Source organism: Salarias fasciatus, chromosome 18, assembly GCF_902148845.1.
Source record: "Salarias fasciatus chromosome 18, fSalaFa1.1, whole genome shotgun sequence".
NCBI classification, from domain to species: domain Eukaryota; kingdom Metazoa; phylum Chordata; class Actinopteri; order Blenniiformes; family Blenniidae; genus Salarias; species Salarias fasciatus.
In genome coordinates this window covers 5,618,564-5,679,511 of record NC_043762.1, presented here as the reverse complement: position 1 = coordinate 5,679,511, position 60,948 = coordinate 5,618,564, and the positions used below count along the sequence as shown (strand labels likewise).

At 47.0% G+C, this 60,948-nt stretch overlaps 3 protein-coding genes across 3 annotated transcripts; 2 read left to right on the top strand and 1 right to left on the bottom strand.

Moving 5' to 3' along the window:
* The first annotated feature begins 1,226 nt into the window (after positions 1-1,226).
* Positions 1,227-8,687, top strand: tmie (transmembrane inner ear). The gene is made up of 4 exons (XM_030115001.1): positions 1,227-1,381; positions 5,826-5,943; positions 7,296-7,445; positions 8,389-8,687. Exons 1-4 carry the CDS (start codon positions 1,295-1,297, stop codon positions 8,685-8,687), a joined length of 654 nt encoding a protein of 217 aa, XP_029970861.1. The 5' UTR covers positions 1,227-1,294.
* Positions 8,688-9,660: 973 nt separating this feature from the next.
* pth1r (parathyroid hormone 1 receptor) lies at positions 9,661-30,512 on the bottom strand. The gene is made up of 13 exons (XM_030114944.1): positions 29,943-30,512; positions 19,749-19,851; positions 16,810-16,920; positions 16,602-16,723; positions 15,741-15,835; positions 14,261-14,447; positions 13,387-13,540; positions 12,991-13,051; positions 12,445-12,511; positions 12,219-12,313; positions 11,127-11,268; positions 10,987-11,028; positions 9,661-10,909 (listed from the first exon to the last, which is right to left on the bottom strand). Exons 1-13 carry the CDS (start codon positions 30,006-30,008, stop codon positions 10,559-10,561), a joined length of 1,596 nt encoding a protein of 531 aa, XP_029970804.1. The 5' UTR covers positions 30,009-30,512; the 3' UTR covers positions 9,661-10,558.
* Positions 30,513-41,311: 10,799 nt separating this feature from the next.
* On the top strand, positions 41,312-45,536 carry myl13 (myosin, light chain 13). Its single transcript, XM_030114645.1, has 5 exons — positions 41,312-41,473; positions 44,389-44,416; positions 44,720-44,869; positions 44,977-45,150; positions 45,252-45,536. Exons 1-5 carry the CDS (start codon positions 41,366-41,368, stop codon positions 45,356-45,358), a joined length of 567 nt encoding a protein of 188 aa, XP_029970505.1. The 5' UTR covers positions 41,312-41,365; the 3' UTR covers positions 45,359-45,536.
* Positions 45,537-60,948: the final 15,412 nt, after the last annotated feature.

The window sequence follows — 60,948 nt, the reverse complement described above, 5'->3', positions numbered from 1 at the left end:
TAATTTCAAGCAATACACAGATGACACACAGATCTCTATTTGAAATAGGATGAGATTGGTCAGTGAGTCTTAAATGTCCCTGAAACACGTCCGACACAAGCGCTCGGTGTCTGTTGTGTAGCCTAGATGAGCTGCTGCACCACACGTTGAGTTCCATAGATCTGAGTCTGATCGCCAGACAGCAGCTTCTCATATTCACACATATAAATAAATAAATAAATAAATAAATAAGTAAAATAAAAAAAAAGTAAATAAACCAATTTGAAAAAAATCATATTTATCGGAGGTAATTTGGTGAACTGTAAGGCTAACTACTAGGCTAACTGTAAAGCTAACAGTTAGGATAATTGTAAGGCTAACTGTTTGGCTAAATGTAAAGCTAAGTGCTAGGATAACAGCCAGGCTAACTGTAAAGTGAAGTACTATTCCAACTGCTAGGCTAACTGTAAAGCTCAGTGCTGGCTAGTCCAGCTGTAAAGCGTTTTCCACCTGGTTTTAGTCGATCTACGTCAGCAGGAGGAGCAGAATGAAACAGTGGAACACGCTTCATGTCTTACAATCTGATTTTTTCAACTCGTGAGCTCTGAAGAATATGTTGCATTGAGTGAAAAAACAACCTGGAGCAACTTCATGGAGTAACATTTTGGTGTTTTGTTTTTTGCCATGCTGTCCAGAGCTGTTGTGGAAACTGAAACAAGACGTAGATGTTGCGGCGATGGTTTACTTTGGTTTACGTCGTTTGGACGTTATCATGGTAACACAAACATGAATGATTGCTCATTAAAGGAGCGGTTTGGCAGTGTTGAGGTCATAAAGACGTCTCCTGTGCCGGCCGAGCTGCCTCCCCTCCCCCCGCTGGGTCACCACCGGCCGGCTGTAACCCACACCAGAGCTTTAATTAATTAATGCCGGCTGACTGCACGGCTGCAGCCTCCAGAGCAGAGGGGATGGGCGGAGACCTGCAGCAGGACCGCCGCCGCCGCTCCGCACTTCCAGGACGCCGCGCTCCCGTCCCGTAAACACCGTCACCACAGCAGGAGGAGGCAGGAGACAGGAGGAGGAGGCAGGAGGGAGGACACAAGAGGAGACAGGAGGAGGCAGGAGGAGGAGGCAGGAGGGAGGACACAAGAGGAGACGGGAGGCGGCAGGAGGAGGAAGCAGGAGGAGGAGACAGAAGGAAGCAGGAGGAGGAGACAGGAGGCAGGAGGAGGAGAGAGGAGGCAGGAGAAGACAGGAGGAGGAGGCAGGCGGCAGCAGGCAGCAGGAGGAGAAAGGAGGTGCAGAAGAGGAGACGATGGGATGTCCACCTCAGCTCCTGCTGCTGGGAGCCCTGCTACTGTCTCACTGCTGCTCCGTCTTCTCACAGATCCCCGACCCGGAGGTAAGATCCATCCCACACATCAGCTCCATCACCTCCGTCAGCTCCGTCAGCTTCTCAGGTCATTACAGGCAGAACCTCCAGCAGATGATTTACGGCCTTTGTTCAACGTTGTTTACCTCCTGAGCTGAGAAGGAAACATTCAGGAAGAGAGCCAGGGTGCTGCTGTTTCTGAGAGTACTCGTCCATCCATCCATCCATCTGTCCGTTCATTCATCCATTCATCTATTCATCTATCTGTCCATTCCTTGAAGCGGCAGGCAGTTCCTGTTAAACAGACATGAGGGGAGAATGAAGTCTTGTGATTCCTGCAGAACGTTCCATACGGACGCAGGCTGCAGCTTTTCTCTCTTAAACTTCAGGAAGTCTGTTTTCTGTGACTCTGCAGAAGGAAAAGCTTCAGTCACTGAAACCTGGAAAGAGGACGTGAACTCACACATTTTGAGCAACAGAACCTCATTCTGCTCAGAATGTAACAGTGCTGATTCACAGACGGGATCACAGGCGTAGTGGAGGATTTCACCTGGAGGACTTTCAGTGTGAAGGTGAATGAATGTATCTTTTCTGTGATCGTGTGGTCCCTAAAAGTCGAAGTGAGATGAGACGATAATCATGGTCGCCTCTCAGCCTAATTCCCGGCATGAAGCCATCACAATCCAAAAGGATAAACAACGAGATAGAAGATGATGAAGAGCAACAGCTGGACAGTGTTGAAAAGAAAGCTTGACGAGGCTGGTTGACCTCGGTGCTGGCTGAAGTACCACCTGATGAACCATGCGCTGTGTGATACCTGATGGTACAGCAGCCACCTCGAAAGGAAATACGTCACAAAACAGCATCTGTTCATCCACCCAACCTCTACTGCTTATCCTGGACCGGGTCACAGGGGCAGCAGTCTAACCAGGGATGGCCAGACCTCCCTGTCCCCAGACTTCTTGTGTGCAGACTTCCTGTCCACAGACCTTCCTGTCTCCAGACACTTAATTCAGCTCTTCAAAGAGATAGATGGCCGATCCACCTCAGCTGACTGAGGAGCAGTGGCTCTACTCTGAACTCCTCCCTGGTGACGTAGCTCCTCTCTCTATTTCTAAGGGAGCGCCTAGCCACCCTACAGAGGAAGCTCATTTCAGCCGCTGGTGTCCAGATCTTGTCCTTTGGGTCCTGACCCAGAGCTTATGACCATAGGTAAGGGTAGGAAAATAGATTGACCGGTAAATCCAGACTGCATCCTTTCAGCTTATCTCCTTCTTCACCACGATGGACCGATATAATGACTGCACCACTGCAGCCGCTGCACTGATGCGCCTGTCAATCTCACCTCCATCCTCTCATGAACAAAACCCCAAGACACCTGAAGTCCCCCACCTGGGCCAGGTGTCTCCACCGACAGGGAGAAGGCTGAAGGCCTTTTTCCACTTCCTGGCCTCCATTTGGAGGTGCTGATCTTCATAAATGGTAAACGTTCACACTTATACAGTGCTTTCTACACTGTCGACCACATTCACACACCAGTGAGACGTCTACCAAGCAAGGCGCTCAATCCATCCACCGACAGCCCAAGGACACCTCTACATGCGGATAGGGAGAGACGGGAATCAAACCAACAACATCCCAATCGTGAGAGGATCCCTCTGCTAACATACACAGCCGCCCTGTTACTTCTCACTCACCTGCACACCACCCCAGTGCATGCTGGTCCAGGTTCTGAGAAGCCAACAGGACAGCATCATCTTCAAAACCAGAGATGGGATCCTGTGGTCCCTGAACCTGACCCCATCCAGCCACTAGTCCCCAAACTGGACCCCCTCCAACCCCTGGTAACTGGACCCCTTTGGCCCCTGGTCCCTGATCCCAATCCCCTTTGGCCCCTGGTCTTTGGACCCCACCAGGGCCATAAAGCCCCAGACAACATAGCTCCTGGGATCATGAAGGTGCTCAAACTCCTCCAACCATGATAAGGTGGCAGATCAGCGGGGGGGGGGGGGGGGGGGGGGGGGGGGGGGGGGGGGGGGTAAAAACAGTAAAAACAGTAAAAATCTAGTTTAATCTGCACAAAACTGTATTCTTTAAGTGATGCTTGAAGGCGTTTTTTAATTTAGCTGGTGAAGAATTTTAGTGGCAGGTAAATTTTTGGAGGTGACGACCAATGGCAGAAGAGGGTCAACGACCCAGGTTAGACATGGTTAAAGGAAAAGGACGGTTTAAACAGTTTTCACGTTGTTTATAGAATGAAGTAGAACAATATACTCACCCAGAAGGCTTTTCTGATCCGAACAGTGCTTCAGGAGAAATTTAGGTCCAAAATTGAGCAGCGGACATCGGTATACGTCTAGCAGACGGGGCATGGGTAACGCCGCTCCTTAAACGGCTTAATTATCCAAAAACTCATTAGTTTCACCAGTACTTCATCATGGTCCGCTCACGCCTCTCCTCCACGACAGCCCGGTGTGGCGAGAAAAATGTTGTAGTGGTTTTGTTGACCTCTGAACTGAAAGCTTTGTTTACAGCTGCTGCGCACATGCGCAGTACGGCTCATTGTTTCCCGGGCAACCGGAGGCTACACAACAACTTTTTTTCTTCCAGTTTAGTGCAAAGTGGACGCATATCTATTGGACGAAGATGTGGTGGACGAGAACTTTGAATATGAAGGGTGTCCTGACAGTTTCGAGCCAGAGTATACAGATGAAGAGCTCATTGAAAGGCGAGCGCAGAGGCAAAGAGAACGGATGGCCAGAGCCGGACTGCGCATGCATTCTATAAACAACGTGAAAGCTGTTTAAACCGTACTTTTCCTTTAACAGTCACTGTAATAACAGTCCAATTTGGTGGTCTGTCCATGTTCTCTCATTGTTAAAGTTAGAGTCCCGCTCTCTTTTCTGCATAGGGTCTTGGGAGACATGCTCACCCGGTTGGGTGTTCATTCCGTCTCTCTTCCTGTCTGTCTGTCCCCCTGTCAGTCCCAGCAATATCATGTATCAGTATTCAAACTCGATAAAATAAAGTAAGAAACCATGTCATCAAGAGGAGCTTTATACTTTAAACTCATCTTGAAAGAGCAAATCTGTTGGGAACATAATAGCAGCCAGACCAACATTCTGCTGCTTCCGTGCTTTACAGGACAGGTTAAAAAAAAAAAAAAAAAAAAAAAGATTTCAGCATTTCCCCCATTTCCATGGAAACACAATTCATTTTGGAGACGCTGTTCTGTAAAGGGAAAATGTTTCTGAAAAGATGTTTTCACGTGAAAGGCGGTGAAAACGAGGCCTAGTTCTGCTTCGATGGAACCTCCACATCGTTTCAGGGAGGTGTAACAAACGCTACGAGGTGAAAGTGAAGAACCAACGGAGGTCACTCCGTTTGTTCCAACTGGATGGAAAGTGACAGAAAAGACTTGAGAAAAGCCTTTTTTAGAATCTCTGCTGCAAACTTTAGTCTAGTTCTACATGTTCTTCTCCTCCAAATAAGAACTGCACAAAACAAAAAATAAAAAAACAGAGCAAAGTGGAAGCAAGGCACACCAGAGATGACGGGAACATTTCCTGCTACCTGAAGGATTTGTCATGTAAAAATATGTTTCCACGCCACATCATGTGGTTCACCTGCTTTTGTTTGTCACTTTCAGTATTTGTGTTGGTGTTCTCAGAAACTAAACGATTTTTGATTCTCTGATGGACCGTTTGATCCTTTCCACAAAAAACACAAAACAAGCAGGTATTGTGTTTCCAAACAGGCTGCTGTCATTAGAGCAGCTGATCAATACGAGGATGTGGAGCAGCTCCCGGGGGGGGGTTCGAGGCTCTGCTGCCTTCAGCAGCCTCGTCGCACATTCATCACAAACACAGATTTGATCCGGTCTGCAGAGAGCAAGGCGCTTTTACACAACAAACACTGAGAGCCGTCATTCTGCTTCACTCCCACCGGTCTCACGGCTCTCAGACTTTCTCGTCGCAGGATGAAGATTAGAAACGGCACTATCAGTGGTTAGCGTTCCACCCTACAGCACCCATCCTTCCTGCTGTTACTGAAAAACCATCAACACTTCAGAAAGCAACCCAAACAAAACATCTCCACCCAGACGGGAATATGAGCCGATTCCCCCTGAAATGTCCCTACTGGAAACAGAGCCTTTCATATGGGGGAGCAGCGATAAAGAGTGGATTAATTATGCAGTGACTGAAGAACGGCCATATCTGCTCAACCGAATGATTGCGCTGTTCCGTCTGTCACAGAGTCTAACAGTAAAAGGAAGAAATGTTCATAATATCAGCATATAAAGAAAGAACTGTGTGTGTGTGTGTGTGTGTGTGTTTCTGGTTCCCACTGCCCGTCAGATTTTCTTTTTTAAACTTTGGGAAAAATGTCATATTTGATAGATGGTGTTGAAAATTCACTGATTTGTTTCGGACTTTCTAGATGAAAACGGTGTTTTGTTGTTGGCTTCTTGCAGCTTATGCCCACAGACCCTCCAAAGAAGCCCGACCCGGTTACCTCGGAGACAGTGGTGTTCTGGGGGCTTCGTCTGTGGCAGGTCATCGGCATCTTCTCGGTGTTCGTGTTGGCCGTGGGTCAGTAACCCCCCCTTCATCCTGATTGGCTGTGGCGACACTCCAGCTTCAGGTTGACTGCGTCTGAACAGCAGAGAGAATCCAACAGTTAGCTCTCACTGCAGCTCTGACAGTTGTAAAATGACCTGATTCAACACAGTACTTTCATTACAAATGATTCCACGTGAGCAACAGGAAACTTTAAGGAAAACTGGCAGACTTCTGCTCTGACTGGAGATCAGAGGATAGAATGAGAGAAAAGAAAAGACAGCCACCGAAGGACTGACCGACTGACCAACCAACAACCCAACAAAGTGACTGAACCACGCAGAACAACGAAACACACTGACAGACTGACCGACCCAAACCCACCAACGAACATTCCATCTGATTGGCCAACCATTCACCTGATTGACTAACTTACAGAATGACTGAGCGACCAGTCAACAAACAAACATATTGGTCGACTGATGTAAATCCCCAACCAACCCACACACTGACAAACAGGCTAACCGACTGACTGACCGACCTACTAACCAATAAACCAATCAAGTAAACTGATCGACTGACTTACCGCCCCAAACCCACCAACCAACCAACCAACACAATGACCAGCCAACTGATCTACCAACCGACCGAATCAAACCCACCAACCAACAAACTGACTGACTGACCAACCAACCAAGCAACCAACAAGCCAACAAATTCACTCATTGAGCAACCATCCAAAGAACTGACCAATGAACCAACCAACCAACAAGTCAACAAATTGACCGACTGACAGATCAACTGACTGACCGACATACCAAACAAACCAACCAACAAACTGATTGACTGACAGACCAACCGACCAACCAACCAAAAACCACCAACCAAGCAACGGACACATTGACTGACCAACTGATTGACCAACCAGCTCCCTGACCGACCCACCCAACCATCTATCAAACCAAATATACAGATCAACTTGCAGACCAAGTGACCCAGATGCACAAACTTATCAACACACTGATCAACAGACCGACTGACCCTAACCCACCAGCCAACCAACACACTAACCAACTGAATTAAACCCCACCAACCAACAGACTGACTGACTGACCAACCAACCAAGACACTGGCCAATCTTCTGACCGACTGACCAACCTAAAAGCAAAACAAACAAACAAACAAACAAACAAAAAAAGATTGGCAAACTAATGGGACAGGAGAGAGCCAAGACTGAATGGACAGCACAGAGTACAGAAAGCGCAGAGAAGCAGAAGGAGTGAATCTAGCAGTTTAAACAGTAGAAACTAGATGGAGTCAGTGTGTAAACTATCTAGTAACTGTGTGACAATCTGTTAATCTGTGTAATCCTCTGGTCCTCGCAGTCATCACTCTCTGCTGCATCTTCAAATGTCGAATCCCAAGAACCAAGAAGGAGATCGAAGCTCGTCACATTCAGAGACAAGCCGCCAAGAAATACGCCAACACGCTGGAGACGGTGCCGCCACTTAGCGAGCTCACCGAGATCCCCGGATGTAAGTCACTGGCCACTGGCCACTGGCCCCCCCCATCTTCATCACTGAGACACACCCTCATCTTCATCACTGAGACACACCCTCATCTTCATCACTGAGTTAAGCCTAAACATGTTTCTATTTCTCCTCTTCCTCCTCCTCCTTCTCTCCTTCCTCTTTCTCCTCTTCCTCCTCCAGCTGATACTCCTGCTGTCCACACAGTGAGTGATCAGGTCCAGAGTCAAAGAGGAGCAGAGGAGGTGTCAGACCTGCTCCTCCTGGAGGAGTCTTGATTGTTGCTCCTTCTCCTCCTTCCAGTTTGCTGACTCTTTCTGTTTGTGAGTTTTCCTCCATGTTTCCCTTCTTTGGTTTTAAGATGAACTGCAACTTATTGAGAAGATTAAAACCTTTTCACATCAGACTTTCTCACAACTCCTCAGACCTCCTCACTGCTCCTCAGACACCTCCTGATGTTTTCTGTTTCTTGTTTTTACATGTAATGTCTCGTGTGTTTGTCTTCAACCTGTTTGCATGAAGCACCTGAATAAACTTGCTGTCTGACCTTTGAATGAAGTGTCCTCGGTCTTCCTCACCTGCTCCTCCTCCTCCTCCAGATTGACATGAGAAACAGACATTCACATGGACACATCAGCACCTCCCACTTTCAATTTGCTCCACTACTGTTCACTCTTCACACCACAGCCGCCAATCCCAGTGTGTCAGAGACGATCCTCTCAGGAAGTCTGATAATGAGCCCATCGTTACTGTCAGGGGTGTAGAAACCCTGCAGGAAGAGGAGTGCCCCTCCTCCACCCTCCTCCACCCCTGATTTAATCTGTTTCACTGGTGTTTAAAGAAAATCATCAAATCTGTAAATGTAAAAACAGAAAAAAGGAAGGAATCCTGTTTGATTACCTGTGGTTCTGTGATGAACCTTCCAAACTCTTCACTGTTTTCTCTGCAGCTGCCAAACCTGAAGAAAAGGAGGAGGTGTCCACCGTCTCCGGGAAGGTGGAGGCCGAAAAAGGAGAGAAGAGCAAAGAGGGCAAGAAAGAGGGCAAAAAGGAAGGCAAAGGTGCCAAAGAGGGGAAAGGGGAAGAAAAGGAGCCTTCAACAAAGAAGAAGGGAGAAAAAGGGGAAAAGGGAGAGAAAGGAGAGAGAGGAGGATCCACAAAGGAGGCCGGGGGAGGAAAAGGGAAGAAAGCTGCTGCAGAGAAAGGAGAGAAAGGAGGCAAAGGAGGAGCCAAAAAAGCTCCAAAGTGAGAATATTTGACAATGCTGACACACTTTTCTAAACATTTGTACCTTCATTATGAAAATAAAGTTTTTTTTTCTCAGATTTCTTATTGTTTATTGATGAAAAGCAGAAGAAACGATCAAACATTTACACCAAAAGCTGCAACGTGCCGACATCACAACGACCGAGACACACGAACGCACCGCGGCTGTACATAAATTAAAGCACAAGAAACACAACACTGTTACAAAGACAACGCCATGGAGCAGAATACATTCAGAACCAGACAACAGCCAATCAAAGTTCTCAGACCGAGAGTCGTGTGACAGAATCACAACACCAGGCATGCTGTTCACACCTTCATATTGTTCCTCCCTCTACCTGTTTGCATTGTCGTTGTTATGTCATTTCTTTGTGTCATTGTGACTGTTGCAGTTGTTGTAGTCATAGTCACCGTTGTAATCGTACTCATTGTTGCAGTTGAAGTTGTAGTAATTTTTGAAGTTTTAGTTCAGTCATTTTTGTGCTTGTAGTTGACATTGTTGCAGTTGTTGTCACTTTTGTGGTTGTAGTTGTAGTAATTGTGTGTTTTTCTGGTGCAGTCCTTGTTTTGACTGCTGTACCTGTTTTTGTAGCCGTAGCTGTTCTGTTGTTGTGGTCACCGTGGTCATTGTTGCCTCCATTATCGCTCCAGATGTTGCTGTGTTGATCTCTGTTGTGATTGTTCAATTGATGTTGTTGTGATCATTGCTGATCTTTCTGCCGTCATGGCAGACCTCCATCCAGCCCTCCACTGACTCAGGCTCTGTAGAATCAAACTGTTTTAGTGCTTTCAGAATTTTGGGATATCTGGAAACTATGGAAAATATGTGGATCAAAGACCTGAAGACATGGAAACAAAGGAGGAGCTAAATCTTGGATTTACTGCCTGCCTGAGTCCCTAAAGCTGAAAACTGTCAACAATCAAAAAAAAAAAACAAAAAAAAAAACAAAGCTCCACTCATGCAGAAAGTGTTTGGTCCTGAAATCTAAAACCTGTTGAGAGGCAGAAACACGTCACATTTCAGATGCTGGGATGAAAGCAAACAGCCACCAGGAGGATTCGAGCAGTGGCGTTTCAGTGTGGAAGTTATACCAGGCATTTTCATGGACAGCACCAGCAAAACGAACATTTCTCCTCGTTGGTTTGCCAGGAAATGCTATGATTGTAGGAATGCCCTCAGCTGTCGCCAGCCGCTCTGTTTGACACTATTTACAACGTCAGAGATTAACACACATAAACATTACAACAGTTTCATCACTTCCACACCAAACACCGTTAGCTCACAATTCTAATGTAAACATAGTGACTAGATACATCAAAAGCAGCACGACGTCGGAGCATCTCTGTGTCCTTCAGGCTTCCCTCCCGAGGAGACGCAGCTTTTCTCCCGTTTCGTCCGTGAGCTGCAGCCCAGCTGACTGTCGACTAAATGTTAGTCGACTTTCCACAGTCAGACAAAAGTCAGTAAACCTGAAACGAAACGGTGAATCGATTCTGAACCGACTGTGAGCCGACGGAGAAACCGTGGCGATCTGCTCCGGCGTGTGAGGAATGAGTCTCATACATTCACTTGAACTATTCAGACGGCAGCGTTCATCACGACATGGACCGAACGCTCCAGAAGACGCTGACTGAAGTACAATAACTACAGAGGACTTCATTACCTGAGTAACTCGGCAGAGCGGAGAGACACTGGGGCCGAACCAGAGACTTGCTGCTGCGATCTAAACTGACCGGCGGAGGCAGCAGTCTGTTTCTCCAGGGAGAGTCAAACAGGGTCGTCGTCAGCCGCTCTCCTCCACCCGTAACGTTCAGGTGCCACGGGGCCAGATGTTCATGGCTGTACCTGAGGTGTCACATGACCGTCTCCCGCTCCTCCACCACTGGCGAGGGCTTTAGGTCCTCGGCGGGCCGGGAGTGCTCCTCTTCGGGGGCGTGGAGCTCCTGCCCAGAGGACGGGATGGAGTTTTCCGACATGGAGCCGTTCTTCACGTACCCGGGCAGGTTCCTGTGGCCGTTGACAGGCGCCGGTCCCAGCCGGGTGGTGAGGTGGAGCGCCAGCGGCCCTCTGGCCGTCACGTTGGTCACACTGGTGTGCGACACCATCGGTCCGTAACTGTAGGTGTTACTGCCACTGCGAGCCTTTCGCTTAAAGTCCAGAGCCAGAGTCCTCCTGCTCCACGACTTCTTGATCTCAGCTTGGACCTGTGAAGAGACAAAGAGGCGACGTGTGAGAAGTCCAGCAGCTTCAGCTTCAGCCAGCGCACAGAAAGAGTTCCCACCTCTCCATTACAGAAGCAATAAATGATGGCAACCAGGAAGCCCTGAAAAGAAGAAAGAGAGCACTCAGTGCATGGAGAAGCCGATATCTGAGCCGTGGAGACCTCCAGCTGTGGACTGTCTGCAGGTCAGCCGTCTCTACCTGGAAGGAGTTGAACAGCATCTCGTAGTGCATCTGGATGAGCCACGGCACCCCGGACACCTCTGTGTACGGCATGGCATTAAAGATGATGTAGTGGACTCCAAACAGAGGCATCAGCACCAGCGTGGACTTCAGCAGCTTCCTGTGACACCGGGCATCTTGTGAACATCACAGAGGGACAAACTCTCCAAACATCAACTGATTCTCAATCACTGACTGAAGAGCAGAGTCGGTCCTGCTCCATGTTTAACATTAAGACTGAAACAGGAGTATCTTCTGACTGTGTCTGACTGTGTCTGATGGTACCTGACGGTGTTCGATGGTGTGTCTGAAGGTGTCTGATGGTATCGGATGGTGTCTGACAGAGTCTGATGGTACCTGATGGTGTCTGACGGTGTCTGATGGTACCTGACGGTGTTTGATGGTGTGTCTGAAGGTGTCTGATGGTATGCGACGGTCTGTCTGATGGTGTCTGAAGGTGTCTGATGGTACCTGATGGTGTCTGATGGTTTGTCTGACGGTGTCTGATGATATCTGACAGTGTCTGATGGTACCTGACGGTGTTTGATGGTGTGTCTGAAGGTGTCTGATGGTATCTGACAGTGTCTGATGGTACCTGACGATGTCTGATGGTACCTGACGGTGTCTGATGGTATCTGATAGTGTCTGATGGTACCTGACAGTGTCTGATGGTATCTGACAGTGTCTGATGGTACCTGACGGTGTCTGATGGTTTGTCTGATGGTATCTGACAGTGTCTGATGGTAACTCATGGTGTTTGATGGTGTGTCTGAAGGTGTCTGATGGTATCCGGTAGTGTCTGACAGAGTCTGACGGTACCTCACGATGTTTGATGGTGTGTATGACTGTGTCTGATGGTGTGTATGACAATGTCTGATGGTATGTGACGGTGTGTCTGATGGTTTCTAATGATGTCTGTTGGTGTCTGACTGTATCTGATGGTGTCTGATGGAATCTGATGGTATCTGAAAGAGTCTGACGGTGTCTGATGGTGTCTTACGATGTCTGATGGTATCTGACAGTGGTTCTGATTCTGCTGCTGGAAGTGGGTCACATGATGAAGTCCAGTACCTGTACTGCTGCCTGGTGTCGCACCGTCCAGCATTGGTTTCTCGTAGTTTGGTTGCCAAGACTCTGATGATGTTCAGAAATAACACAAAATTGACCTGAGGGAGAAAATAGCAACTTAATGGTGTGATTGGATATAATGGCTGTCATTAGAGTCAGATTGGTTGTGGAACACAGGTGCAGTTAAACACAGTCATTTGGCTCCCAGCAGGGAGGAAGCTGGACTCACCACAACAGCCACCAGGATGGGAACCTGATAAATCCACTTCAGGTTGCCAGCACTCAGGTCCCAACACCTGCAGAAGGCGGAGAGAGGTGGATCAATAGGGGGCCTCCATCAGGGCAGCTGAAAATGAGTGATGATGGAGGATGGAGGATCTCTGTTTCACTGTCGCACCATTTAACTCTGACTGACCGCAGATGTGCAGATGTTTGTCCACAGATCACAGTACAGACGCAAATCTCTTCTGGACTCAAGTAAATCCTGCTTCTGAGTATTCCAGTCCAGTCAAAGAACAAGAGTAAAAGTTCAGAAGTCAAAGACAAGGAGTCAGAGTGCAGAAGTCAAACACCAGGGGTTGGAGTGAAGACCAGGAGTCAGAGTCCAGCAGTTTGCAGTCTGTGGTCAGAAAGTCCTGCAGGTGTGACAGTGGTCGCTTTGAATCCTGCCGTATCGAATCCATGTGATTTCCGTACTCATTCAGCTCAGACGGCGGCGTTTCTCTGTGTCTCGCTCGTTAATAAACAGACGGAGTTCGGGAAGCAGATAACTCACTCGGTGTCTGCGAACATTGCTCTGACGGTGGCCCACACGGTGACGAACACAGCCGGCACGCCTACAGACGGAAACACAAACAGTCGGCTGAGTTTCCAGTGTGAGAGGATGACGGCCGACGACCTCCTGAGGGTCGAACCCGAGCAGCACGGCATCCACATTGTATGCGCTGTGCTGCAGTCATTCATACGCACAGTGTGTACAATGCAGGTCCCGTGAGACCCCGACAGCCATCCTCATTCGGGTCAGCGGGGTTCATCGAGGGATGTCCCTGTTTGCTCTGGCCTGCGGATTCACTAATTACACCTTCTAATAAATCCACCTCAGAGCAGGAGATTAAGGCCCACAGCTTACAGTGCAATCATAATGGTTTCAAATGAAGGAAGGCAATCTCACCCCATCCAATCAGGGTGAATCCCCACAGGTACTTCCTGTCGGAGAAGAAGGTCATGAAGATGAGGCTGTGCAGGTACAGGCCCTCCACCAGGATCCAGTAGTAATTGGTTGCCAAGAAGTACATGAACAAGGTCACCACCACCTTACAGCTAATCTGTACACAAGTATCAGAGAGGAGGAAGATGTGAATTCCGCTCACGTTTCCCCTGAGTAACATGCTTACATCTGACATTCGCTCTTCATTACATGTCTGCGATTAGAGCCGCAGCGAGCCTCTGCTCTGATCTGAGCCGCAAACAAACATGAAGCACATGATGAACTTCAGCCGTCACAGGGACTGATAGAGATCCCCTCTGCGGCCATGCGGCGCTGCAACGTTCACCAGTTCAGCGCCATTTTACCGTGACCATGGCGTTCTCTGCGTGATCTCTGTACTGAGAGTGTGGAAAATATCAATATGGCATTTCGCCGTGAAACTCAGCTGCCTGATAAAACATTGATTTAAGAGCTTCTAGTGTCAATTTTTAATAAATAATGACGGCTCTTTGAAATGTGAAGACAGAAGGACTTATGACTCCTCCTCGCTGCTGTTGGTTTCCTTTTGACTGAGCAGCCAGCGGCTGGTCTGCAGTGAAATCGGCCTGTTTTCCTTGATCTCGCAGCTTTTCAGCAGCTTCAGCTCTGAGATTCAGAGATTGCTGTTTATCTGCTGCTGTGTGTGAACCTGAACTCCACTATGGTGAATGTGTTTCAGCCCAAAACAAAGCGTTGTGTTCTCTTCAGGTGCAACAAGGGCAGACCTTCACCAATCAGTTCAGGGCTGAGAAAACATTCCTGCACGGCAGTGGGAGGCCCCGGTCACGGGATGACTCACAAACTGAGCCTTGTTGGCTGGAGGAGCATCAGTGATGGACTTGAGGTCTTCGACGGTGACTCGCTCGGAGTTCTCCAGCGCTGACCCCGAGTAGAGCACCACGTCCTTGACGAAGATGCTGATGGCTCTCAGCATGTAGGACACGAACAGGTGCATGTGGATGTAGTTTCTGGTGCAGTGCAGCCGACTGTGGAGCGGAGGCGGAGGAGGATGATCAGTTAACGAGACAGTGTGAGAGAGAAAAAAACAACGTGTGTGTGTGTGTGTGTGTGTGTGTGTGTGTGTGTGTGTGTGTGTGTAACCGTTTTATTTTTTCCTTCATCTTTCTCCAATGAATGTTTTTAAATTAGCTTTGTGTCTTTCTGTTACCGTTTCATTCATACTTTATGAGACACACGCACGCACGCACACACACACACACACACACACACACACACACACACACACACACACACACAGTGTTTTCAGTGTAAGAGCTCCTTAATGAGCTGCAGTTGTGACAAGCCTCCCTTGGAGAACTATTGATTGAAGAAAACTAATTTCAGGAATTTCCCTGGTGAAACGTCTTCAGCTTCACTGCCGGTTTACACCGGTCTGCTCTGACATCTCCGCTTTGGAGAAACTGAAACGGCTTCCTGCCTGACCTCTGACCTCTGACCCTGACAGACAGCTCCAGGCTCCACTCAGCTTCATGCCGACAGATTAGAGAAACACTGAGAGACTCTTAAATGACTGAAGCCAAAGCACCTACAATTCTTTTTTTTTTAAACCTGCTGACAGGTGTGATGCTGTGGGCGGGGCTTCATCAGAGGAGACTGAGCTCCGCCTCCTCATCTGCCTCCAGGAGAACTTCCTGTTCCGGTGGAGAGAAGGACTCCACTCCGGTTGTCATGGTGAATCAGTGATTCTGTGACTGATAGTGGAACCAAGAAATCCCGAACCCTCTGGTTCTGGATTGGATGAGCCTGAATCAGTCACTGATCCAGGATCAATGAATCCTACTTTTGTGCAATAGGCCCCAGGACTCATCTAATCCAGAACCAGAGGGTTCAGGATTGACTGGTTCCAACAATCCTGAACCTGTACCTGATCCTGGTCTGGAGCAGACTAGCTCCACAGAATAAATCTCTGTTGTAACCTGTCTCACATTGTCCTGTCCTACTTTAGAGCAACTGGATCCGGAATCGGTTCATCCAGGATAACCAAGATATCCCGGCTTAATCCCTGATCTTGATTTTGTGCAACAGGCCCCTGGTTTCTAATGGTCTCAACTGGTTTTTGTTGGTCTCTCCAGGTTTCTAGTGGTCTCTTGCGGTCCTTCCTGGTTTCTAGGGGCCTCTGCTGGTCTCTGCTAGTCTCTCATGGCTTCTAGAGATCTCTACTGGTATCTCCTGGTCTTTCCTGGTTTCTACTGGTCTCTGCTGGTCTCCACCAGTCTCTCCTGGTTTCTACTGGTCTCTACTTTCTTACAGCTACTTACCGAAAGTATCCCAGAATGACGACGGCCACCATGAGCGAGCCCAGAGAGATGGAGTAGCCCACAGTGTAGATGAGGTACAGGCGGTGGAAGACTTCCTGCAGGGACCAGAGAACAGATTCAGGAGACAAACACACAGTCAATCAATCAATCAATCAATTTATTTTTGTATAGCCCAGTATCACAACAACAGTTGCCTCAGAGGGCTTCAAGATGTTACATTGGTTGGTAAAAATAAAAACACTGAATAAGCATAATGTTAATATGTCAAATTCACAGTAACGAGACAAAATGAAGCAACCACCGCCTTAGACCCTCACATCCGGCAAGAAAAAACTCCAAAAACCCAGTGGGAAAAGAAGAAATCTTGGGGAGAACCACAGTATGGAGGGATCCCACTCCCAGGGACGGACAGCTTTGGCAACAGCTAGCATGAGACAATAAGAAGTAAAGCCTAGGACTATGTTGAGTATAGTCCGTTGGACGGTCCAGCACAAGAACCACGGATCCCAGAAGTAGCATCACAAGCACTGAAACGGCAAGGACTTTCTTTATTCATATGAGAGAAGACCTGCTGCTCCACACCCAGACCCAGATCTAGATCCAAATCCAGACTCAGATCCAGATGTAGACCTGAACCCAGATCCAGATCCAGATTCAGATCCAGACCCAGACCCAAATCAAGACCCAGATCTAGATCCAGATCCAAATCCAGATCTAGACCCGAACCCAGATCTGAATCTGGAACCAGATCCAGATCTGAACCTAGATCCAGACCTATATCCAGACTCAGATCCAGACCGGAACACAGACCCAGACCCAGACCCAGGCCTTCATCAGGTCTGCCAGCGCTCTGGCGCTCACCTTCTCGTAGCTGTGGTTGTAATGGTACAGGAACTTGGCACACTCGTTGTAATTGGCCCACGTCTTGTTGGCGGTGGCGAGTTCCCACGTCCCGTTGTTGTCACAGCGGCGGTACACCAGTCCTACAATTAGAGGCAAAGTCAAGGAAGTTACCTCCTCCTCCTCCTCCTCCTCCTCAAGCCCCCCCACCCCCCCGAGCCTCCCGCACCTTTGTGGTTGAAGTCGTAGATGTAGTCTGGACAGGAGGTGGACACCAGTTTTCCAGGAGCTCCTTCAGGCCAGCAGACGATGCCGTCCCACTCCGGAGCACAGAACCCGTCTGAAGGAGCAGAAAACATCGATCCCAGTGAGCTGGGTTCTGCTCAGGGAGAACATGAGTCAGGTAACAGTGAAGACTGCGGGACTCTGGTGACAAACCGACACTTCTCTGCAGTTCACCTGGATGTGAGAACACCGTCTCTCTCCATCACCGCTCCTCACTCTGGGACAGTCACCTGAAGTGTTGGAGCGTTCAGCCCGAGTGAAGTGACAGTCCGATGTCTCTGAGTTCATGAGATCCACTGGGAGTCCGACGGTGGGAGAAAAGTCACTTTTCCTTCACATTCCTGCCTCTGGTTTGGCCCTCTCGCTCTATTATTGAAAACATCTGCCCACTCTGACCACTAATAAGTAGTTGAGGATAAAACTGAAACGACCCTCTCTTTGCAGTCGATCCATTATTTTCTCATTCCTGTAATCACACTCAGGGAGAAACTTCTGATGCAACCAGCTCATTTTTTTTATATTCCTTTATTCAGAGAATTACAGAGCAGAGCGAGTCCTGCTGATCTGCAGCTGAAACTCACACTGACCACACATCCTGAGAGCTGAGCGTTACCAGCGGACCACCTACCAACAGGCGCACGCACACGCACACACACGTACACACTCACACACACACCCACGCACGCACAGATCTGCGGTTCCTGTCCTGCAGTTGTCAAAACACATTTAGCCTTTTCTCCTGATACACTCAACCTTTTACAATGACTGCTGATGTTATTCTACAGCCAGACCACGAGCTCCGAGCCGGAGCTATTTTCACACTGCAGCGTCTGAGGATTTGAACCCACATCCCTCCAGTGTGCGCCCGGGCAGCCGGACCGTCGCCCTCAAAGAAAACCTTGTCTCAGTCCATGCACAAAAAACCAAACATCAACAGAACTGAATCCACATCGGTTCATTACCAGAGTCATCAGTCCTGGTGTCCGTGAATAGTTCAGAAACCACAGCGTCACCGTTACAGCGCCGGGCTGTCAGTCGCACGCAGACGATACAGCGCCGGGCTGTCAGTCGCACGCAGACGATACAGCGCCGTTCAGAGTCAGTCGCACGCAGACGATACAGCGCCGTTCAGAGTCAGTCGCACGCAGACGATACAGCGCCGTTCAGAGTCGGTCGCACGCAGACGATACAGCGCCGTTCAGAGTCAGTCGTACGCAGACGATACAGCGCCGTTCAGAGTCGGTCGCACGCAGACGATACAGCGCCGTTCAGAGTCGGTCGCACGCAGACGATACAGCGCCGTTCAGAGTCGGTCGCACGCAGACGATACAGCGCCGTTCAGAGTCGGTCGCACGCAGACGATACAGCGCCGTTCAGAGTCAGTCGCACGCAGACGATACAGCGCCGTTCAGAGTCGGTCGCACGCAGACGATACAGCGCCGTTCAGAGTCAGTCGCACGCAGACGATACAGCGCCGTTCAGAGTCAGTCGCACGCAGACGATACAGCGCCGTTCAGAGTCGGTCGCACGCAGACGACACAGCGCTAAACTGTCAGTCGCATCAAGACGTTACAGCGCCAGGCAGAGTCCAGACCAAGAGAACATAATCAAATGATCTGAGGAGACAGACACAAGACGTTTATAAGGTGTTCTGGATAATGTAATTTACCGTGAGGGAACATGGATGATGTACTGAATAACCACTGAGTTGAAAACAAGAAGATCCAAGGACGTGAGAGGAATGTCTGGAGAACACAGATCGACGCAGTCGATGAAAATGACGGAACTGACATTAGAAGGTGGAGGAATAAAAACAGAAAAAATAGACCTATACTGAAGCTAAAAAGAGTTTCACAGGGTTCTATCTTAGAACATACACTAAAGTTAAAACAGGGAGTTCCACAGGGTTCTGTTTTAGACTATTTGGCCCAAAACTTTGGCCTTTAAAAGTCTGAAAAATCACAATATTTTCAAGAAATCAAAGTCTGGATGTGTTTTGCTTCTGAACTCAGGTCAAACAGAAACACCTGACAGAGAAATGATCTAAGATCTAAGATCTAGAACCACTGACAGGAACCTGGAGTTACTCTGGACCAGGACCAGAACCACTGAGTGGAACCTGGAGCTACTTTACAACAGACAGAAAGGTCAAATCCAGTGATGTGGAACCGAGTCCTGCTGCTCGGTGTGAAGAGTCAAATCAACCCAGATCCTCTCCTGATTAAACCCAACATGTTTATTCCACCTTCTGCAGTCCTGCCATCAAACCGACGTGTGCAGCCGTCCAAACCAGGTCAGCCAACCGCCCGTGAACACGAATCACAGCAGGACCACCGAGACCACCAGAGTCCAGCTGGAGCAGGAGACCTGCTGGGGACCACGTGGTTCCAGCTGAGACCTGCTGGGGACCATATGGTCCTAGTAGAGACCTGCTGGGGACAACGTGGTCCCAGTAGAGCTCAGTGTGCTGAAGCATTTCCCTCATTTCCTGATAAGTCCGAAAACACAGGGGGTCAAAGGTCAACATGAGGCCAGCTGTCTGCTCACGGGTGTGGAGGAGCTGCGGAGGTACGGCTCACAGTGTGGCAGGGGTCCAGGGTTTGCATGTTCCCCCCATGCCTGGGTGTCTGTGTGTGATTGAACGGTGTGTGAAGAGTTGGCCGGCTGCTGGACGCCGTCACAGCGCCGCAGACGGCCGTACAGGTCGATTCTGTTTCCTCGTTAACACAGTCTGCAGAGGACAGAGACCCCGGCTCCACGCCGTCTGTCGATTCAGCAGCTCGGACTTCCACCCCTGCCGTCCTGATGTCTGTGCTCATGAAGGCGTGAACGTGACTAAGGCGGCGCTGTGCGGGAACACTGCGGCACAGCGGCGTGACTCACCTGGAATCTTGGTCTTCGACTTAATGCTGCCCTCACACCTGCGCTTGGCTCGGTACACCAGGCCGATCTGCTCCTCCTTCGTCAGAACGTCGTCTGCATAAACCTGCAGACACAGAACAGAGGAAGGAGTCAAAACCAGCAGAAACAGATCCCCAGAGCAAGGCTCACTCTGAAACACGGTGGAGGATAAGACTGAAACATGGAGGATAAGACTGAAACATGGTAGAGGTTCACACTGAAACTTGGTGGAGGTTTAGACTGAAACACGGTGGTGTTTCAGACTGAAACATGTTGGTGTTTCAGACTGAAACATGTTGGTGTTTCAGACGGAAACATGTTGGTGTTTCAGACTGAAGCATGCTGGAGGTTCAGACTGAAACAGTCTGAAGCGTCTTCCTCGGCCAGGTTCTCACAGCTGAGCTCTGAATCTTGAGCGGGTGCTGCGTGTTTCAGCTCTGGTTCCTCAGACCTCAGGTGTGGTTTTCCAGGCAGGGAAACATTTTCCGCCCTAACAGGTCAGGCTGTGACTGACTGGCTGCTTGTTGGAGGATCACTGCCGGCCGCTGACAAATGTGACTGCAATAAAAATGACCACATCTATTTTTCAGCAGAGCGTGAAGAGAGATGGAAACAACAAACGAGGAGCAGAGCTGGAGGATTTCCTTCGGTCCTCATCATGAAGCAGAAGCAGACACATCTGCTGCAGAGCACCTCAAGGTGCAGCCTTGTTTTCTCTGCTTGGCCGACCCGAGCAAACGGAGCATATTAACGGCAGACGTTTAATCTCCGCATGCTGCTTTCACTTTCAGCCCGGCTCCACGTTTCTGTTCCGCCATTCACCCGAGCCGTCTGCTCCCCTCCGTGAAACCAGGAGAGCCACGTCGACGCGGTTCAGCCGAGGAGTCCGGGAAAATATCTGAAACTCAACATACATCTGAAATGGCGTCAGGAAACGGCTCCTGTTGTTATTCTCAGATCTCCAGCTCGCATTCCAATTCCAAGACCAGGACCAGAGTTTCTGGACCAGAACCGGGACCAGTTCGGTGCTGATGTGGAGCCTGAGAAGTTCACCAGACGCTTTCAGGAGGAAAATAGCCAGAACTGCTGTGCCATGCTGTGGTGGCTCGTGCACTGCTCTCGTGCACGATGCGTCGGCTGAGCCACAGGACACATCAGCTTTTATTTCTTCCTGGTGAAGTGTGACCATCAGACTCCTGGTTTCTGCGGCGTCGGTTCACGTTCTGCCACCCCATCATGTCTGCGACCACTTCAAACAAGACGCCAGTGTATACATCCCATAATATCTGTCTCCATCAATATTTTCACAGCTCTCAGGTCTAAATCCAGACGGAGAGCTGCAGAGAGCCTCAGCGCTTCGCACAGCAAACAACCACGGAGAAACGGCCTGCGACCGCCGGCGGACCGGGATAGAACCGGCGTGTTGACAGAGCCGAGGCCGCCAGGCCACCATATTCCAACCCCGCTTCTATTTTCACGCACCAGCCAGCGCCAGCTGCTTCAGGTAAGGCTGTGACGCAGGACCTGTCAGGACCCGGTCCATCTGTCAGGAGCGGGTTCGTCCGTCAGGACCTGGTCCGTCCATCACCCCATCTCCAAACGTTCAAATCCTCCTGCACTTGGACATTTCTGGGATTGTTGATCATAGATCGTACAGAGGGACAAATTATCGTACAAATATGATCGTTACCATGCATCTGGCAACACTGAGCTGTATGGATGTAAAGATGTAGAGCTGCATGGATATAGAACTGTACAGATGTAGAGCTATAGAGCTGTATGATGTAGAGCTGCATAAATGTAGAGCTGTATAGATGTGAAGCTGCATAGATGTAGAGCTGTATAGACCCAGAGCTGCATAGATGTAGAAATGTAGAGCTGTAGGGTTGCAGCGTTGCTGAGCTACAGAGCTTCAGAGTTCCAGAGAACCTCTGGACCAGAACAAGGCGTCAGTCCTCAGAAACATGGGCAGGATGATTAGCTGTGGAAGACGAGGATTCTGGGTAATATGTGTAGCCCCTGATTATTATTCTGAAAAGTGTCCATGGGCTGAGGTCCAAACCTCCAGAGTAAACACGGAGGGGAGACGGACTGCCTCGCCGGCCCACCGGCTCATGTTTGGAGGAAAAATAACCAGCATGTAAATATGAACGTTTTCTTCACTCGCCACAAAACAAAATCCTCTGAGATAAACCACAACTTTCTATTTGTAGTCTGAAAGCCGCTCAGAGACGCCGGAGCAGAGCTGAAGGAGCTTTCAGCAGCTCTGGCTCTGACTGCAGGACTGACTGAAGGACGCTCACTGAGAATTAAAACATTACGTCTTTTTAATTGATGAAACTGTTGTCAGGCGCGCAGACGAGTGGAGACGGTGGGTTTCTGCTACACTACCAGCGCGTTTTCTTTTTTTAATCAGCGCTGCGGTGAACCCAATCATTTCCTGAAAGGTTCTGCAGAGGAGGCTCAGCAGAAAACACCAAACAAAAACCCCCGAATGCGAAAACACTTCGCTGCACCACAAAACCCACTGCAGTTGAAACGGGGATCATAATGAGCAGGAAGTCCACCGCTCTCACATCTCAAGTCCAGAACGAGGAAAACAGAAAGTCTGACGAGATGGGCTCCGTCTCAACTGCTTTACAGGAAATGCCACCGTAAAAAAAAAAAAAACCGCGTGCTTCCAGCGTCAATGGACAAAACGCCAAACGTTCCCCGAACAAAGATTAAGAAAGGCTTCGCTCGACTGGCGGTTCGGCTGTTTTACCGCTCGACTGTTCTGGTAGCTAATCGAAACACGTTGAACCTCGGATGGTCGGTCGTGACTGTGCACGTCATCGCGAGGACAAACAGCGTGTCTGAGTTCAGCCTGGAAAAGGACGAGCCAGGATTTCCCAGAATGCCGCTCTGTTTGGCCATCGCTCGGGGAGGATGAGATTTTTGCAGGTTTTGGGGTAAACGCTGGTCGAACATGAGCCTCTGCTGTCCGGCTCACACTTCATCACATGCATGATAAATAATACCCGGTAAATATTGACGCTGGTGCCGCTGAAGCGGCTCTATTATGGGACCAAAGTCCAGTGTTTGCTTTGTGTACTTGTTTTGGTCATCTGCCATTCTTTACACCGAAAGCTAACATTCACTTCCTTGTTGTTGGCTTCGATTCAGAAAGAGATCCCTGGGGCTTCTGGACTTTCCTCCATGTTTTCGTGTGTGTGTGTGTGTGTGTGTGTGTGTGTGTGTGTGTGTGTGTGTGTTTTGGAGGTTAACTGCAGAAAATTATAACTTTGCTGAATCTCATTTTTAACGGCCTGTCCAGGATCTGGAAAAAAACATGAATGCGTCGCTCTTGACATGTTGCACCGCATGAATGTTTCAGGATGAGGTTTCTGGATATTCTAAACTCTATGAGTCAGTGCCACTCCTCTTCAACTGTGCAATTTGCATTTGATGATAAAACCACAAACCACAAGACTGGTTGTCCTTTGGAAAGGCTGCAGACCACATTCTGACTCAAAGCAGCATTTAGTTCCTAATTATACCCCGAAGAGAGCAGCGCTTCTGCGCCCCGTGGAAACTTTGTGCGAGCTGCGATGGCGTCGCGCTCGCACATTAAAAGGAGCATTCTGACAACACAAGCGACACACACACACACACACACGGCTATCACGCCGCACTCCACACCAACAGCCACTGAATGGATGGGCGTTCGCTGAGGATTACAAAGATGTATTTTCCAGAGGATTACTAATCTGTAAAATGCCTGTGTTTTATTTCTGGGGGTCCATTGAGCCAGGCTGCAGAGCCATCTCATCAGTTAATCCTCCACATGTAGCATCAGCAGCCCGCAGGCGGAGAACCCCAATCACCACGCGCTGACCAAGGACGAAGAGCAACCCACCCCCCCGGATTCAGAAACAGAAAAAAGAGCAACATAAACTCTACTAATAACGGATGTGCTTCACTTTCTATAAATAAACACCAGTAAAAAGGCAGACAAACAGCTTGGAGCCCTGAGGAGCTTAGAAGCCATTCCACCAATCACTGATTAACAACATAAATGAATGAGATGAGCGAGGAGGCTGCAGGACAAGCAGCACAACATGAAATGGTGAAGGCAACCACCGGCCGAGCACATTATGCGCACGAGACACCAGTCGCATGCGAGCGGCTCTGGATGGTGGTGGTGGGTGGGGGGTGGGGGGGGAATCATGTGATGTTACATTAATTATTGCATCTTTAAACCAACCAGCAACATTTAACGGCTGCGGTTTGGGTGAATTTATGGTCGAGCATCGTTATCTGGTTTATAAATGCACTGAAACTTCAGAATGATGAAGCTCCACCTTAAACATTTACCAGCAGTCACCACTGAAATATTAAACACTTAACAAATACTTTCACTAATACTTTAACTATACTTTAACTAGTATTTTAACTAATACTTTAACACTTTCACTGATATTTTAACACTTTCACTAATACTTTAATTACTACTTTAATACTTTCACTAATCCTTTTACTAGTACCTGAAAGGAATACTCCAAAGATTTTGGACCCACGCCCTATCCCTATCATTTACAAAGTGATAAGCTCATAAATATCTTTTTTGTGTCTGTGTGTCCAGTGGCTGGATCCCAGCTGTTAGCATCGTAGTTAGCTTAGCTCAACTGCTGGAGATGAAAAGGAAACAGAGCCGGACTGACGAAAGTGGACGAAATAATCCTTCCAGTGGTCCAGGGGATGGTGTATTAGCAGGTGAAGTAGGAAGGATATACCGGCGCACAGCGGCTGAGTCTATGGCTTCTACTGCTGTGCTCCGGTATATCCTTCCGCACAGCACTGCGCATGCGCAGGTCTGTGTGTGTCAAAAGGTTATTTTAAAAGAAAACACGTCTTTTAAAATGTTTTATAACCATTCGGATTTACTTCACGTGCTAATACGCCATCCCCTGGACCACTGGAAGGAGTATTTTGTCCACTTTCGTCAGTCCGGCTCTGTTTCCTCTTCACCTCCGGCAGTTGAGCTAAGCTAACTGAGATGCTAACAGCTGGGATCCAGCCAGTGGACGCACAGACACAAAAAAGGTATTTATGAGCTTATCTCACTTTGTAAATGATAGGGATAGGGCGTGGGTCCAAAATCGTCGGAGTATTCCTTTATAACACTTTAACTAATACTTTAACGCGTTCACTGATACTTTAATGCTTTAACTAATACTTTAAGTAGTACTTCAACACTTTCGCTAATACTTTAACACCTTAACTTTAAAACTTTAACTAATACTTTAACTCATAGTTTAACACTTTTGCTAATGCTTTAACACTTTCACTAATCCTTTATCTATTACTTTAGCATATGTTTGTACAGAGGTTGAGGTTTGAGCTGGTTCTACGTTGACTCTGGGTGGAAAACCTTGAGTCAGATCTTTAACTCCTGGAGAAGACGCGTCTTTCCGTTGATGTTTACTGTGGATTTGCCACTGTGGTTCATAGAAACTCGTCGTTTAATCAGTCTGAAGCAGACTGTGACCCTCAAGCAGAGGCTTCTGGAGACGGTCAGTTAAAAAATTGTGTCTGAATACGTTTCTTAATTTGGTCGTGTGTGTTGTGATAGTTCCAAACAGCAAGCTAAAGCTAGCTCCTACTACCTGTGAGGGTTTTTCTCGAGGGAGGGGTTATTTCCCCTCGTGATGTCATGGAGGGAAAACCTCTAAATCGTCGGTTTGAACACCCGTTAACGTGGAGGCAGCGACAGAAAAGACAGACTTTCTTCACTTCTGGGTTCTCAAACAGACTCTGCGGACTGTTAGGAGTAGGACTGTTACTGTTAGAAAACAATTTGAAAGACAATTTTGCAGAGTACGGGACCTTTAATTTCAAACATGAATGATTTTCTTTGTTGTGGTGCAGAGTTTATGTGATGTGTGAAGAAAATGACTCCAATCTTCTTAAACTGTGATGAAATCTTCTGATAAATCCAGCGAAACGTCCTCAAAACGTCTCCTCTGGCTGATCGGTTAGTCTGATACCAGCGGAGGCAGGTCAGAGGTCAGGGACAGGTCGGAGGTCAGAGTCACGTCAGCAGTTGGACACAGGTCGGAGGTCAGCGACAGGTCATAGACAGGTCGCTGCTGCAGACAGAGCTCCTGGATGGAGGACAGACGGCTCTTCAATCAGCCTCTGGTTCCACCTTGAGCAGAGGAGCAGCGCTGGGCTCTAATTATTCAGCTCCTAATCACGAAGCCTGGAGGGCCGCTGAGAGGAACCTGCTGCCCGCTCTCATTCAACACTTATTATATCACAAAGACTCAAAGAACAAATTAAAGCCAGCAATCACTTTCCAGAAGAAGGCATCAAGCTGTCCTGAAATCCTCCAGAGAGAAACAAACAGACACTTGAATGCTTTCCCTGTGATTGGAACTGGATTTAGACTGTAATTCACACTGATTTCTATTGTTTGTGCTGAGTCACAGTCTGACTGACGTGAGAGGAGAAGCGCTCATCTCTACTCATTTAGCTTCTCATATTTATTCATGCTGACTTTCACTCTGGCTAATGAAATTCTTTTTATTTATAGTGACTCTAATGATTTTCTCACTTCTATTGATTTATACTGTGATTGATGATCTCAATGAGCTGATTGATACTCCAGAATTTAATTGATTCACACTGATTACCATTCAGATTTAGAATCTAATCTCAACTCCAATTTAGATCATTTCATAGTCTGCATCTGATTTATGTGTGTACACACACACAAACACACACACACACACAGACATGCAGGCGTGACGCCTTCATGCTACGTGTAGGTGGCGGTTGCCATGACGACGTTGTCCCTCTGGGACGCTCGCAGCAGACAGATCGTCTGACGGAGAGAGGATGAAGGAGAGTCTTGATAGCGATCGTCACACGGAACCTGGAACTCACAGCGTCATTACCCACAATGCAACGCCTTGATTTGTTCAAAACATTTATTAAAAGTTCATCTGCAGGCTTGTTGTCAGAGGACTACCTGGACACACACCCGCCTCCTTTCTGAGCGCCGTGGACTCTGTTTGTGTCTCCTGGAGGAAGAATGAAGCGCTTCGGTGCGTCTGGGATTAGGTGGGAAGGGCTGCGTGGAGGCGGAGTGGCCCTCACACTCTGCATAGCTGAGAGTTTTCACGGGTCGACTCCACAAAGTGACGAGAGGATTCCAGGAAAGTCTGCCGCCGGATAGAGAGGAGACGTGGAGCGTCTGACCTCTGACCTCCTTCTGAGTCCGGCTCCATCAGAACTGTGCAGAGTTTCTCCATCTCAGCTGGACGGACGTCAGAGCACGATCCAGACGATGGAGTTAAAATCCGTTCTTGTCGTACGTTTACAGAGTCGCTGCTGAGCTCTCCGCTCCACACTTCACACCAGCTGGACGCTTGGAAAGCTCCTTTCAGAGACTTGCAGTAAACAAACAGTGAGTTAAGACGCGGTTTCTACCCAGAAGGCTTTGCTCTGATACCTGCCGGAGGTGTGAGAGCGGCTGCATTCTTCAGCAGGAGGAGTGAAGGAACGTTCAGGTCACACAGAGTCAAGAAAACAGCAGGTTTCCTGAGTCAAACACCGAGCTGAAACCCAACGCGCTCCGGTAACACGTGCACACGCACACGCACACACAAAATAGAGAGAAACCATCTGAGCATCAAAACAAAAGCAGCCCGAGTTCATGGCCATGGGGATTCAGACCGTCTGAACACAGAAGCAGACACTCAGTTTCATCTTGACTTCAGTGAAACGGAGCAAACCTGCATATTGAAACTGTGGACTTTGTTCTGTGGTGGAGAGTCGACCCGATGAGCAGCTGCTTCGCCAAGCTTCAGGAGGCTTCATGCTGCTTCAGAAAGCTTCACGCAGCTGCTTTACGAAGCTTCGCAAACTTTCATGCTGCGTCACTTCTGGTCTCAGCTTCGTCTCCCTCACCTTCCTCTGAAACTGTACTGGAGGTGCTGGAGCAACTCCCAGCTGCTCATGGGTGAGGGCAGGATTCACTATGGACGTGTCTCCAGTCCACAATAGGTCAAACAGAGACACACCCAAACCCACACACACACACCCCTACACACACACACACACACAGATAAACATGTTTTAGGACCGTGTCAGGAAACCCACACACAGGGAGAACATGCAGAAAGAACCACTGGTCCTTTTCCGGGATGCGTTACTCTCAACCTTCCTACTGTCTCTTATTTTGAAAGAGCCTGTGAGACAACAGCCCAGTTTCACATGAAGAAACCAGAACCAAGTGTTTTCCTTCAGATCTTCTTTTCTCATTTAGTTTTTCTTTACTTTCATCTGACTTTAAAGTTGGTCTTCCCATTCACATCCACTATTCTCTTGTTTGTTTTTCTTGTTGTCACAGTTCTGTTTATGTGTCTGATATGGTAAAAACCAAAGTTTTATTGTTGAACTTGCTCTGTTTTATAAGACTGTTCACTTCCAATGAAAACACCTTGAAGGAAATGATCTGGATAATATGACCTTCCCGTTGTTCTTGTGTTTTCTACGTTGTTGATCCAAGCAGTGAAAAAGCTCCTCATTGTCCCTGCAGTCGGTGTGACTTCAGTTTGCTCACTGTTTCCTCATTTTCAATTTGCGTATCTGAAATAAAGTCTGAACACGTGGAAACGGCGACTGTGAGTCAGCCGTAACCTTTCTGTCCTGACGCCGGACTCATCATGAAAGACGGCGGTGCAGCAAACTAAATTAACCTGAGCTGAAGCAGACGTGATGCGCAGCGAGCGCCGTCCGGCTGCCGCCTCCCGTTAATGTCCGTCTTCACGTCACAGACCGCCTCCGAGCCCACAAGCAGGAAGCACATGGAAATCTAAGATCTCACCAGCCGGGAGGCTCTGGACCAGACCAGAGGAGCAGAGACCCAGCAGGGTAATGGGTTGACTGAAATGTAAGGGATTCAGTTCCCTGGTTGACTGGAGCGGAGGGTCAGTCGTTCTACTGCATTCAGAGCCTTTAAAACATCATTCCCATTAGAAATCAACGCCACTGAGTATCGCAATGCTTTGCCGCCGTGTCAATATTGTTCACCCCGATGGTTACTGCCGCTCTATCAGGTCGATCGGCTCGAGTCTTCCTGCCGCAGAATGTGTTGAGAACAGGTCAAATTACACTCAGTCATTTCAGCAATGTTTCACTGCCGGTGCCGAGGGATCAGTCAGGACCTCCAGAAGCAGTCAGACCCGGGTCCGCGTTTCAGCCACATGATGCAGCGTGGAGTCACACCTGAGTGATCAGTGTGGGAGCTTCCTGTGGACACCGGGGTCACGAGGCTGCGTCCCTGAATGCACAGCGTCCTCCGGGCTAATGGAATAAGTGAGTGAAGCATGTTAAAACAGCATGAATCCTCCTGTGTTCGTATCTGTTCCTCCGCTCGTGACATCCAAACACTTCACTTTGTGTCTCTGAGCACAAACTTTCCAGCCACAGGCTAAACTCGCAGATATTGTCCCATTTAGGCCGTTTGGGGGGAAAAAAACAGAAAAACCTCGAAGCGAGTAAACAGCCGTCACAGACGGAGTCTTCCAGCAGCCCCGTGTTGAATCAGCTATAAATACACTGCGAGCTTATAATTGTTTTCCTCTGCCATCTCCACCAATGAGCCTGCAGGTCTGCTGCGGTCCGTCCAGGACCACATCAGTGGGAAAGAGCAGCACAGCCCAGAGCCCGGGCCAAAACACACAGCGTGGGTGTGTGTGTGTGTGTGTGTGTGTGTGTGTGTGTGTGTGTGTGAGAACACGTCTTGGGATTTGAAAGTGCCATCATAAATGACATTACTGTGTGAGGCTGCAGCTGGATTGAGATGATCTGCGCTCATCTCTGCTGGTTCAGGTCGCTCCCGCTGATCACAGCGCGACAAACACCCGATCGATCAGAGAGGATCGATGTGTGTATCCGCACCTGGCCATCTCTCTGTTTGAGTGTGTGTGTGTGTGTGTGTGTGTGTGTGTGTGTGTGTGTAGGCATCCCTCTGCTGCGATGTGCTGAAGGTAAACGAGACCTGGACCAGAGGAGACCTCCACCCTGCTCATGTCTGATGTGATGCACTGAGGCGGAGACCTGGACCAGACCCCCGGGTCCCGGTTCCACAGACCTCCACCCTGCTGGGTGTGCTGGGTTACTCACCAGGCAGAAGCCTCCGAGCAGGGAGATGAGCAGCAGGTCCAGATTGTGGAGCGGAGAGGATCCCATGCCGGTCCTGAGGTGGTTCTGACTCCAGGAGTCCCAGCAGGCTACAACAGATGCTGATGAGGCAGATTAAATGATTTAATCTACTTTAGTCTCTTCAAAGTGGAGTGCCCGGCGCGCTTCACTCCATCTGCTGTGTGGATGCTGGCTGCAGTTTGTGAAATCATCACTCTCTAATGTCCTGGATGGAGTTTCCTATAATCTGCTCCACGCTGCAGCTCGGCTCTGCCGTCGTTTCTCCTCATCTGCCTTTTTGCCTCTTCTGAAATTACATCCACATGTCAGAAGTATTTCTGTCCTCCCGGCGCTGCGGTGGGAAGTTCAAATGATTCTTTGTAGGGAAGAAACCCGCTCTGTACTTTTAAATTTCCCCCTCAGACTAACTTGAAGCCTCCAGTCTGGAGCTCTCCTCCCGGCTGCTGCTGCGCACGCTGCGCCCTGGCTGCACGCACCGGACCGGACCGCCGGTCTCCATCAGCGGCGCGCGCGCTGTCAGTCCTCCGCGGACACGACCGACCCTCCACGGACCCAGCAAGACTCCTCACACACGTGTCTTCCGGCCGCCGCGTCTTATTCCCACGAGACGTTCTCCGGGGGGAGCCGCGGCGCGTTCAGGGACCGGAACGGAGACGAAGTGGACTCCCGGCGGAGGAAAAGCCCGTCGGTGGCGGCGGCAGGAGGAGGGCGCAGTGGGCTCCAGATGTGGCAGACAGCTGCCGTGCCGAGCGGCGGCTCTGTGGATGGAAAAGGGGCCGGAGCGAGCGCGGCGCTCATTGGTGCGCCGCCTCTTACGTTGGAGTAAACCACGGCTCCGAAATGACATATTTTCTCACCCCTCAAACAAACTGCACATTCAACAGATCGCAGGGCCTCGGCCAAACCGCTTTTCCCCCTGCAGCCTCTCTCCGAGCTGCATCTCGGCGGCTCGGGTTACCGAGACATAATGCGCGAGGCGGCTTTTAGGAAGAAAGTCAGGAAAATAAAAGCATCTTCACGTTAATTCGGAGTTTTAAACTTTGTATGAATCAACATGTGTTCTGTCTGAGCGCAGTTCCTCAAACGCTGCTGTTATTCAGTACAGGGCTCGTTTACACGACAACGTAGCAACAAGAGACAGAAACAGTAGAAATCCTGAAAACCATGTAGCTTACCTGTTGGTCCACTAGTTGGCGCTGTTGTTAGTTTTAAAGAAACCACGGAGAACACTACACTCTAGAACCGGATTTCCCCAAACTTTTTCTTGTGAGGTTCACATAACTTTTCCCTTCTCTGATGGGGGCCGGGGTCAGTTTGTGACAGAAAAAGTGAGTAAAAACCGTCCGACTCAATAGAAGGCAGCCAAAATCTTCATCTCTGTAGAAAATGCACGTTTAAACCGTAAAAACCGCGTTTGCATAGTTAAAAAAAAGAGCGTCTCACACACACATAACCATTTCATTAAACCACCCGACGTGTTCAAAAGAACCCTGGTTTGGCAGAAATCCGCCCAGTCTGGCAACACAGAGCCGCTCCGGGTCATAGAGCTGTTTTTAGTGCAGTTTTGGTGTCGTTTGACTTTCTAACAATGACTAAGTACAAGTTTGTTCATTCTTCTAACGCATATAATGATTAGATCACATTTATTGCTATGGATCCTGCCATAAGAATTAAAAAAACTAATGTTGAGGCAAAAACAGATTTTATTTTGTAATCAGTTTTATTTTGGAACACATATCTACTTTCCTTTCAGCACCAGACTGTTGAGATTGATGCGGCAGGGCTCCGACGTGTGGAAAAATAGGATCCTTGCAGAATCTTCCGGACTGCCGGACGGACTCCATCGTGGCGCAGGAGCCGGACCACAGCCGCACCGGGGCTGCAAGCCGCCACATTGACTTTAATGCTTTAGAACATTAACAATGGAGAACATAGACATCTATATGGACGAAACACCAAGTTGATGATCAACTCTAAGACTACCAAGTCCAGGAGAATGTGGACTGGGACCGGGTTCTAATGAGAACAGATCAGTATTCTATAGAGAATGCGGTCAGTGGTTCCACAGGCCGGGTGCAGCTACAGAAAAGACTCATCAGACGCGACTCAGAAAAAAAGGTCAAATTTATTCCTGAGTTTGAATGTCACTGGCTGATAAAACTGAAGTGTGAATGAAACTGAAATCAGGTTACAATCCATTCACTCTGTTAAAAATATGTTGTTTTTTTATATGTTGTACTGTATAGTTATATATTAAATTGTATATTGCGTATTGTTTATATTATATAGTTCCTGTTTGATTTTAAGATTCATTTTGTACATGCAGTTAGATCTTCCTTGTTTTTAGCTTTCTGTTATCAATCTTTACTAAGGTTTGCACTATTACTTACTGTTTTTGCACCTTTCATTACTTTTTGCAGCTTGCTCTGTTCTATGAGCCTCTTGCACCTGTACATTTTTACACTGTGAGATTAATGAAGTCTTCTATTCTATTCTATTCTGTTGGTTCGTTTGGTAATGATTAGCAGTGATCAGTACTGATCAACAGTGAACATCAGTGATCGGTAGTGAGCAGTAGTGATCAGCACTGATCAGTAGTGATCAGCAGTGATCGGTAGTGATCAGACCGGTAGTGATCAGCAGTGATCGGTACTGATCAACAGTGAACAGAAGTGACCAGTAGTGATCAGCTGTGATCGGCAGTGAACAGCAGTGATCGGTAATGATCAACAGTGAACAGCAGTGATCGATAGTGAGCAGCAGTGACCGGTAATGATTAGCAGTGATTGGTAGTTATCAGCAGAGACCGGTAGTGGTTAGCAGTGAACGGTAATGATCAGCAGTGATCAGCACTGATCAGTAGTGATCAGACTGGTAGTGATCAGCAGTGATTGTTAGTGATCAGCGATCAGTGATCGGTACTGATCAACAGTGAACAGCAGTGATTGGTAAAGAGCATCAGTTACCAGTAGTGATCAGTAGTGACCTGTAATGAATAGCAGTGATCCGTAGTGATAAGCAGTGACTGATAGTGATCAGTTGTGATCGGCAATGAAAAGCAGTGATCGGTAGTGATCAGCAGTGATCGGTAGTGATCAGCAGTGAATGGTAGTGATCAGTAGTTATCGATTGTGAATTGTAGTGATCAGCAGTAGGGCTGCCCACTGGACTCTGTGGAGGATGCGGGTGAGAGGAAGATGTTGGCCAAGCTCATATCCATTATGGACAACAGCTCTCAGCCACTGCACCAGACGATGGAGGAGCTCAGCAGCTCCTTCACTGGTCGACTGAGACGCCCTCAGGAAAGGGCGCTGGCGCAGGTTCTTCATCCCCACAGCTGTGTAGAATATGTGCAATAACCCTGGACATAATATCCTGCTATCATTGTCACTTCATAACTCCTATAAGCAATCATGGACTTTTTATAAACCATTCTGCTGTATAAAAACATACTTATACATATTTGTATACAAAGTTAGATCTTTTCTTCTTTTAGAGTTCTATTATTCTTAGACGATTTGCACTATTACTTACTCTTATACTTTATTTGCACCTTTCATGACTTTTTTGCACCCACCTGTGTCCCACGAGCCTCTGTAACTGTAAATTTCTCCGTGGTGAGATCAATAAAGTCTATTCTATTCTATTTTAGTGATCGGTAATGATAGGTTGTGAACAGTAATGATTGGTAGTTATCGACCTAACAGTAGTGATCAGTTGTGAATTGCAGTGATTGTAGTGATCTGTTGTGATTGGTTGCTGTAGACACTGGGGATGTGGGTCAAAAGGAGAGGACTTAATTGGGAGGTGGCTCAGAATCCTGGTGTGGATCGAGTGGTCACATGAATGTGACTGAAGCTTCGTCAGAGAAAACACTCTGGACGTCACTGAAATGAATCAATAATTTACCTTGTTTACAGAAGCAGCCACTTATCCAACAGATCAACCCAGATGAAAAAGAGTCTTGCTTTCCTCCAGTCGGGTGAGCCAGTCACTTCACAACTTCATGTTATTTTAAGCATAATTTCCTTTGTAATTGATTGATTGTGAGCAGTTTGTGTTTTAGCATGAGATCTACTCTTCACATTACTTTTTTAGTGCTGTCAATTTTAATCGCGATTAATCCATTGAGGTCTGCCAATTGGGTCAAAGAAAAGAACTAGAGGATAATAGTGTTTTTTCCTGACATTGGGACTGATTTATGAGGATTAGATTCTTCATTGCAATTAATTTCAACTTTAAAAAAGTTAATTGTTGACAGTTCTCCATGAATTAATCACGATTAATTGTGATCAATGCGATTAAATTGCGATCAATGCGATTAAAACTGACAGCACTACACTTTTTCATCATTTCAATCAAATGAATCAGTCAGGATTATTCAGCAGATCCTTTAGAAATATCTTTTTAAAACACATTTAAGTAACACAGGGTGTCATGCAATACTGCATTTTTACTGGCCCTTACCTTGATGAAACACGAGGGTGAGGTACATGCTGTCTATCAGCCCGTCATGCCTGAGGTGGCACCTGGATGGTATGGGCGTCACTCTATGGCCAAACATTGCTCTTTTCCAAAGCGTGCTGTCGAGATACATTCCGGTCAGCCGCTGCCTCCTGGACGACGCCGAGCACCTTTTTATGGGTTTTACAGCATGAACGCTGCCACTCCCCATCTACTGGGCGTGGTCCTGGGCTCTGCAGAGGCTTCTCAGTGAGGTCGTTCTGTGGGATTAACATAGGATGTGTCATTCGGTGCTTTCAGCACCACCTTCTGGCTGTCAGGAGGGATGAAATCGGAAAAACGTTCTGAATGGAACTACAGTTCTACGAATCCCAGATGACCGCCAGAGCATTCTGTCACACAGAATCCTTGTGATCACGTGAGAACATTCTGTAGAAGTTGAGTCTGTGGTCACACCAGAACTTAATGCCTTCCTGGGATCACTCAGGGGTCACAGGTAAAATTGTTGGGATGCATACTCGAACTGCGCATGGCGAAGGGAACATTCAGTGCTTTCAGTACCGCCTTCTGCCGGTCAGGAGGGATGAAATACAACCGCAGTTACATTCGTAACTTTTGTTTAAGATCCTGAGTATTAGAATACAGGAGACAGACCCGTACCAGACCACTGGATCATTTGGTACTGGGCCACAAAGAGAAATGAATCGCTTTTTGTCACACCCTTCACTTTTGGCCACCGCATAGGGGCAGTTTTGTCCTGTTTTGCCTCTCAGCCCCTGCCTCCTCTGTTGTCTGCAGGTTGGTGTGCTGAGGTGTGTCCGCGGAAGTGGCTGGCGCTGGCTCAGGGATACCAACTTATTGAGTTCACCTGCATGGCGAGTGGTCTGATACTCAGCTGAAGCTCCTCTCAACTCTGATCCACTCCGGGACTTCACTCTGCTGAAGCTCTAATGCTTTCTGTTCCAGTCCGGGTCTTCACTCCAGAGGTGTGGACTCCAGTCACATGACTTGGACTAGAGTCAGACTCGAGTCATGAATTTGATGACTTTCGACTCGATTTGAAATTTTCTAAAAGACTTGCAACTTGATTTGGACTTGACCAGCAAAGACTCGAGACTTCACTTGGACTTGAGCCAAGTGGCGGTCCTAGTTTGTTTTGCGCCCTGGGCTGGACCCAAGCTTTGTCATGGGGGGGGGGGTTTATAACTCTGAAAAAAAGTTAATAGTTAATTGCACTTTAAAATGACCATGAAAGCACCTGGAGTCTTTATTTGGAATTAATGTGCCGGTTCATTCTCATTCAAGAGAATAAATATTTCTAATATGTAAATTACACAAGACTTTATTCTGCTCATTCCCTTGCGATGACGGAGATGATTTACTGAACGAGAGTCTCAGTAGAAATATATCATGAAAAGAGTGGATGGATTGAGGCATATCTATGCAGACATTTTTAAAGCTGTAGTATCAAAACTAATCGAGAAAGAGAAAAAGCTCCGGCACTGGGATCTGTTTACTTCCGGTAGATGTAAGTAAGTAACATCCGCCCCTTGTCCAGTCTGCTTCAACCCCAAACATGAAACTGGATTTAATCATTTGTCTTTCCCATGTTAAAGCGATACTTCAACATTTTGGCAAATTGGCCCATTTAGCGCAATTCCTTAGTCATTTCGAACAGCATACCTACATTTTTTGTGAGGGCGAGGCGAGCTGTTGTTTATTCAGAGGTGAGTCGAGGAGGGCTTCGCAGCGGACATAATGGAAGTGAACGGTATTTTTGTTCCCCTCGTCAAACTCATCAAATACACAATCCAACAACCCCAAAACACTTTGGTGGACACGTTATAATCCGCACATTCACTACGCTGTGGAACACCAACAAATAATATTGTAGCGTTACGACACTGAAGCAAATACTGGGAACTACTTTTTCTTTTGAAATCACTACGCCCAGACGCCATGTTTAGTAAGTAGTTCCGTCTTAGCAATCTTCGCATAAACAACTCAGTCTGGTAATTTTGCATTAATATTTCACAGCGTAGTGAATGTGTGGATTATAACGTGTCCAAAGTGTTTTGGGGTTGTTGGATTTTGTATTTGATGAGTTTGACGAGGGGAACCAAAAATACCATTCACTTCCATTGTGTCCGTCCCAAAAACCTTCCTCGACTCACCTCTGAATAAACCACAGCTCGCCCTCACAAAAAAGTAAGTATGCTGTTCGAAATGACTAAGGAATTGCGCTAAATGGGCCAATTTGCCAAAATGTTGAAGTATCGCTTTAACAAAGCTAATACATGACATTTGGAATTACTCAATTAGTAATCAACTAATTCTGAATTAAAACTTTTCTTTTAAACCCCCCCCTTTTTTTATTTATACTCCAGGCGTTCATAGCAACGTCACTTTTTGTTCCTTCAGTGTCTTCGATGTCGGCTCTTCCTGTCACTGTGAAGCAGAACTCACCAAGCGTTGGATTGTTCACCCACTAATAGGGAACGTGAGCTGGGATCAGATCGTTGTGGGACAGGTTAGTTTTATCCTACTGATGATGTTTTGTTGCGACAGCAATTTTTCAAGGCGTTTTTATGTGGCGTGTTTATAACATCGCCTCAGGACTGACTTCTTCTTTTAATCATTCAATCATCGATTGATAATGGATGATTGTCAGAAACTACCGTCATGTTAAGTAAAGGCTACAGCCATACAGCAGCTGTAACCTTTACTTATCATGACAGAAACCACATCGATCTGACGGCGGGCAGCTCATCAGGAATATTTTTCCTCCAGACAGTCGAGTGACGCACAGTGCAGCTGTTGCTCCTGAGAATCAATACACAGCTTGTCAATACAGCTGATCAGATGGACAGCAGAGGAAAGGAAAAGAAATGAAAGGAAAGAGGTCGGCTACGAGGCTCTGCTCCGCCTGCCGATGGTTCCAGTTAACTGGTTCCCCGGTTAACTTGTGACCAACAGCTGTTGAAAAACCCAACCGAAACTTGGAGCTGTTCCAGCGAACGTCGGTTATCTACAGTTCCATTAAATTTATAAGTTTAGAGTCTTTTGTGAGTCTTATTTTAACATCTGCTGTCGCCAGCATGTGTTTCCAGAAATCTGTCGCTCATTAACACGGGAACCAGTTAATCCAGAACACCAGCCGGGCGGGCCGCTGCTCGTCTGCCACAGAGCTCTTTGAACAATTCGCTGTTGAGCAATGTGCGGCCATCTCTCCTCTCCAGTGTTTGTTCTCTCAGGGTTTTTATTAAGAAAGTGTTTCTCAATCACCGTCGAGTTGCTTGTTTTTGACTTTCCTGCTTCCCGTTTACTGCGCACTCCCTACAATCCGATTACACGGAGGATTTTTGGGCCCATGTAAACGTGGTCAGAAAATCAATGTTGTGGCTCACACCAGCCACTGTGCAGTTGCGGTCCACATCCGGCGCTTCTGTGGAGTCCATCTGGCGGTCTGGAAGATTCCAGAAGGATCCTATTTTTCCACGCGCCGTGCACTGCCAGATCAAGCTAAACACAAGCAAGGCGGGTGCCAGAAGGAAAGTATTTACATGTTCCAAAATAAAACTGATTTCAAACTAAAATCTGTGTTGTGTTTTTGCCTTAATGTTCTTTTTTTAAACTCTTCAAGCAGAATACGTAAGAAACAACACAGACTAATCATAATATGCATTAGAAGCATGAAGGATTTTGTATTTAGTCATTGTACGAAAGTCAAACAACATCAAAATCGCATCAAAAAATAACGCTAAGGAGACCCAGAGTGACTCCGTGTTGCCAAATTGGGTGGGTTTCTGCCCAATCAGGTTTCTTTTGAACACGTTGGGCGGGTTGATGAAATGGTTCTGTGTTTGTGGCAAGTTCTTTTTTTTTTTAATGCAAATAAGGGTTTTATGGTTTTAACTTACATTCCCTACAGAGATGGAGATTTGGGCCGCTGTCTACTGAGTTGGACGGGTTTTACATTGTGTTTAGGCTGAAAGAGCGACAGATCTGGCAACACACGCCGCATGAAGAGCCCGGTGTGAAGCGTCAGACTTTGGTCACTCTTGTGATGTCCTCAGTTCGTCTGAATAAAGTTCCTCCAGACAGGCAAAAAATCTTTCCTTGTATAAAATGTCTGACACACTGAACTTAATTTATTTTGACATTTGATATTGATGGAAGAATGAAGTGAATGTTGTTACTTCTTCAATCACAGCGATCTAATGCTACACACAGCCTGTTCAAGAATTTCAGACACCTACACATTGAGAAAGCATTTCTGTTCTGTTCCCATCAATTCTGGTGGTTTGAGGAAAAACCTGGACTTCACTTTGAATCCAACATGAACACAAACATGGAGACACGAGTAAAGAAGGAAGCTGAGAAAAAGAGCCCCGAACTCAATGTGAGCTCAGTGTGTGTGTGTGTGTGTGTGTGTGTGTGTGTGTGTGTGTGTGTGTGTGTGTGTTTCCTCTGACCTCCTGACATTCACAGTTCACACACTGAGAGATATTAGCACATTTCCGTGTGGTTATATAAGGGGTTTGACCTCCCAGTAAAGGTCGCGGCTGACTGAAGGTCATCTGACGGAGAACAATTGGCATTGTGCTGCTGGGTCGTCTGCACATGGCACGCCGCTCCAAAATAACACACCGCAGCCGCTCTGCACAGCGTCTGCATGGTTCAGGAGTTTGGCTGCCTGCACCTGATCATGTTGAGAATATCTGCTGCGGCCTTTGGGAGGGTCAGAGTGTGTGTGTGTGTGTGTGTGTGTGTGTGTGTGTGTGTGTGTGTGTGTGTGTGTGTGTGTGTGTGTGTGTGTGTGTGTGTGTGTGTGTGTGCGTGTCGTCTCTCAGTGAATGTAGGTCAGCGCACTTAGAAAATAATGAGCAGCAGGCTCATTATGTCTCCTCCACACTTGTGTTTTGATTTTGAGCTCCGTATTGTCGCTGCAGCGAGCGAGGAGGATCGAAGCAGAGCTGATCTGTGTGTGTGTGTGTGTGTGTGAGAGAGAGAGAGTGTGTGTGTGTGTGTGCGTGTCTTCATCACATCTGCACATTGATCTCCTCATGGATCTTTCTGAGGTCTTTTCTCTTCTCCGTCATCCTAAAAACTCACTGAACACTCAGTCAGGCTAGTATCCAACGGAGACATCCTGGACCTGTAGAGACACCCTGGACCCGTAGAGACATCCTGGACCTGTAGAGACACCCTGGACCCGTAGAGACACCCTGGACCTGTAGAGACACCCTGGACCCGTAGAGACATCCTGGACCCGTAGAGACACCCTGGACCTGTAGAGAAATCCTGGACCTGTAGAGAAATCCTGGACCTGTAGAGACATCCTGGACCCGTAGAGACATCCTGGACCCGTAGAGACATCCTGGACCCGTAGAGACACCCTGGACCTGTAGAGAAATCCTGGACCTGTAGAGAAATCCTGGACCTGTAGAGACATCCTGGACCTGTAGAGACATCCTGGACCTGTAGAGACATCCTGGACCTGTAGAGACATCCTGGACCTGTAGAGACATCCTGGACCTGTAGAGACACCTTGGACCTGTAGAGACACCCTGGACCTGTAGAGACATCCTGGACCTGTAGAGACATCCTGGACCTGTAGAGACATCCTGGACCCGTAGAGAAATCCTGGACCTGTAGAGACATCCTGGACCTGTAGAGACACCCTGGACCTGTAGAGACATCCTGGACCTGTAGAGACACCCTTAGACCTGACACACTGATCTGTTTGAGTCTGTCAGGTTCTCCGTGTTCTCCAGAGAACCGCGGTGTCACGACTCAACCTGCCGGAGAAGTTTCCTGATCTAAAGTGTTTCCTGCTGCAGCGCCGTGTTTAAATTTCAGCTTCCTACCAAAATAAAAGCTTGAGTTCTATACGACCTGACGTGTTGCTCTGGTTGATGGTTGATTGTCTTCTCTTTTCTATATTTTGATAAAGTGTCATGTTGCTCAGCGATCAGCCTCCTAACCTTATGGAACAGAAACATTTTACTGCAGCACAACACAAAATATTAAATATATTAGGAATTTTTTTCCTCAAGTGACGTTTAGTGTTTTATATTTTCCAGAATATTACAATCCACTGAAATCAGAAATTACTTGTATATTTTGCAATATATTGTATTACAATGAAAGAAAAATATTGGCAAATACATTTCTCTTTCGTTTGAGTAACTAAACCTTTTGAATAAAGTGCAGAATAAATGAGCAGGAGACCCGGGCGTCGAACCCTTCAGGCTACACCCTCCTCCACTCAAGATATTCACATACACAACATCGGGCAGCCTCTAGAGGGCGCTGCTCCCGCTGTCATTCCATACAGGAGTAAATTGCTACATCACTTCAATCATGTAGCTTTACCCAGAATTCCCTGCACGTTTCAGCTGAAGACTGCGAGCCGGCAGAGACACGCCGGCGGGGCTTTTCAGGGTCGGCTCCGATCCGACCAGACAAACTGTGCACATCGCGGCGACTTTACGTTAATCAAAGATAATTTCTCTTCATCATCCCGGCGTCGTGAGCGACGGTTCAAAACCTTCTACTTCACTGAGCAATCATCATTTCCTTCATCCCGTCCTCTCTGATCAGAGCAAGGTCAACAGTCCACAAGGCCTCCGCGTGGCGATGAAAATAGCCTGATTAACAAGAGGAGAGGGTAATGCAGTCCCCACACACGCACACGCACACACGCACACGCACACACATACACACCGTCTTAAATAGAAGCACAAAGCATATCCTTTTATAGCGTTGACAGTGGTGTGGGTGGGCAGGGGTGGAGGGTGGCGGTGTCACCTGGATGGTAGATAAAGGGGCTTCGCCCGCTGACCCCAGACTGCAGTGTCCGTCCGTCCGTCCGTCCTCTTCACCGCTTCATCTCTTTGTGTCTCCATCTCTCTGTGATGGCCCCGAAGAAGAAAGAAGAGCCCAAACCTGCTGCACCTGCGGCCCCCAAACCCCCAGAGCCCGAGCCCCCCAAGATCCCGGACTTTGACCCCGCATCCGTAACGGTAAAGGACCTGCATGAGCCAGCAGACACACGGCAGACTGACCGACTGCATTTACATCATATTTCTCTCACATTGGAGGAATTCCTGGTGTTGAGGCAGCGAACGACAAAACACCAACACGAGAAAAATAGTCTGACAGAGTCCAGCCAGAAGACAGACGGATGCAGAAATAACAACTAGAAGACAGAGTGATGTAGACACTACTACCAATAAAGACTAAACACACCTCAGACAACATGTACAACCCATTTAATATAGTATATGAGCAATGAATCACATACATCCAATCGTGCTGATGGAATATTGTTCGAACACTACACAGCTACAGTGCAGGTTGTAATGCGGTGTTTTTCAACCGCTGTGCTGTGAGAGATCTTTAGGTGTGCCGCGGGAAATTTTCCAATTTCACCTTATTGATCTACAAACATTTTTGAAAAGGAATTGATTTTTATCAGCAAAGGATATTGTGGAGTGCCTGTGCTCTGGTGAATGGCAGATTAGTCACGTAAAGGCTGAATCTTGCTCTCTGCACAGACATGACGCCTTCAAACCAGGCGCCAACCTCCACCGGTGAAACGTGAAGCCAATGCTGGAGTGCAGAAAAGCTGTAATTCCAGCAGGGGGCGATGATGTTGGTTTCAAAAGAACCCGAATCTCATTGGAACCCATTCCAAAATGCCAAATGAGTGTAAATAAACATTTAAAGTGATCTGGGTCCAGAACATGTTCTGGTCTCTATCACTAGTTTCTACGACCAAGTCGTCTTGACTTCATTCTATGAGCTAAAGTTTTGCATAAATCAGCCAGTTGACCAACGCCGTGCTGACATAAATGAATGAAATGAATAAAAGAATGGGATTTCAGAATGCTGTGGGTGATGCCATGCAGGTTTCATCCATCTATATATACAATTAATGCTTCAAACACAGTAAATCACACATTACGGAAAAAAAAAAATCCTGGAATCTTAATGCTAACTGCTATGGGAAAACCTATCGACGTGCTAACAGTACAGAAGCCACAGAAATTACTGGAACAAATTAAACTGAGCAACATATCTCGCACTAAACACAAAGACAATAGCTATTTATAAGTAATACCAGTCCTCACAACACAAACTATGATCCAAAGCTCAAGCAGGAAGAAGTTAGACTCAAAATGCAAATGGAGAATTAGATCCAGGCTTCTCTAGGTGCCACCTAACTGACTTTCTGTCCCTTTTCCTGAGACCACAGGGACTTTTACTTTGACATAAGAATGTACTGTAAAAGATAACGCTGAAGAGAGGGGAAGAAAATACAGAACTGCTTTAAATGTGAAACTGACAGTTATTTTTACGTTTTAATTGTCTTGCCTGCCTGAAATCACGAAGAAAAAGGCAACTTTTATAAGAAAAATCACACAGATTGAGTGAGTAGAAATATGGAACATGATAAATGTTTTTGTCATTGTATTTATTTGATTGATTTTCAAGACACTTTCATAAGAATAAGTTTATACTGAATTTCACTTTGTAACGTTTTCGTTTGGTGGTGTGCCTTATGATTCCTTCAATGAAAAAAATGAACCCTGGCTCAAAATAAGTTGAAAAGCACAGTTGTAATGTCTCTTTGTGTGTGTGTATGTGTGTGTGTGTGTGTGTGTATGTGTGTGTGATGGAGCAGCAGAGACCTCTGGTGGCAGACCTCCGGTATTGCAGCTCGGCCACTGCCACTGAGTGGGGTGTGTCTGTCAGGTCAGGGAATCGAACCCAGATGTCTTCAGTCAGGATGGAAACACGCTGTGCTGACTGGACTCCTGCTACAACACACCACAGACTCACAATGTCTTCACAAGTTAACCTCAGAACATGATTCTCCTTCGGTCTGAACGGCAGGCCACCCACACAGCGGGGAAAAACCACCGGCAGGAAAAATACAGCTAATTACAGCCATCCCAGCCACAGGACTTCTGGGTAATATTTCTACAATCCTTGATCAAAAAGAGTCTGAGGTTCACAGAGAGAGAGAGGGAACCCCATCTGAACAAAACCACCACGGAACACAGAACGAGACAAAATCTGCACAAGACAGCCAGAACAACCGCTGAGATCAATCAATCAGTGGGATCAATCAGTCACATCAATCAATCAATAAACTGAACAACAGACTGAGAACGAAGCTGCAGCGACGATCTGAAACAACCTGACGGAGTCTGCTGCTCACATCCACCCATCAGCCTGTGAGCAGCCTGAGGCCAGTCACTGACTCCACCAGCTGACGTCCCACTGACAACCCCAATCACAGTTAACCAACCCACAGACAACTAACCCACTATACACTGGTAACCTGACCACAGGTAACTAACTCCTACCATACAGGAAATCTAACCATAGAAGCTGAGATAACCTAGCCACTGGTAACCTATACCCACAGATAACCTACTCTTACCATACAGGTAATGTAACCACCTGAACATAGATAACCTAACCACTGGTAACCTACTCACAGATAACTAAGTTCTAACAAAGACAACCTACCCATAAATAACCTAACCACTGGTAACATGTCCACAGGCTATCTAACCAGAGGTAGTCTTCACTAAGCAGGTCACAGGAGTGAAGTTGGGTCTATTGTCAGTGTGGTGGTTAAATCGGGGTCAGATTAAAGAGCTGACAGATGGTGACTGGTAGGTTAACTGTAAATGCTCCGTGAGGTTCGCGGTTGGTTTTCAGGACTTCCTGCTGATGAAGCTTCACTTTGCAGCAGCAGCAGAGATTATTTGTGTCTCACTGAATCCAGAAATAAATCCGCGGCGACTGAAACCCAATCTGACGATCTGGCGCCAGGGCGGTTTGGGAACGTCTCTGTTTTTTCTAGGCATTCCTCGAACCTGGATCAGGATCCAGACTGAGTCTGCTCCTGTTTGTTTTTCAGCTGGAGTTCAGCCCCGAGCAGATCGAGGGTGAGGCCCCGCTCGTCCCACCTGTTGTGTGGCCTGGCTGTTATTTGTGGACGGATGGGTGGTTGGTGTGATCAAGGTCTCTGGCAGAGTGTGAGAAAACTCCCGCAGCAGCTGTGGCTTCATCACATCAGACATGCTATTATTATCCAGTAATCACATTGAGGTGTCTGCCGTCTCTGCACGGCCTCAGGTTTGAGTCTGAGCAGCTACATGATCTCTGGATGTTTGATATCCGAGCAGCTTCAAGGCCCTTTCCTCAAAACAAGCACTGCAGGACCTTAATGAGCGTATCTCTGGTTCCAGACTTCAGAGATGCTTTCCAGCTGTTTGACAGGACGCCGACCTGCGAGATGAAGATCACGTTCGCTCAGTGTGGAGATCTGATCAGGGCTCTGGGCCAGAATCCCACCAATGCAGAAATCATGTATGTCCTTGGGAAACCCAAACCTGAAGGTCAGTGGACTTTGTGGATCTGGATGTGCTTCCAACGTCTCATCTGTTACCTGTAGAGGTTTGTCAACCCCCCACCCCCCTGCTTTCTGTTGCTGTTCTTTCTACAGACATGCAAACCAAGATGCTGGACTTCGACCAGTTTCTACCAATCCACCAGCACATCTGCAAGGCCAAGGAATGCGGGACGTTCGAGGACTTCGTGGAGGGCCTCAGGGTCTTCGACAAGGAGGGCAACGGCACGGTGATGGGTGCTGAGCTCAGACATGTGCTGGCAACTCTGGGTGAGCGGAATCTAACCACAACCCTACCTAACCCCGACCCGTCCAAACCACAGCTGGTACCATGCACCAGCTCCGAGCTGACGGAGGTTTCTGGGCCACAGGTGAGAAGATGAGGGAGGACGAAGTGGAGCATCTCATGCAGAACCAGGAGGACGCCAACGGCTGCATAAACTACGAGGCGTTTGTAAAATACCTGATGGCTTCTTAAAGGCCCAGAGCTCCTTCGTCCATCTGCAGAACTTCACACTCCTCCACGTCCACATCCCATCCCATCCTGTCAAGTTCATAAAGAGTCATTCAGAAGTCAAAGAAAATTTCTGTTTTTTTCTTGTCTGTTCTTCAAAGTCTTCATGCTCAGGAAGTGGATAATAAATCTGTTAAAAAGAGCTGTGGTCTGGATCAACTCTGTCAGTTAGTGGCATACATCTCCACTGCTGAAGAAAAGAACCAACTTCAGTCTGGTGATGATTCATTTTCTACAATACGGTCAGCTAAACCTGGCAGCCCTCAGCAAAAACTGGTATGCTTCAAGCTTATTTAAAGGGATAGTTCGGGATTTTTGACATGAGTCTGTGTGGCATCCCCGTCAGCAGCGTTGTTCATTCACACAGACTGACCCCTGACAGCGTCCAGTGAGCGGAGATCCTGTCCGGTTTTGGTCAGCTTCTGCCAATAGATTGTGAGCTTCCACATTCTCGCGCTGTCAATCAACTTGTGAGCAGCAAGAGAGCATGGCCGCTCGCCCAGGCAGAGGTGAGTTAGCTATGCAGCAGCCGCCGCGCTTACCTCGGATATATCCACTGTCTGCTGAACATCCACCGTAAACAGCTAAACATGGAGGATACTGTAGGACTCCGAGGCTCTCATTTTCACCCGACAGCTAGGTCACCTAACTAGATGGAGATGATAGAGCTGAAGGTACAGATGATAGAGGACACCAACCAGTGTCTGGGCGGTGAAGAGGATCAACCAGCGTCAGACCTGCCAACATTGGTGAAATTTTTTGAGTACCACTTGCCGGAACAGTTGTCGACCGGGGGGGGCTGTCAGTTTTAAGTTCTCATGTGGTTCTCTAATTTGTTTATTGGCAAAGATTTAACAGATGTTTTTCTGATACACATTACATTGCGGCTGACCGTGCACGTTGTCCCCAGAAAAGAGCTTCAAAATGCTGCTACATGTCCTTTAACTAAGCATTTTTTGCTGTGTGTGCGCATGCATGCGCGTGTGTGTTCCATTACTAAAACCTTTATAAAGCCGTGAATACGGTGTTTCAAATTAACTGGTGTCCTTGTTACCTGGTGACCGACTTCCTGTAGCATTTCCTGCTGCTGCTGCTAGTAGCCGCAGATGCTGAAATCAGACTCATAAAAGGTCTGACGCGACTTTTTGTCTGGTTTTTAATATCTATCAGCAACAAGGGACGTGAAAGAAACCCAGTCGCCAGTTAAAAGGGACTCAGTTATTCCAAAACACCGACTCCTCTCCGGTTTCGCGACACTCCTCCTCCGCTAGTTAGCTGCTGCGTTCAGGTGACTGGAGCTGCTGCGGAAAAGTGAAACTCGGTCGTTAAGGCCCGTCCATGCTTCACATGTACGCGTTTCCGCGTCCGCTTTGGAAGGTCCGCGCACCACCGATGCGGACGCGCTTTCTCTCATGCTACATTTTGAGCTCAGCTGTGCGCGTCTCATGCAGGCGCGGTGATCCACGCAGCCTCGACAAGCTTTTCCGGCTCTACAGACTGTTTATCTGCTCCTTTATTGCGGATTATTTAGAGAAAATTAAGCACATACATTGCCAGTACATTATCTTTAAGTATTAAAGTTTATTTAGCCTTTTTTTTTTCTGTTTCTGAATCGCGGGGCGGCGCCGGAGCGATTAGTTACTTTTTCACTTCTGTCTGCAGACCTTCTCCTCCCTCCAGACAGTCTCTCTCTCTTTCCACGAGTTTTTCACTCTTTCCGTGTCTTTAAGTGGAGCCATCAGGCTGGAGCTCCGTCTACTTTCACTTTAACCGTCATGTTTTGTTTGCTATGGCGCTCTGGCGCAGGCGCACTCTTCCGCGACCTGCGCGCAATGCGCAACGCGGTCTCAAATCCTGGCTGCTGCGCGGACGTCCGCGGATCGGTCCGCGCGGACCCTAGCGGACAGGAATTCATGACGATTTTTACGTCACGCGGACCAACGCGCAACGCGCACCCACGCGGACATGTGAAGCATGGACGGGCCTTAACACGGAAGCAGCGGAGACAGCTGGACTCAGGAGACACTCAGGAGACACTCAGGAGACACGTGAAGGAAGCGAGGACAAATTGCACAAAGGAACGACTCTCAGACAGCTGTGAACCGGCTCTCGTCGTTCACTTGAAAGAGCCGTTCAAACGAACGACTCGTTCATTGAACGTCGCAGCACTACGAGGGGAGCACATGTGTTTCCTCCCGGTTCCATAGCTGCGGCGCACCAGCCGAATTTACCGGTATTTTTTTTTTCAGCGTGACAAATACAATGTGTGCCGTGAATGTGTGACAACACACCGAAATGCGTGACACTTCAGAGCCCTGCTGCTGCATCGTGTTGTCAGACATGAGAACGTCCACGGTCCGCATTTATAACAGCGCTCACAGACGTCTGCAGCTTTTTGCGTAGTTTAATGAGGCGGAGCGTACCAGCGTATTTTGATGTCAAATTGCGTACCTGCTACGCAAAATGCGTACAGGTTGGCAGGTCTGCAGCGTGTTCTGGTAGATTCTACACTGCACAGTGAGTCTGAGCAGAGGCTGGAGTGATCATTTCGACGTGCATATGTGATGTTACCCAAACGGTCCAGAGTCCTGCACCAGGAACAGCGGGGTGGCACCAGCCGACACCAATCCACGCCACAGGGGCCCCCGTAATGCCACGCCCTGTGACCCAGGGGGGAAACCGAGAAAGGCCGCCACCCCGGAGACCCGGAGGCAAGCGGTCCCCCGCCCCCAATCCCCCAGGGCCCCCCCGAGGGAGGCAAGGTAACAGGGCGAGCCCGCCGCGAACTGTTTGTGTGAGGATATTGTCACCTCCATATGCCTGAGACTTTTGTACATAGCGTTGTGTTTAAAAGTTTAAGAATGCTCCTAATGTAAACCAAAATATGAAAGTTGTTAAAACACCCCCCCTAAAAATTCAGTGTTCTTTCACTTTATACTAAAACATTTGTTTTAAATGTTAATAATTTAGACGTTAGAAATGGCGAGGAACAAAAGACTGCAGAACAGTATTGGGGCCACTCGAGGGAAAAAAAAGACAGTAAAAAAATTATGGTGCACTTTAATAAAAAGTGAAACTACAATGTGGACATTTTCTACATCGAATTTCGAGTCTAATCCCGATCTTGTATTTGAATTTTCTGTTGTCCGTGATAAACGCACCATGAAATCTTTTTGTGTTTTCTTTACCTCCCATATATAAGTACTTTTTTTTCTTCCTTGAGTGCCCCAAACACATTTCTAAAGCCAACCAGAGGCAAAGCGCAGTCGGAGAAACAGAGGCCAAACCAGGAGCAGAGCACAGAATGGACCAGCACAGGGACAGGACACAGTGCCACACGGGACGGCAGCGTGCAAACATGTGTTGTCTGGTTAGACTGACAGGGGAGACAGAGATAAATACACTGAGGGGAACAGGAGCTGGAAGGGGACAGAATAAGAAGAAGATTGGAAATGTGAGATTATGCAGACACAGACAGGGTGCAGTACCACACACAGACAGCAGGTGGGGCTGAAGACCGCCAGGGAAGTAAAGGAGGAACAGAGAGGGTTCTGAAAAACAGCTGACATTAAGTTCTTCTAAAATGGATTTGGTTATGATTACTGTCACGTATATGCTCTTGTTATGTCTTTCTATTGTGCATTTGTTGTGTTTTTTTGTTCATTATGTTATGGATATAATTTATTGTGATGCAATATTATTTTTATTAATTTTTAAGTAATTTTCAGTGTGTCTTCAGTGGCTGGTGTGTCATGTTGTTTTTAAATGTCTTTATCCATTTTTTTGTCCTGCCTTGTGTTCCCACCCCCCTGTTGGAGCATCACTACGTAAGATCTTTCATTAGCTTGTATTTCCTGCATTATTGTGCCTTTGTCCGTGTACCTAACATGCCAATATCTGCACCATGTTATCTGAAAAAAGCATCAGTAATATTCTCCCTGATGAAAACTGTCTGCTTGCAGAAGAGACTAATCACAATTCATTATTTTTAGTCTTCTATTCACACTCTGTTTTCTGGCTCCATTCCTCACAACTAAATTAAAGTTTATTTTTTTTATTCTAAAGGTCTCAACACAGGCGATAACAGAGCAGAGCCAACAAAAGGGAAACCTCCTCTGGTTCCGAAAAAGGAGGTTGGATGGGCAACACCCTGAGTTATCCATTTCCAGTTCAGCTTCCTCTGATGGAAGGACCGACCAACTCTTTCCACACTGTATTGCTCTGTTCTTCTGTTTCCTGCTCCTTATTGCTTACTTCATCACAGTTGTTTAACATGTGATTGTACAAACAGTTCAGTTTCCTCTAACAGACGGTTTCCTTTCTTGTTACAAGTATGCAGCTGGTAGTTAGGTTAAATAAATGATGTCGCATGTCCTTTTATTTGCTTGTTTCATATAAATTTTTGAAATGACATTGATTACTTGTACAAAAGTTTTTTTTCAGAATACAGTTGAAAAATAGTCCTTGGCTGCTAGTGATTATTGTGTTTTGAAAAATTGTACACTGCAGAAAAATCTGTATGCCACAGAATAAATCTAATAGCAAACTTTATAGTAGGGTTTTCTGTGTAATTCAAGCTGATGTTTATTAAGACTTGCAAGACCAAACCATAAAGTACAAAATAAAATCTTTCACCGGTATGACTGTGCTTCATTGCTGATGACTAAACATCTAAACAGCCTTGAATTAAAACGGCAAACTCTGGAATAATTATCAATGTGATCTTACGTAATTAACACACTGTATATGTTGCTATTGTTGAAATGTGTACACAATATGCAACAATAAAAGCATCAACAAATTAATAAGAAATTCACAAATACTTGTATTGACGCAAGTTACTGTACCAAGAAACAACACTCTTTCCCAGGACACCGAGGGCTGCGTCTGGGCCAAAACAACATCGTCTCAACTTCTCTCGCTCAGCTGAGTCTTGATGGACTCTTAACTGTTGAGAAAAATATCATTTTCCTTTGTGGTGAGGTGAACTCCGTCATGCAAAAGTAGTCCAGGAGTGTTGAATGTTCTGGCAGGGTGACGTATGAAGCTCCCATTCAGACCCTGAACATGTGTCGCCACAACGTTGCTCATGAACTTGCGTGTTTTATCAATTTTTGCTGGATTTACACCAGCCTTCCAGCGACACCTCTGAGTGATGCCAGAGAAGATGATCTTCATTTGCGGACGCTGTAGGCGGAGGTGGTGTACATCTGACTTAACTGCTGCAACCAGAGCAACACTTGTGATGGCCCCGAGGTCACCGCCGCCGCCACACTGGATGTCTGGTGCTGCTCCTCCCCGGAGTGACTGGTCAAAAAACGGACGGAGGCCTCTCCACCTCAGACCACCCCAACCGAACCAGTGGATGACGACTCCGTAAACTCCAAGGTTGGTCCCCATGGTCTCTGCAGCCCTCTCCACGCCGGACATAACTGTCTCCAATGATCCAGATTATAGGTGAAAAGGAAAAGAAACAAACTCAACACGGCTATCGGTTCATTCTTCTCACAGTTCAGTAGCAGAAAAAAAGAATCCAGCAGTACTGTTTTCCTGTTAACAGAGAAGTAACCATCACTCACATCTGTGGCTGGACATGGCGTTGTGGGTCTGGTTGATGATGGTCGATGGTGTGTCTACAGATAGATCGTATTCATTAACTCTAGAAGAACACACATTTATCAAAAAACAGGGTTAAAAATAATAACTGCAACTTAATGTAATGAGGGAGTTTCTATCTTCTGCCTTTAGCGTCAGAAGCAGCACAAAAATAAAGAAGCTAAGCTCAGAAGTACAAGCTGAAAGCAGTTCAGTAAGACCAGCACTGACAAACCAAATTAATCAATAAGTTAGATAATGCTACCTTACATTAACAGAAAAAAACCCCTCAATTTTGCAATATGCTTCACCAAAAGTGTTTATGTAATTTAATGCTAAGTTGAGCTAAACACCATATCTTACTAATATTACATATTTTCCAGCATTTATTAGTATGTATGGAATAATTTGATGACATGACTCTAATAGTAAAGTTCAGTAAGTTACTCTGACAAGAGAAAGACCAGTAAACCTAAATTTATTGCCTGGATTAAGGAAATGTCCACAACTTTACCTATGGAGAAAATCACTTACATTATAAAGGGTAAACTACCACATTTCCAAAATATTTGGGGCCCTTTTATTCAATACATGGGGAATGTGGACTTAAGTAATGTGATGAATGAGGAGGTTGAGGCATTATTGGCCCTTTGCAGGTTTTCTAAATTAATTTCTTTTCGTTTATTATTGGGATTCTTTATCCTGTGTGAACTGTACTCTTTTTGAAATTGAGAAACTGGAAGAATAGTGAAAAACCTTAAGCTTTCCTATGTTACAACAGAGAAACTTTTTTTTTGTTTGTTTTTGTTTTTGTTGTTTGTTTGTTTTTTATTTTAATTAGTTGTTTTTGTTTATCTCTTTTTTATTTTTGAATATATACACTAACTATACTTACAGTTCATATATTCTGTTTTGCACTAACTGATGTTACACAGATCTGGTTTGTAAAGTAAGGGTGATTGGACATTAGACAATGATGATAATGACAGTAATGTAGCTGCCCTCAATGCTTTCTCTGATATGAGTGCAATTTTTTTGTCTGTGTACTGTGAGATGTTATTTGTGAATTTAATTTAATAAAAATAATGTTGGAAAAAGTTACTCTGACAAGTAGTGACAAAGTTTACCTCAAGTTATCGAAGCCAAGTTGTGATCGTAAACCAGGTTCCTCGCTAGCGGTCGACTTTGAAGAGCAGGAGCGGGCGGGCAGAGCCGCCGTCTTTTTTTCCATCTCTGGCTCCAAAAATCCATGATGTTTGCCTCCTAAATAGCTTCATTTGCTGGCAACGAAAAGAAACCGGTGACGTGACGAATGCGCTATTTTTTCAACAGTCGATGGTTTTAATGTGTATAAAATAATCTACTTTCAATACCTGATGTTTGTCAGGCATCTCAGTAAAATCCTTAAAATGAATTCTACCGTTTCTCCCCCAAATAAAAAAGTAATTTTGATAAATATGCACAGAATTTTAATTCCGAAAGTTTAACTTCTGGACATTAGAGTACATTTTGGTTTACATTTCACACTTGTGGACGTTGAAGATTGGAGCAGAACTGGCTGTCAAACTCCTGTTGTCTCAAATCATGCTTGTATATATACGACAGGGAAACTGCTAATGTCAGCCTCTGCACACGCATCATGTTTGCTCCACCCTGCAGGGTAGGGATGGGAATCGAGAACCGATTCTTTTGTAGAACCGTTTCCCAGTGACTCGATTCCAAGGAATTGATTGACGATTCCGCTTATCAGTTCCACTGTGCGCGTGATGACGTAACATGCGTGGAGCCTAACGCTGGGCTCACGCCGGGCTGACAGAAGCCACGGTGGCTGCAGTCCGGCTCCGGCGCCGCTACTGAGCCTGTCCGGCGGTCAGGAAATGCCGGAGCGATCACTCTATGCCGCATCACTCTAAACAGAAGGAAGTCGAGTGGCAGAAGGAAAGTTGATACGTGTTTTAAGTGATTTCCAAAGAAAATGTGTCATGTTTTTGTCTTAATGTTTTTTTTTTATTATTCTTCTGGTGGAATATATAACAAACAACACGATCTAATCAGTATATGCATTAGATTAGAAGGCATTAGGTTGTTGGCATAGGCGGAGCCAGGGTGGGGCTTGGTTGTGCTAAAGCCCCACCAAGAATTGTATTAGCCCTACCATAAGCCAACCAAGAAAAAATAAAAGTTTTAAATCCAACAGCGCCACTGTGGCACATGTAACAGGATTCAGACAGGCATCTGCGATGACAGCTGAGCTGTCACTCTGGGGTCCTGCTACGTAGTACGTCACTCATGTGAGTGCGCCTTAGCTAACCTGGCTGTAATTTGTATTGGCGGCTCATAGCCACCCGTGATTAAGTTAACGGTAGTGAGCTGGTCAAAACAGGGACACATTTGTTTTTAAACGACAGTCTTGTTGATGAACAGTTTGTTCCGCTTCTCACGGTTTTCGAGGAGCTTTTCCGGGTCACAAAATTCATGTCTGACCAGCTCCAATCTCCTGCTCTTGAGCTTTCATCCACAACAGACTCATCAGTCAGTCATAGCGACATTATCAGACAAACGTGCAGAAGAGTGGTGGAGTGAGATTCGGGACAGAGCAGCGGACCTGTGCACCTGTGGTTTTTGCCTCCAGTCAGAAAAACCGGAATATTGTACTTCTGTGAAAATCAGCCTGGTGAGTTTAATATTGTATATTATTTTCCTGACTGCTGTGTGTGGTTTGCCTCCTCGATGCGCATGCGCAGTGCTCCGCGGAAGGATATACCGGAGCACAGCAGTAGAAGCCATAGACTCAGCCGCTGTGCTCCGGTATATCCTTCCGCGGCGCACTGTGCTTGTGCAGATCTGTGTGTATCAAAACATTATTTTAACGGACTGAAAACACGTCTTTTAAAATGTTTTATAACCATTTGGGTTTACTTCACGTGCTAATACGCCGTCCCCTGGACTGCTGGAAGGAGTATTTTGTCCACTTTCGTGAGTCCAGCTCTGTCTTCTTTTCAACTCCAGCAGTTGAGCTAAGCTAACTACTATGCTAAGAGCTGGGATCCAGCCACTGGACACAGACACAAAAAGGTATTTATGAGCTTGTCTGACTTTGTAAATGATAGGGATGAGATGAGACATTTTGAATTGGAATGAATATTTTTTGTAAAATTTGAAGTTTTTGCTGTTTATATGCATGCACACACACACACACACACACACACACACACAGACACACGTGACTGGCTGGCTGGCGCAGGTCGTCATTCTTGCTGTTGCGGTTTGGTTAGATCGTGAGTTCAATAAACAACCAAACTTAACATTTTTACCTGCTGGAGTTCTATTGATCAGTGAGATAACACTGCCATTGTACTAGGTAAATACTGCTGGTCCATGTTGTAGTTTTATATATATATATATTAGGGATGGGACGAGATCTCGTGTCACGAGATCTCGCGAGATCGCAATGCCGCGAGATCTCGCGAGATCGAATGCCGCGAGATTGAGTACGTTTACATAAAGGCAAAAACTCTTTATTAACTGGAATATTGACGGAATGATACATTACATGGCGCACAGCCATATAAACACGTGCAAACCCCTGAATGTGCCCATATTCATATTTAAAAACCCGGTCGAAAAGGACATGAAATACTGTTCTGCGCATGTTCTATCTGCAAGGAATCTTGGTCTTTTGAGTACACAAACTACTTGTGATACAGTTTAATTGATACGACGTAAAGAAAATGTGCGGAAACGATCGTTCAGTTCTTCTCTTTTATTGCAAAAACGGTGCATCGCATCAATGAACATTTTACCACGTCTTACCGGCTCACACTCTTTCTCTAACAGCATGCAGAGAGAGCCTGCAGCGGCTGCGGCGCCCTTCTTCCTCTGTGGTGTCTGTGTAAAATAAGGTTGAACATGCAAACAGCGCACCTAGTGGCATGAAGTGCAAATGCAGTCATGGCGTCGTCTGTGCGCCGCGGTTTGAATGGGAATAGGGGAACTCGGCGGCCGCCTCGGGCGCAGTGTAGAGCGGAGGGCAACGTGGCCGTACAAGGGGCACTCCGACCAGAAACTCCATGCTCCGACGCTGCATGTGAGTACCGCGCTGCCACCCCCCCCCACCCCCCCCCCCGGTCTCGTGTCGTCTCGATCTCGTGGACTCAATCTCGCGAGACATCTCGTCCCGTGAAATTTGTGTCTCGTCCCACCCCTAATATATATCTACACACATAACCATTTACAATTTATATAACTACTTGTTATATACTTGAAGTTTACTATATATGTTGCTTAATTTGACTTGGTTAGAAAGTGGCTTTATTCTGAAGTACAAGTTCCGTAGTTAAAGCATACTTTATACTTTTCAGTCTAAGTGATGTATACTTCACTACACTATTCTTAAGTATATATAATATAGTTTATAAAAAGTAGACTTAAAGTGTACTGCCCCAGTTTTGGTATCAAACAAGGTTACTTGCTGTACACTGTAATAAACTACTTCTTGCTGAGGGAGATCAAACCAGTCAGTCCTGAATCAGAAGAGTCTGAAAGCATGAAGTCCTGAAGACACCAAACACGAGCCCAAATGAAGTATCCTCATGAAAAACTACTGTATTTTTGATCTTCTCTAAAAAATTTGACATAAATTGTATGAAAAACCCCTTAATTTCCAGACGTGTTGAGCTCGCACACCTGACAACATCAGCCTGTGATGTGATGGTCAGAGTGTTCCTGCTGAGAACGCCTGGAGGACGTTCACATCCTCCTTCCTCTGATGATGAGGAGGAGGCTGTTGTGGGGCAGATATGTTGATCGCAACAGTTTGGCACTTCACTTCAGAGGTTCAGCATGAAAACCTCTCTGAAAGAGGAAGTCAGCGCAGACGGTCCAGGAGCGCCCTCTACTGCTGAGAACACGGAAAGCTTCAGATGGTCAGACGTGCAGTAACCTACCCCAGCAGTAAAGACTAGAGCCAACAGAGCAAATCTTGCTTCTGGGCCGGGAGTCAAACCAGACCAGTGTCTGTCCCCTTGACCACCGATCAACATGATACCATTATATTGAAGGGAGTCACGATATTGCTGTGAGATTTTTATGATCATGAAGATGACAGATACATTTACTGCAGAACTTCCTGAACTGTCTTGAAGGAGCAAGTAAATCATGAACTCTCTCCAGAAAAACAAGGCACTGTGGAAAAGGATCTTCAAAAGGACTGGAAAGTCCAGCGAATGCTGACAACCTCTAGCAGCACCACTAAGAAGACAGTCCAGGAAGTCCTGAAGCAGCCCTGACTGACGCTTCACTACATAGAAAGGTCTTAAAGCAGATGTGTCCACAAATGTGGTCGATCTCCAGATGAAGACGCCAGCTCGAGAACCTGGTCTCTGGTCTACAGTGAGCTCTAGAACCAGACTGAAAAGACTAATAGTTAATAATTATATAAATTACTTTAACAACTTTCGTCATCTTCAATAAACAAGAGTTTTATATAATAAAAGGACTGAAGTTGAAGGAGTTTTGTGCTTTTATTTTGATGAACACTACATCCAGGTGACCTGCTCTCTGCAGGTGTGAGAAGTCATGCGACTCAGATGATCCATAACTTTGGCCAAATTGTAGAAAAGGAGACTGTGAGGAAAACTGCTTTTATCAGTCTGAGTTGTAAAGTAGTAACAGAGTTTGGAGACTCTGGAATCCTCCATTTGTGAGAAACGAACGATTTCATACGAATTAAGCTCATTCTGGGATGATTCAGGATTCCATCTGCGAACGGGTTAATTCTGTTTGAGAACGTTTGAGAACCCTGATGGACCTTCAGTGGGAACATGAAATTGTTCCGTCTCCTACACTTAACTTAAATGAATGTAAAGATTACATTTCAGCTTTGATTTAATCCACTGCCGAGCGTCTCAAGCGGTGTTGCCATAGCAATGTCTCCATAGCGACATTGTGGGTGGCATTGCCATGGTGAAGTCTCAGTAGTGGTATCTCCAGTGGCGTTGCCATAGTGACGTCTCCATAGCCATGTTGCCATGGTGACGTCCTCTGCAGGTGCCGCCGCCCTGGGCTGACCTGACCAGCCACCATCACTCTTGTCGATAATGGTGTACATCGGCATGAATTTGAAACATGAACATGGTCACACTGGTTAAGTCACAATTAAAATCATGTGATTGATTTAAATCCCTGATGACCTTGTTCTTCGATGACCTTGAGGTCACATCCTGGAACCACCAGTCTGACCGTCTCCAGCAGCTTGAAAGAGTTCCTCTGATCAGAAACGTGAGGTTCCAACAGCTCTTAATAAATAGGAAGCAGAACTTTATTTGGGATTTCTGTTGACACAAGCAAACAACATCGGTTCAGATGAATGTCATGAAGAGGAGCTTAAGCTCATGTGTGTATAACAATGACTTTCCCGCCATCATGCCTGCCACGGGACGAACCGCGGTGTAACACGAGGACTCGAGGCTCTTTCAGGTCCCACATATGGAGGCGGCACAACACAAACATGGTATTTCCATGTGATCGCACGCCACAGACAATCGGCGAGGATGTTGAACTCTAAACTCACATGATCGTAAGAAAGGGCCCAGGGTTTCGAGTTTACTGAAAAAAAACCAATTTGCTTAACTGATGAGCAGAACAGAGTGAAGAGCTCAGCTGAGGACAGAATGGATCCGTCCTGGGACATGAGTTCCATGGTCTGACACTGAAACCACAGCAGGCGGACTGTTACTGCCCTCATTCACCACGTCAACCGGCAGTGCTCCAACAGGACCTGTAAACTGATTCAGATCTGACCCATTTCCACAGACCCGGTCCCAGAACCAGAGCGGTCCAGAGTCCTTCCCGCTGGATCCTTCAACATAAACCAGATCGGCTGAGATCCCGTCAGACCTCGTGTCCTTGGATTTGTTCACACACTTCATCTGTTCTGACCAAGATCGAGAGTCCAGACCGTCAGACCCAGAGTCAGACTGTACCCCAGCCCGAGTCCTGTCTGGAGCGGGGTCAGAGGTACCAGGTGTACCATGGTGTGGCTCAAACGTCTCTGCAGTCCTCATGGTACTGCTGTCTTCCTCATCCTGGACCAGATCCTGGTCAGAGCTGCAACTGGTGTCCCTGTTCAGACAGTCTGTCAAAACCGTCCCGTCGCTCGTGTTGTGTTTGACAGTCAAGGTGGACTCGGGTTCAGTCAGAACGCGTCCTAACCCATCAGGAGTCCTCCGGCCACCTAACGAGCCGGTCTGTGTTTCATTATGTGGGTCTCTCTGGCTGGTCTGAGCGGTTTCATCATCTTGTCTGATCATTGGACTGTTGCTCCTCACCATCAGCTCGTCGGTCCGGCTCCAGTCATTCTGGTGGCCGACTGACAGCAGGCTCCAGTCTTTTTCCTCAGAAAGGAACTCTTCTATGTGGTCTTGATGGTGAGTCTGGCCTTCAGCCTGTTTAACTGTGTGGTTCAGCTCTTCTGTCATCCTCGCCCTCGGTTTCACCTCGTCGTCGTCTTCATGTTTGATCAGCCAGCCTGGACTGCTGACGGTGTTCACAGCTGAGGAAGAAAACATTCAGTTTGATTCCATTGACTGTAGTCTCTTCAGAGAACGATGAGACTGCTCTGTTCTGACACCGTTTGTAGACATTATCAGGATTATCATTTCATTTCTTCTGTTGCTGCTGTGGAAAGTTAAGTTGCCTCACAAAACAAGGGATAGGCTACGTTGACACTGGAGTTCACACAGCTGAAGATTATACTGCTGCCGATGAATCCAGAGAGAAATACACTTTTTCACCACTCTCATCCTTTCTCACCCTCTTTCACTGTTGTCTTGTGTTCTCATCCTCTCTCCTACACTGCACCTACAGCCACCAACACTCCACCAAAATCGCACCTACAGCACCAACACCCCACCAACACCACACCTACAGCCTCAGAGACAAGCGCCTGTAGCTTCCTGCTGCCTGGTAAGTGCTTGTTTCAGGTGACAGCATCCTCAAACGAGTAGCATGGAGATGTCCAGACCAAGCGCCAACCTCCGCTCATAAAACATGAAGATAATGCGGAAGTGCAAAAAAGCTGTAATTCCGGGGAAATTCCAGCAGGGGGCGATGATGCTGGTTTCAAAAAGAGGCCCGGTCTCATTGGAACCCATTCAAAAATGCCGATTTTCAGAGTGAAAATAAACATATAAAGCGCCCGGTTTCAGAACATGTTCTGGTCTCTATCACTAGTTTCTATAACTGTGCTGCTTCACCAGACTCTGATTTTCACAAATCATCTGTTGATTTTATATTACGAGTTAAAGTTTTGCATAAATCGCCCTATCACAGCGCCTCCTCTGTCCACATGATGCGGTCACGTGACGGGCGGGACCGATCACATTTATATCCGGTTTCAAATGTTCAATATGGAAGACTGGACTCGCTAAAGTCTGCAGAACGGCATTTGGGAACGCAATGGGTGACGAAAGCTCTATTATATTAACGATCTATGGTCCAGACAGTCCGCTTCCAAAAGCGCTGTATGAATACTTGGGTCCTCCAGGGGCCGCAGTGGAGCGCAGGCCAAAGGGGTGCAACGGATCACTATTGATCGGTGATCTGTACAGATCCCTCTCCACAGATCAGCACAAACGTAGTCTGTGGATTGGTAGATGAAAAAACAGTTATGCGTGTTCACATGAAAGCGAAATGTTAAATCAACCCTCTGGCACAGTAGCCACAGCTAGTGGAAGAGTAGAGGAACTTGAAAAACCTTCAACCTCCTTTACTGTGAAACACAGTGCTGACGGAAGAGGGTTTATGGACAAAATATAATGATATACACATAATTTAAATGGCCACATTGGACATTTTCAGTTGGAATTTGCATTGAATCAATGCGTAAAAGTGTTTAACAAAATAAATAGAGGATAAACTTATATCTGTCATTTCCCTTTCTTTTGCTGGCTGATCAAAAAAATGATCGGCTCCGTTGCACCCCTTGAAAGCCACGGCCCGGAGCGCAGCACAGCCCACATGAACGGAGGACTCAGGCAGAAACATTGGACTTCAGCGACAGAGAAACTGAGATGGAGGTAAACGAGCATAACAGGGAGACAGCAGCTCTACAACCATCCTCATGTACAACAGCCAGGACGACCAGCTGACAGGAACTTCAGGAGGCGAGTCCCAGTCAGCAGGGAGCGTCTTTCTTCAGTCAAGTGTACTGACGGCGATCGGAGCTGAATGCTACTCACAGGTCGGTCTGTCACCACACATGGAGTCGCAGCAGGAGCACACCGAGGGGGGCGAGTCCTGCCCCCCCTGCAGCTCCAGCGCCTCCCACCTACACCACAGGACACAGAGCATCCAGACAATCTGAACAAGGCAACAGGAATGGATATCAACATTTTAATGAACACTGCAGAGTCATCACAGTCGAGCAATCTACGTGACACTTTCTCGTGGTTTTTGAGCTCAGGACCTGATTGAACTAATTGAAAGTCAGATTTTTGACGGACAAGACAGGAAATGATTTTCTTGGTAATATCGACGTGGGGAAGATTTGGCATTGATCCATTCACAGTATTTCCATTCTAAATGCCAGCTCTGAGTTCATTAGTGTCTCACTGTGTCTGACTGACCTGCCGGCAGCCTTGTTGTAGTTACAGGACTTTGAAGAACTCGAAACGGTCCAACCGAGTGACATGGAGCAGTGGAGGTACTGCACCTGCGCACATAGACAACTGATGAGCTCCCGATCGGACGCCAAGGCAAAACAGAAGGGTATTTCTACCGTCTGCCGAGACTTCCTGCTCCGGAAATGTTACTAAAGGTTTCAGGAACATGAGACGTGTACGAGGGAGCGTTTCAGGTCAGAACAGGTAGAACATCCGTCTCTGAAGGTCAGGCTTCAAACCTCTCCGATAAATCTAACAGAGCTAACAGACCATTTTCTAATAAAGCTGCTGGAAGTC

Bases quoted from the DNA above. Each gene is read 5' to 3' on its own strand.
- myl13 (XM_030114645.1), top strand. From the start codon at position 41,366: ATGGCCCCGAAGAAGAAAGAAGAGCCCAAACCTGCTGCACCTGCGGCC. The intron at 41,474-44,388 runs GTAAAGGACCTG...TTTGTTTTTCAG, and splicing joins TTGACCCCGCATCCGTAACG to CTGGAGTTCAGCCCCGAGCA. The intron at 44,417-44,719 runs GTGAGGCCCCGC...CTCTGGTTCCAG, and splicing joins CAGCCCCGAGCAGATCGAGG to ACTTCAGAGATGCTTTCCAG.
- tmie (XM_030115001.1), top strand. From the start codon at position 1,295: ATGGGATGTCCACCTCAGCTCCTGCTGCTGGGAGCCCTGCTACTGTCT. The intron at 1,382-5,825 runs GTAAGATCCATC...GGCTTCTTGCAG, and splicing joins CACAGATCCCCGACCCGGAG to CTTATGCCCACAGACCCTCC. The intron at 5,944-7,295 runs GTCAGTAACCCC...TGGTCCTCGCAG, and splicing joins GGTGTTCGTGTTGGCCGTGG to TCATCACTCTCTGCTGCATC.
- pth1r (XM_030114944.1), bottom strand. From the start codon at position 30,008: ATGGGATCCTCTCCGCTCCACAATCTGGACCTGCTGCTCATCTCCCTG. The intron at 15,836-16,601 runs GTGAGCGCCAGA...TGGTCCCTGCAG, and splicing joins ACAACCACAGCTACGAGAAG to GAAGTCTTCCACCGCCTGTA. The intron at 14,448-15,740 runs GTAAGTAGCTGT...TCCGCTCCACAG, and splicing joins GTCATTCTGGGATACTTTCG to TCGGCTGCACTGCACCAGAA.